Here is a 56,995-nt window from a genome sequence, read left to right as displayed (position 1 = left end):
GCCACCTGAAGGAAGCACGAGGGCTGGGAATCTACCAGGTTGCCCATGCCTAGGCAGCAGAATTCGAGATACAGAGGTCGGTTTCAAACCATGGTCCTTCTGGTCAGTAAATTCGCACCCTTACCCTGAGCCATCCCATCCCGGCTTTGTAGCCTATACAACTTTACTTCAGTGGCACTTTTAAGAGGCAAACGAGTCTGACAAACTTTCCATAGCATAAGTGCTGTTAAGGGTGTCCAGTTAATTGATAACGTCATTTAGTCTAGTCATCTGAGAGCGTTTCATTTTGTGTACACCTGCTGCTCTCCACGGCTTAGTTGATATCAGAAAACTAGGCAGTATCAACAGTAAACTGACTCACCCCAAGTGTCTCTCACGCACAATATTTGCCCTATACCAACTATCCTTACCCTCTTGGTTGACCGTCTATGGTCATGCAACCCAGCCAAACTGAATCCATCCACGTACACCCTTCCGTTTTGAATTTTCCTCTGGTGAGGGGGGCTTACAAATTCAAACTGATGTCCAAATCCCACACAGTGGTAGGTGGCCCATGTAGCTATTTTGGAAATTCAAATATTACTACACAACTGGGGGTATGTGAACATCATTTGGACTGGCTATTCGTGTGTCGCGCAGCAAATCCATGAGGTCGTGGGCTTGTTCAAATGAGGATTTAAACCATAGAAGTGTTGTGACCAGTAAACTGGTATACACAGATAGACTGAAGGGGGTAATGTAAGTGCCAAATTTTCACCAAGGTTAGCGTCTCATTTAGTAGAAATTCCATAGAGGAAAACAAAAGCGCAGTGGCTCAAGAACAACGGTATGGAACACTGGGTGACCGACTGGGGGACGATTACTTGCGTCGTTCATTCCAAACACAGAAATTGTACTCCGGGAGTTTCCTCTTGACTGAGATGTCATGAGCAATTTCAGTACTTGGAAAATCTCGTAACTCACTGGTCATAAGGTTGGCTTAGTTAATTAGGCCTTAGTTAAAATTCAGCCTACAGAAGCAGTGTGTGAAGTTTTCGAACTACTCGTTATATTCCGTCACCAGGTTTAACTTATATCGGAACGTAAATAAGATAAAAGGCCGATTCAGATAGGAAAACACTGTTACTTGTGTTCCTGAATGCGTCACCATTCGACTTTTGGTGACTATTTCATTCAGGATATGAAGATCGAAGCGTCCAGCCTTCCCAGGTTCTGCTAGTGTGTTACATGATCAGATAAATTGCTGGTTACTGAGTGATGCCCTGGAATGAATCTTTGCTCCACTTGTACAAAAGTGAGTCGAGGAATGAACTTCCTCAATGGAATTTGATATCAGCAGTATGCATGGACGTCAGTCGCAAACACACAATGACGAATAAGTTAACTAGTTTCGAACGAACAGAGAATGTGGGACGCATGATTGAAGTTGAGGATTTATATCACAAAGAGTGAACTGAGTCGAGGAAACAGAACAGCTGAACAGTGAGTAGATATGATTCGAATTCCAGGTAATTCGGGTTCTTAACGAAACTTTCCGGCTGCTGTTGCGTCACTCACCCAGTAGTGAAGCTGGACATTTCGGTCGCTGAAGAAACTTAGGGTTAGAGTCCAGCAGACGAAACATAGCATACATGCCAAACGTGTCCAAGCCATGATAGACAAATAACGAGAGTCTGAATAATAACAACATAATGCAACGGTTCCAACTTGCTCGATTATTTAGTCGGTACGTTGGGCTAGCTAGTTAGTTAGTTAGTTAGTTATTTCGTTAGTTAGTTAGTCAGTAAGTCAGTTAGTAAGCTAGCTAGATAACTTTTAAGTCAGCTAGGTCCACTTAGCTTTTTTTAGAGAAGTGAGTAACAGTGAAGAACGTAAAGGAGTGCTTTCTGAAGTGAAAAAACTGTTTGTGTTACCGACCACTCGCTTCTAACATGTTGAACGCTTTTTCTCCACTTCAGTGATGATATTTGTCAGAATGAGCATTCATGTAACAATGGAAGCCAATTGCATCACACTAACTTTTTTCATTTTGACTTCTTGTTTGCCCAAAAGTTACCGTAAATCAATAGAAAATTCACCAGGAACAACCGAAACCGCCTGCGGATCTCAGTCCTCAGGAGAACTGATCAGTTACCAACAAATTCGTTGTAGATTCTCGAATGAATAATTCAGTCTGTAATGCGATTTCATCCTTCATGATTTCGTTGTATTTCTCTAAGGAACGTGGGCTGAAATTATAATAAGTATTATGGAGTAATCGTTTCCTTCGCTATGGAGGAACTCAGTGCGAAAAGTACTGCTTTCTTCATTAACTGTTCTCAGAGTCAACACAGTATGGTGCCTCCTGTGTGTTCAAATGATTCGGACAGTATCCAATCCAAGAAGCATGCATCGAAATTTACGATACTTTGCGTGAAAAAGCTGAGACGAGTAGCAGAGTAACCGTTAAGAATGGCCTAATTCTATTAACAGCGTATTCGTTGGTCTTACTCAGTATGCAGCTGCAGAGTTTGAAAACTGTTCACCAAGCTTGCGTCCATCAGTTTCGACTGACCAATGAAATAGTAGCCTATTCTATTCGAACACTATTCACCATTACCACATATTGATCTTTTGCTCATGATGGCTGATTTCTACACTCGGGGTTGTGAACTTGTTGCTTTTGCTATTAATGTGTATTTACGGAAAAAGTAATCACAATTTTCACGGACCGGCTATACATTTTCCAGAAGAAAATTTCTTCGGCTTAATCAACACAAGTGAGTGAATAACGTTTGGTGTGTTTCTAGATTTGAAGATCATAGTGTACTATATTCCGTTCATACATCTTCAGTAAAGTGCTCATGTACCGTTAGAAGACTGGGCTATATTGACTAAATAAGTTCATATATAACAGCCACAATCGAACGGCTTTTATTCCGCATGTGCAGTTGAATCCAAAGCTGTTATTAGCTGAGAGCGATAACTTGCCGTGTCTGTGAGTTTGAGTGATTTTCTTTACATACTAAACTCTTTTTTGTCAGTTACCGTGTACTGACATATAGGCCTGAATATAGTATTCTATATCCCAAGTATCGTTGTACGTTGCAAAACTTCGTACAAAAGGTCTGAGGCTTGGATACACGACCATGTGTGAGGTTCGCTATCGCCAATTGACTAAAACCGTGTATCGGCCATTAGCGGACGGCTGGTCAACTTGCAGGGGACATTCATTGGACACTTATAGACTGAATTTAACCTAACGCCCACAGTTTGAGATGAATCAGCCATAGTTTGAATGAGCAGTCCTCACACAACCGTGGCCACACAACCACAATCCATACGAGCACCTAAATCGATATTCTATGGCCAAAGGTTGATCTCCAGTGAGCCTTGTTTTCCGTGCAATGCAAAATTTTGCATAGAATGGAAACTGACCAAAAAACTTGTGGAAGACAAACTAAAGCAAAACCAACTACTGTTGACGGTTTGATTTTTCTCCGTATGTGTTTATGGTTTCTTGGTCGTTCCTTGTTTCGTTAGTCGATTCAAGTTGAGTTTATTATTCGCTTGGGTAGAGCCAATCTTATAGGTTGACATTTTTCGCCCGCCGTTTAGACCTATACAAAAGATAACTTTTGATACTACCCGGCTCACTGTAAAACTGTAAAACCTCCATGCCTTTCCCCTATTTAGTGATGATCCCCAAAGATTCCATTCAAAATCTGGCCTTGAAAATATCAGGGAGTGCTTAAAAATTCTCCAACAATAAGCGTCTTTTGGTAAATGTGGCAGCTCTAACACAAGTTCTTCTGGAAACTAACGCTAAAGGACTAGAGGACCCAAGGGAGGAAGGACAATTTTAGTAGAGGCCAAAGAATAAACGGACAGAACTATATATTTATGAGTTCAGTTAGTCACAGAAGTCACAAGAGCGAAAAGTCCTAGAGACATTCACCGCACACGAGGGTAATTTTGCTGGTTAAATTGGTGGTTTCGCTGACACAGATGGATTTGGCGTTTTGTTTCTCAGTCTATCGTTTGTACCTCTGGATGCCTGCATACCAACCCAACGGTAATCATTCAGAGCGTACCTTGGCGATTGTTTATTAAAATTGGGATATAATAGCCAGATACGACCCTCTTGAAATTTGTCTTTTGAAACCGCACTACAACTACCTACCTTTGCCAGTTAATTTCCTCCCTGTTAGTTTTAGGACATTCACAACTGATTGGCTAGAAAATGTAAAGTCAACTAAAGGCACTCACCACGCAACGCTATAATAAGAGAGAACTAGAACGTGTAAAAAGTATATAACTTGGGGTAAATGGAGCATTATGCTCAGGTGTGTGCACGAGCCGCGTAAGCTTCATTTCGCTGCATAGGAACGCCTTCAACACGCACTTACAGACACACGTGGTCACAGACCACCAGCCCATGAAATACATTGGCGCTAAAGGCTTGGGGATAATCGATCCACACACGCATTCAAATACTAGTAATCGATACCACACGCAGCCATTTTGTGACTTACTCGCCCGTTCCACATAGTCACGCATAGTGCTCTAGCTGTCCGGTATCAGTGTGAACAAGTGAGTTACGTCATTTCCCGTACCCTAATTCAGATCCATAGTGATAGCGATTCTCAAATTTCGCTTTATCTTCCTACCGTTTGTCCGACCGTCAAACTACATTCAGTAACGGCTTAGTGGAACACCTCTCGGTAAATCGACAATCTTGCAGCAGTTGAGACAAACAGTGGTGTTCCTCACTCGAGAGTGCATCCTAAACGGACAAGTAAAACGACACGTGAGCATTGATTGTACTCCCCCCTTCGTGACAATTCGGAGTGCGGCTGGCACCGACACCCAAACCATGTGAGTCAAACATGATTTACATATAAGCTTTTCATTACTATCGCTCTCCAGTGTGAGCTATGATTGAACAGATACAAACCCTCAAAGAGTTAAAACGACCCGAACTGGTCAACGGACCATTTGCAGCTTTCCACAGCGGTCCCAAACACGAGTTGTTTTACTTTGACACTCGCAGGGATAGTGGCGTGAAAGAAATGGATATTGTTTCAAGATTGTCACAAGACTCGAGTAAATTTACTAAACCCCAGATCGCATCAACGGATCATGGAGAAATAAGTACAGGTAAGACTAAAGTGGGTCATTGTCGTTATCAGATGATCAGAGGAACCTGTGGGACTAGGCGCTCAGTGAATGTATTTTTCTCTCTATCCGCACCAGGAAATACGAACTTTGCTCAGAGTTTCTCAAATGTATTGTCAGAAAGAAAACGCAATAATTCTTCTTGCTCATCATCCCCTCCAACTTCGGAAAAGTCATCAAACTCAACTGCCTACTTTGAACCCTCAACAGCGATGCGAGTGATGGCTAATAACGAGGACGCTGACACAAGTTTGCCAGACACGGAATCGGAAGTCAGTGACAAGGCAGTCACCGCATTGGTCAGCGCTAACGATTCCGTTTTCACATCAGGCTCCAATCCGGTATCTTCTAGCCCATGTATCCTGACCTTCCCTGCCATGTCCGGCGCGTGCGATGTTACGGCATCCCATCCCATTCATGCCCAACTGACCAATGAGCGAAACGCGTCTGGCTTGACTGATCGCTTATCCTCAGCCTATCCAACCAATGGGGGAGCAGTGCTGCCAGCAGAACCGGAGCCAGCACTTCAGGCATTACACACACAAGCCGGATCGAATTCCTACACTGATTTGCGTTTATTTTGTGAGCCGTTTAATACGATACAGGATCGCAAATTGTTATCCAATTATGGCAGCCTAACTGACGACCATATACTGCCTTCCATTAACCGAGTTTCAGATCAGTTTAACTTGGTGCATCCAGCCGACCTATCCACAAGTTCGATTGATTCCACTGTCGCAGCGGCATCAGACGTGATGAGCTATATGCAACAGCATGGCCCACTGACTTACGGCCATCCGGATAGCTTGTTCACAACACATAGTCGAGCGCACACAATCGACCAAAAGTCTTTTTCGTTTTGGAATAAGAATGATTTCGAGTTGAATCGAACCCCTGATGGAGGTACGTTGTTCCGTGATCCACAGGCTCCTTACAATATCACACTTAACCCAGGACAGCGTTCCGCACCACATGTTCCGATGGGACTGAAGCATTCCCTGGTTGCAGGCAATCCACCTATGACCTATAATGGACGCCCGCAAACTGAAGAAATGCCTGGCGCACCACCAGGAAACATGGAACAACACGTACAATTGCGCAACGGAAATATTACGGATGCCATCAACTTTCGAGCCGTTCAACCACAAGGATGCTATCCGTATGGAAGTCACGAGATGGAATTTAAACCAGAATTGAAGAATGTCCTTGAGGGTAAGTTGCAAGTTGATGTAACTATAGGTCGGTATCTGAAGTGTGCAACTGCTTGGATTATCTGTAGATACCGGTCCCTAGTGGGTAGGAAGGGTGGTAACAGTGATGTAGCACATTAGAATAACTAACTGTCTCCAAAAAGGATATCACCTCATCACCTGCGAGGGATATGGCTAATTAGGGATACAGTTGATTTTCAATAATGAGCTGAACATGGTCCACATATATACGAAATTCTTCCGCTGAAAAAAACGCCGCTATCCAGAATTGTCTGTAGCAGTCTTCATTCATCGACTATGTAATATGACGCAATCCTCTCGAAGAAGTAGAGCCTTTAATGGCAGATGAAATATCTCCACCCCGGCAAGGGGTCATCGTAATACGGGAGTGAGGATGACTCACACAACGGTTGACGGGAGTTTTGCCTTCATTTTACATGACAACTTCTGGGTAGGGAAACCAAAGAAGTGGATTACTCTTGGTCCTAAAATTGACGAAGAAAGACAAGTACCCAACTTTTGACATATTCAGGTTATTCTGTTAGAAACCGGTTCAACGATTATTAGTTATAAGCAAATATTAAAGGGGACAAGAAGTAACCAGCTCTCTACAACTCATCAACTCAAAATTTCATAATTTCACGCGGTCCTTCACTTAATCACTCCATATAGAGTTGTAAGCAAGAGGGTGTCGCACACCACACAGACTTGGTAATAGCTAATGGATTTGAAAAAAATTATGGGTTGCCTAAGCATGTTGTACGCACTCATGAGTGCGGAAAATCATCAAAACGGCATGACGGCTGATGAGTTGTGGAGTTGTCAGTTCATCTTCAATTGAGTAACGCAGCAAACTATACAGTAGTTCCGGCTTGGTAATCCTACCATGGAATAACAACAGACCAAACACGCTTGACCTACATTGTCTGAGGTGTGCGGTCTAGCTTCCTGGAGTAAATCTTTGTAAGCCGAGTAGCCGGTTATCCTTTGAGGACTGAAAATCTACTCTATCGCTACTACATTAGTTTCTGTCAAACTGAACACTTGGTCAAACGTATCCAACGTGATATGTATCTGACGGACTAGCTGTATCTGTTGTTTGCTAAAAAGAGTACCGCGTAGAACCGATGCTTATTCACGAAATTTGCCACTTGCAGCACTGTACTTTGTGTATACATACTGATAATAATGTTAACCGAAATCGTACTCACTACACCAATAACTTTTCTCACAGAACAGCTGTCTAACCCATGTTTTTTGGAATAATTCTCATACGTGTTAAGCCATAACAATAAAAACTCATCACTATGCTTCCTCTAAAGCAGATGGACAGCTCAAAAAGTTGAAGAAAAAAGTATTACTCTTCTTAGGACTTGTCCGGCCAGTCTAGTCCCGGAATTTCCACCAAGCTTATTTCTTTTTTGAACACAAATACGTGCGCATGCAGCCACAAATCACTTGTGGCTGATATTCATCTCTCTTTTTTAACATCATTGGGCAGAAGTTGGTTCCCAAAAACCACTTGTGTAAACATAGATGGTTAAAATTCGGCGGCAATTCTGTTCAGTCACTCGTATCTGAATAAAAAACTGGAGCATAGCTAGTTGATTGGCACAACTGTGAAGACCTTCTGTTGACCAATAGTGATCCGCGGATTGTTCCAGCTCTCCATAAAAACAAAGACCAACATGGTGCAGATGCCTACCTCATTTTGGCGGAGGATTCTAGAAGCATACGCAATTGTGCCGGAAGGTTTCCATCCCCTTAGATTTGACAAAACGAATGAATTTTCGGCATGAGAACCAGGAAGTGAGTAGTTCGAAGTGTTCTCGAGCCGAAAAAGGACTAGGGACTCAGAGGGATATTATGTATGCATTCACCAACTGAAACCACAAACCTGTTCCTGATCCAAAGCCAAAAGCAGTGGGAAAACTTGTTATCTCATACCAACAACAGATTTGTTTTTGCTGAATTAGAGATGGCGCAGTTGACTAGTTTTGGGCAACAAAACGAAGGGTGTCCCGAATACTCAGTTGTATTCAGGAAATTTTCTACTGAATAGCCTGCTGTCTTGCTGGATGTTGCCTCTCCAAGTTAATGACACTAGTTGCGCTCTTAGCATGTTTACAAAGAATGAAATTGCATACCAGATGTACATTGCTTACCCAAGTGAAGACAAGGTAAACTCGTTGGTCGTGCCGAATTTTAAGGCCACCTGCTCGGAGCATCACTAAAATTAGTGAGACACGGGTAGTCCAACTGTTCTGCCACATTCAACTTCCCCTTCATGTGCAAGTCTCCTTTATGATATCATCCCGGTGTTAAGTTTCCCGTCTATTATCTATTTCAGCATTTGCCATTTCACAAAATTTTCCAGTCACTGTAGCGCAGCTAAAATCACACGATTTATACAGGAGAAGCCTGTGTGGGCTACTAAATCACGAAGTGTACTGTAAGGGCGTCTTACTAATGCTTTCCAATTACATGTTCCACGCTATCCTCCAAGTGAACGTATTGGAAAGTACAAGTAGAAATATCGAGTCTCTACACAGTGTTAGAAATGAGTATTTCAAGATCGCAAGCAAAACGTTCTGAGCTCACTATCAAAATCATCGCTATTGGCAACAAATTAGGCTAATATTAATAAAAGACTGGATAAATTAGGAAACGGACTTATTTTGCCCATTATTTACAATTTAACGTTCAAAATGAAACACCAGACTGACGTAAACTCAAATGGCACCTATCTGATGAGCCCAAAGAAGGACGGAACCAAGTGAAGATTGTCGAAAGCCAGCATATGCGTGGAATGTTCTGTCAGATATGCTTCCTTCCTTTTGAATCATTGAGCGCTTAATAAAGCCAATCCAAAGCGATAAGACGCCGAGAATAACTGCAAACAGCTGGAGTTGAGTAAACCTTGGATACTTATTCGCCGTAACTTGTGTAGTGAACTCGTGTAAACCCTCCACCTACTCTGAGTTGCCCTTATAAACACAGTACCTTAAATTGACACATCCGGTTCCAGAGCTTTAAACCCATCTCTTCGTAGTAAAGCAATTTATCCTAGGAGGTTTGTTGAAGAAAGAACAGAATAGCATAACCTAGCATCATTAGTGGTTTTTCTTTAAGATACATTGCTATAGTCATGACAGAATATATGACCTTCCTCCAAAAAAACTACCAAGGTTTTTCGGGACTGTGGAACTTTCGGCTGTAGCCGACAGATTCACCTTCTAAAACGTAACTTTTTTTACCGACGAAAAGTCATGAAACTCACTATCTACAGAGATCGCGGTGAAATCGGTTTGATTCAGCGGTTGAATACCAGTTTAGGACGCGAAATCTTAAGCAAAAATCCAAATTAGTGAAAATTTTAGGTCTCACTCGAGAAATCTTTCTTCCAAAGGACAAAATAAGCCAGAATTACTACTGTTTGGTTCTCTAGCTTTGACTCTAAAACTCGGTTAAATTTTATCTGTCATCTCAGGTTTTTATGTATTAATTTATGCTTAAACGAACGATGTTATTTTCACTGGTAGACAGCAAAGCAGTAGCAGTACTATGAGGGTAATCACCTCACTGCTCTGTCGCCGGTTATCATTCACTATCCGAGGGTTTGAATTTCGAAAATCCCTAGAGATTCTTGAGATGCGCATTGCCGATGACTCGCAACAAAGGTGAAAGATTGCACACTGGTGCTCGAATTTTCAGCCGACAGTGACCTTCAGGTTGAGACCTCTAATAAAATTTCAGAGCCAGGCTGGTGTCTGGTACCAAACTGCCGCATTACCAAGGGGGCCAAACGCCTTGGTGGAAAGGTGAACGGATTGTGACTAAAAATGTTGTCCCCAGGGAAAACTACCAAGAACAAGGTGTCTATACCATTGAACAACCTTGAAGAAACACATCTTTTCTGGATAAGTAGCTATCCACAGTATACACCCATCAGCCTAACGCAAAAGTGTGACGAGAACATACCACCCGATCGAAAAGCGACATCTGGGATAAGTTACGTAGCATATCGCTACAGCACATAGTCTGCTTGTAGCTTCTCGCACTTCGTCTATTCCATTAGAAAATTTCATCACCAACTGCTTGAGATAAAAACAATACCTTTATTTGCACATGTTGGCTGGGTCTTCATGGTGAAGGTTTCAACCATTTATTCGGGCAGAATTTATCTGCTCCGGCGATCGCCATCCTTTACTAAGTCACTTGTAACACAATCAGATTATTACATCGCGGCAGCCATCTCACTCCAGTTATCCTACGAAGGAGCTAGTAACCTTTGAATGTAATTAATTTTTTCAGTCAGGGTGAAAAGGTTTTGGAACCAAACCGTCGTTAGTTTTTAACTGGGCATCATTTCGCTTTTGTGTCAAAAGCTTCATCAGGCCATTGTCATCACCAAACTGGCTAGGTTTTAAGCCAGACGGAGACCATTCGGTATGACCTTTACAGATTAGCACACTAAGTCAGTGTTAAATGTCACTTAAAGGGTCTTGTCGTTTAGTGTGGTTGGCTGATCCTTACGGTTGATGGGTTGGGAGGATTTCAAATTATTTTTGATCGGTTATGTTTCCTTAATCTTAAGGTTCAACTTGCTTCAATCGATGATTTACCTTGGGTGCCACTGATAGATTTTGTTGGTATTTGTGGGATTGTGACCACTACCACAACTTAGTTTGGTGAGGGGAATCGGGTGAGGCTAAGTGAACTTCAGATCCAAGCCACTTCTTTTAATGACTCTTCTTCCTGGTAATCCGTCAAACTCTTCTATGCACAGGGCCCCTACTGGGTTAAAACTGATGAGGGAATACTAGCGAATACCAACTACGGATAAGCAGATGAACTCTTCAGAATTGCTCGGTAAATGGCTCCTCATGCATTGTGGTTTTTATATTTCCCTCCCTTGTGCATCATGCAGCCCTTGAAGGGCAGTGTATGGGAAGTTGACCCTATCTCTACACTAAATCTGATGCGTGGATTAAGCTCATTCATTGACCTTGTCTCGTTTACTCACGACGGAACTGTCATCTACATAACGCCAGAATATCTTAGGTGGGTAAGAAAATCCGGCCAAAGCTTTCTTTTCAAAATCTTCCATAAAAAATGTTTGTTAATTTTCGAGATCGCATTGCTAAACCTTGTTCTTAAGTGTAAAACGGAGTGCAAAGACGAAGTGAGTAAGATTCAGGCATGGTCTTATGTCCTACACTATTTCACCTACCGTAAGCTGCGTCCCTTTCGAAAGGTTGGTGCCTGCTACGAGGAATCGGTTGGCTATTTCTAGAGTCCCCTATTTGCACATTTGTATATAACGATCTGACATAGAAACTAACAAGAATATCGTCTGGTTCAAAAACTGAGGATCAAAACTGAGGATTATTTCTTCGTCCCTTATCACTCTCTTACCTACAACTTAATCTATCTCTTCTATAAAGATAACGCTGTTTTTCACTAAGCAGTTCATTTGATAAATTTACCAGGCTACAATTGCTAGTAGGCATCTCACGCCTCGTTATAGGCCCAACAGAAAGCTGAGTCTTGGAAATAAAATTTTCGAAATTAGGTATTTGTCTATCTCTGTACTGTTGTCTTTCGTTGGCCCTAACTTCTGTCGCTTTGATTTCCGTTAATCAGATGACAGCACAGTCTGAAGTTCACAGCTGAGCCGACAAGCGTGGTAATGATATCATACACAAGTACTTTTAGTGTAAAGATAGCTTTAGGGACCTCTTTTCTGGCACTATACTGTAAAATCCTATTGGTGATGTGGTTTCAGGAGAGTCGAGTGTATCACATTTTATAAAGGATTGGTTTGGAACCACGCAACATGTCCAGCTACCATGAAACTCTTGGTACACAAAGAGAGACAGCTACCGAGCACTTTCCAAGTCGTGTGTTTTTAATATCCGGTGGTGCCCCGAATTGTAGTTTCAACCTTTTTATGATAAAATGCCTTCTTCAGTCGAAAGGTAACATCTTCAAATCCGGTCTACCGGCTTCACGTTATCCGCTACGTAAAGAAAGCCCAGTGAACTTCAACGAAATATGCACATTCGCCGTTTTTTTCCGAAATATCAGTTTAAATCTCTTTCTTTATGCTTTGAGATGCATGTCCGTCAGTTCTAACCGATCTGAAATGTAGGAAATCAAAAAAGATCACCCATCAAATGAAAGCGGATGACAATAGGTGATCAATCGGGTGATCAGTCGGACGATCAATTGACAGTCAAGTGATTCAAGTCTTGACGTGACCAAATGTTTAAGCTAGACGCGAAACGCAAAGTTACTCTGCTCTGGTTTTAAACATAACAATAACACGGATTGTGGATAGCAACGAGTCCTCTATAATATCGTTTGTGATAGACTTATGGTAGTATATTTATCTCTTAAACCAACTTAACCTTCCCACTCCCCCATCCTCTTTAGTCCAAATCCCTCACAACCAAAGTCACATACCTGGACACCTGTGTCGTCCCTCAATGATTAGTGGAGCGATGGGTCAGCAAAATTTACAAGTTGGTCCGATCGGTTTGTCAGGAGTTGTGAACCCAATGCACCCTCGACATGCGCACGTTCCACATCCCATTCAAGAAATGGAGGAGATCAACACAAAAGCACTGGCCCAGCGAATAAGCGCCGAGTTGAAGCGGTACAGCATTCCTCAGGCCGTGTTTGCTCAACGTGTATTGTGCCGTAGCCAAGGTACCTTATCTGACCTTCTGCGCAATCCGAAACCTTGGAGTAAGCTAAAATCTGGACGAGAAACGTTTCGCCGAATGTGGAAATGGCTACAGGAACCGGAGTTTCAGCGAATGTCTACCTTACGTTTGGCAGGTAAGTATGCATGGTCATGGAAATTTTTCATCACGCCAGGTGCATTTTTTAAAGTTAACTGGTGATATTGTCATAGAGTGAGTGTTGTGGTGTGTCAAAAATGCCTTTTGTGTACCTTTCACGATTTGGTTGTATAAAACAGAGGTAAAATTCACGGAAATTATGCATAACTTGAAAATTCCACGTTGTCTGTTGCAATCCTTCAGATTTTTATTTCTTTGTTTGAGGGGTTTCATGAAAAGCCAGGTACCTTACAGTCCCAAGCAATCATACTAGACTTCGGTCGACAAACTAAGTTGGACAAACTGCCTGCTTTCCTTGCTGTGGATAAATATATTACGAAGCTTGGCTGCAGAGCTAGAGATATTATGCTAATATCTGCTTCTCGCTGGAAATTTACTACTTTCAAATAAGTGTTTCAAATTCCTGGAGTTCCCACGTGTATGATTACCGAAATAATACTGCAGTATCTCCGAAAGAACTAAACAGCAGCTCTATAGGATGTTTATATCAGACTGTGGAAGATTGTTAAGAGCAGAAGTTCATCAGCTGAGTCTATAAGATGAAGTAGTCGGGAACATGAGCCAACTGTAGGCCATCAAGTGGACTTTTTTGTCTCTCTTCACCAGTTGTTTGCCTTGGTTTCCGACTTTCGCCAGGTTTCCCAAAACTATCAAGTCATCAGTGCTGTTCACATTTGTCCAATAGACATTCTCAGTTGGCTCGTTTGCGAATTCCAAAATCCTGGAAGCAGTTTACCTACTCTAAACCTGGTATGAACAGTCACTGCTAAATAAGCTTTAGTCCTCAAAGAGGCGAAATTTGGGAGACTTCAGCATGTTCTTTGTTTGTCAAAATATCCTATTGCTCATATATAAGAGCAGGAACCAAATTCATTAGGACATTCTGAACGCAGATGTGGTGGATAGTGCAGTTTTCCCCAGTATCCCAATTTACGCCGTGAAAATACATTAATTTAAATGTTTACCCTTCCTCTTTGCGTAGGGGGGATCAAAGCTTGTACGCGGTCTAAACACCAAAAAATTGTTGCTGATTTCTACTTACAGAACAAATAATAATTTATTCCAAATAGCCACTTGGCCAATAGATCCTGCTGCACTGTTGCAACCAAGACACTACATCATGTTTTTGGGTGGTGCTCAAGAGCCTTTCCCGAGAGTTAGGCTAGCCCAAAAATCAGCTCGCATCTTCATAAGGTTGGTCGTTATCTGGACAACGTATCCTCACTGCACCCTTAGATGTTGGGAAAATTTGCATTTCAGCGATAAGCTGATGTTATAAAAACGAATGCTGTGGGGGACTATGGAACAGGAGAACTGAGTCGTGCCAACAAGACACCAGAAAAAAATGCACCAAAGGCTGAGCCTAAATTAGACGAAAATCTGCTCCTAAAGGTGGTTCGAAAAATGTCCCGAAGGTTTAAATTAGATGAATTGATATGGGACTCAAATGGCTGCCCATGAGAGCAATCAGGAATGTCCTGACAACGCGACGTTCGGTCAGTTTTTAATCTTCCATACACACTTTTGCAATTCTAGTGAAATGAGCAAGACGCGTTATTTTTACAATATTGGTGATGGTGACTTGATTGGTGATATATCTACTACCAATGAAATTGAGATGTTCGAAGCAGTATCAGTCAGCATTTTTTTATTCCAGTGGCTCAAAAGAAAATTACCCCCTGTTTGCTAGCTTTTGATCGAATAAGTAACCGAACCAGCATTAATACCAGACCACATGGAATAAACTAACTCAAACGCTAAGTTCTTAAACAAGTCCTTTTCCCTTATGTGTGAACTATAAACAGAGAGTGAGACCGGTTTTCGCATTCCACCAGGTTAGGATTTATGCTGAAATTGACTGTATATGCTTATTCTGGAAAATAACGGCAACTGTGTAGGCAACTTCATGGTACATACCAGACACTTGAGGCAATAACGATCAGCCTTCAGACGGTTCAGGTTCCGTTCGCGTTCGCTTAGTCTTCTCATCGAAAGATCTATTATTATTATTGTGGACATTGTAAGCGTGCGGTGATGAACAAAATTGTGGGGAATTTCCGCAGCACGCGCGGTAAGGAAAACTCAGTTTAAGAAAACCAAGACGTAGTGAAAACCTCGTACAGTTCTAAAGAAAAAAAGCATTTTACAACTCATTATCATTTGCTCTGGTGACACACAGCAGCAGGCATTCGTGACCAGGGTGGCCACTTCTGAGGACTATTAATCAAATTACAATCTTCTTCTTTGCAAATTAATCTTGTCCGGTACTAATTGTTTTGATTAATATACCTCAATTATCCCAGTATCTGTTTTACTACCTTTCAGCTTCGTTTACTAAAATAATCAAGTTGAAATAGCTACTAAAATTTTCATGAAACTTTCAGTCGGTTTATATCTAAAACGCTGTTGGTACGGTCGGTAAACTGAATTAGGACAAGCTTAATTCAGCGAATCCGATCACCTGAGTCTGTGGACCAAGTCACAGTATCTTCTTTAGTTAGCGTACTGGTAAGCGAATGAGCGTACGGCACAACAGGAACTGGTCCACGGGAAGTTGACAATCAGGGTGAACATATAAGACTAACCCGCAAAACGATCATCTACACTATTTGGGGACATTTATAGGTCCCAAGGTAAGCATTTCAAGTTAGGTTCATGGTTAATTTGAGCATGTTCATCAGTCCGATGTTTTACTACTTTCAGCTTCGTTTACTAAAATAATCAAGTTGAAATAGCTACTAAAATTTTCATGAAACTTTCAGTCGGTTTATATCTAAAACGCTGTTGGTACGGTCGGTAAACTGAATTAGGACAAGCTTAATTCAGCGAATCCGATCACCTGAGTCTGTGGACCAAGTCACAGTATCTTCTTTAGTTAGCGTACTGGTAAGCGAATGAGCGTACGGCACAACAGGAACTGGTCCACGGGAAGTTGACAATCAGGGTGAACATATAAGACTAACCCGCAAAACGATCATCTACACTATTTGGGGACATTTATAGGTCCCAAGGTAAGCATTTCAAGTTAGGTTCATGGTTAATTTGAGCATGTTCATCAGTCCGAATTTTGCAGTCAGGCCCCAGAGATATACAACTAGTTTTCAACCAATTTTATGAAAAGGACTAATTTAGCCAGCGGCTAATCCTTACAGAATCATTATATCTAATGTTGCTAAATAAAGCTGTTAAATTTAGTTTATCTATCTCACCAGTAAAAAGACTTAGCTCCATTGCGATGCAACGGTTTTTCCAGGCCATTGAGAGTTTAAGACATACTGAATGAGTCCATGGGGAACCATAACTTCCTTACACGAACTGGCCTACGGCTGAAGGTACGATAAACACAAGTGTGGCTCTCCAAAACGCATCTTGAGGTCGGTGTGACGACATACTTCCTGTATCAGAGAATCATCCTCCTGCTTAACTTCGTTCACCCCGACAATGCATTTGTCCGCATACAGACAAGGACACAAAACGTCGGTTTTTGACCAGGACATTTTAGTCGCTGCCCAAAGCAGAGACAATAATAGGAGAATTGCCAAGCTGGTTGTCTTCCAACTACCAACTCCGTCCTTCGTTGGATATTATGTTAACCCAGTCTGTAGGCGTACAAGAACATTGAGGTCGCGCATGCTGCCGCTCACACCCATGAATCCGCACCAGTTTTTGGACGATCCTGGGATGAAGTATTTTATACTCTAGCCTTGGAGAAAATCAGAACCATCGCCTACCAAAAATTATACTGTTTTTCGTGACCAAATCAGAATGACGGAAGCAGAATTGTGGCTAACCCTTGACCTGGCAGGGGGTATGGAAGGGATTACGAAGCGTGAATGCTGTCGGTGTGACTCGCCTTCCAGGATAGGGACCACGCGGTCTTCACTGCGCCCAGTTGGAAATGCTGCAAGATACGGCTGCTTATCGAATTCACTGGCGTTTTTGTTGTCAGTCTGTATCCAGATTGTCTGAATGAGTATCTGGAGGTTCAGGCACTTCGGAATGACTGTGGCAGACTAGTACTCAATCAGTTCCTCATCCAGTTTTACTCTTTTTCTCAAAACAAAGTTTTGAAAAAATAGTTCGTCCCGATGCTCACAGAAGCAACTGAACCAAGGTGGACATCTGATCCAGACTGGGCGAAAAACGGTGTCTAGCGTCCCATGATACTGAATGACTGACTGACTCCGAAACTTAAAAGTATAAAATTAATAGACCCCACCTACAGAGCCACCAAGTTTGAGCCGCATACCGTAGACTACATGAGAAAACAGTCTTATATTATCCTCTCTACTTTTTGGTGGGTGAACCCACTTGTCCCGTTCGCTTGTGATCGCCAAACATTCAAACTGTCGAAAATGTAGTATGGAGTTCTGTGCATTAGCCAAGTGGGGTAAATGATATGTTGTGAATTATGATAAAACACCCCAAGTGAACTGGTAAACTTGAAATGGCGTTCTCTTGTTCCGTTTGTTCGGTGTGGACAAAACTCCCTTAATCACGCACAGGACGGAGGAAGGAATATCATGATGTGTATTTTTCCGCATTAATTTAGGGTGTGGTTTGAAAAAGAGGGATTAGGATTGAACGCCTGCACACACCCAATGCGCACGGCGCAGATGGTAGGTATTTAGCTGACGCAATATGATCTGTTTATTACTGGTCGGCCTAGTAACTGTCAGTATGTACACATTCCGATAGACTACATGAAGACACAAACAAGGAAATATGTGCTGATTTTGCATATTTTTGACTCTCCTTGAAGGCTTAGGACCATGGAAATTATCACTGTGTGAACACCTGGTGTAATGTTCCAGACGCCAGAGCGAGAAAAATTAAGCAGCGTAACTCTTGACAGGAGACTTAGTAATTGGTGACCAAATGTGAATGTCCTGTTTTCCAGAATTTATGGTATTCATAAAGTTGCTAAAAATCCTTCGGCACCCACGGTGGCCCGGTTTCGCCCTTCTTGGGGCTCCTTAGACAGGCTCGGTATCAGAATTTCCGTTAACCTCACGTCCGAATTGGACCCAAATAACACGAACTTCGCGAAATACACTTGTTTGCAAACCACTTTGGTTTGAACGCAATAAACTCAACTGACTCCCAAGTGAATCACTCGTCTAAGACATTCTTCCGGGAAAAAACTGCGGTATCCCGAATATCGTACCAATTAACACTTGAGGCGGCTTTTGTGCCGCACATTCAGGTGAAGAACATCTTGGACGAAAGGTTCAACCGAGATTTGTTTTATTTCTCCATCCAAACCAGGCGGGTTTGCAAATGAGTGTATTTCGCAATTTTCCGTATTGTGTATGTGTCGACGAATAGCTTGGTAACAACCAAGGAGTGCAACCAAATATCCGGCTTGAGAAGGGTATAACTTAGAGGTCTACTAAGACAAAGTTTATCATGCTGCTTGGATTCATGGACACAACAAAAAACGTGTTTTGGGAATAGAAGGGATATGCTCATCCTGTATATGGTCTTCCGGATGATTATTATCAAATAACGTAGCCAGATCTTAAGCACCAACTACGACCTTAGAGTCACAAGAATAGAGCAAGTGGTTCGCTTGCACTTGAGTACCACACTTCGAATTGTTATTTCACAGTGTAAGCGCGTCTCTCCCAGCTGCATTCAGACTATGGTATAGCGGTGCGAGAAAATAAACCGCTAATATGGTTTTAAATTTAACTTCAGAGGTTAGCACGCTGCGATTTGCTGATGCCATGCTTGGTTTTACTTCGCAGGCGATATGTTTTACCTATCCCGAGATTCTAGTTAATTTGTACCCATAGCCCATCTCTTTTACTATTTATTAATAAGACTGTCTGGCCCAGTGACACCGTACCGACGTCGTTTCTGTCAGAAAACGACCCAGTCACAAATACTTGTTTAAGAGTTACGCTGTATTTCAAACCGTAGGTTGTCAGCTGGTACATAACAAAATGAGGTGGAAATATCCCGTAGCAACAAATAGTAGTTTGATGAATTAAGAGCAGCCACTTGTGTGGATTTCACAATGAAAACTGTCTGACTGTCTATGGCTTAAAATAATCTAGGTCAATATAAACTAAAGCAGCTTAAAATGCATGTCACTGATAGCCTAACTGCCAATCCAGAAAGGTAGTTTTAGGTCAGTGAGGATAAGGACAGTATTCCCTCGATGAATAAATCCGCTCTCTTGATATGAGATGGCCTAGGAAATCGATAAAGAATCTTGGACGATTATCCCTCTAGGTTGGTACATGGTACATTTCAAAAGTACTTTGATACCACGAATTTCGTTCCAAATGGAATCTAATGTTGTTTTATGGAACACACTTGGTTGAAAAATATTACAAACGAGAGATTAGGTGATGATTCATTCTAGTCATACGTGAACAGTAGCTCACTTCACAAATGCTTTTCTGTGAATAAATTTCTGTATGTATCCAGTCCCTCGTACAGGACAGTGGTAAGACGACTGGCCATGGCATTTCAAATAAACATATCAGTGAAAAAGTTTGTCGGAGGCAAATGGGAGGAAATAAATGAATGAAAGGATATGAAATGTAACCGACAGCAATGTTAAGAGCTGTTTCGCAAAGAAACCTCAAGTTTGAATGTCGTAGTATAATCTATGAGCAACGGAATGTGATTCATTTCCTTTAAAACGGATGTTTACAACTGGTTCAGATTCCCCCATCCGGGATGAGTAGACCGATGGCCCAAAACATTCGTGTGTTGTATCTCAGTTATACCCACTGGTACGAGGCCAATTATTCCTTCGTATGGCGATGCTAACTCCTGTTTCCACAGTGGGATTACCTTTTGAAAAACTCACTAATCAGTTGTACACTGCTATTTGTTCCTGAGACTTACCTTACGATGGCTGTTCGCATGCCAACAATGAGCTGGAAATACGAGTGCCTAGAAACGCGGCAACGTTGGTTCTTATCTTAAACGGATTTATTGAAAATGTTAGTCCGATCACTACGCTATCAACTTAGGTCTTCAACGTAGACCGTGAAAAAATTTAGGCCGGTAGGATTTACATGGTGAGGCAGCACCACCAGATGGAGTAGGAAAGCACCGAGTACTTGCTTCGACAGTTCCATGGATGGATAGTGTTGACGAAAATCTGCGAAGATTGGCGGAAGAAGGCATGAATCACGCTGGGTCATATATGGAATCTGAGCGCCATGTAATATGGCATAAGCTTCACGGCCGGAGATTCAAAGCAAATAAAAGGCCACAGCCAACATGCAACTGATCTGACCGCTAGACTTATCGAAACTCATCATTATTTTGTGCTGTTTTGTGCTACTCATGTGCCAACCTCAGCGAAATGAAAGCAGTTTACGTGGTCAGATTTGACAGTTTACGTTGTGTAAAACATTCGATGGAGTAGCGATGATACACACTTACCTCAATATTTAGATAACCAGAGTCTGAAAACTGGATATGTACCAACGTCGTGCTTCGGGTGGGCAAAATTCAGGATTGGTGCTTTCATATTAGGGTTTTGGCCCTTTAGAAGAAAGTATACTTGCGCTCCGGATAATGGACTAAAGAATGAAGGAATATATTTCAGTAATATATCTCCAGCTATTGAAGCCCCAACTCTTCTAGCATACGGATGGGTTTCCCACATGTACACAAGCAAAAAGCAGCTATTAGCGGTAAAGGCCAAACCAATCGTTGTCGGTAAATGGCCGAATTAGAGTGCAGCAACTATTTTTGCCCGTAACTTGATCAAAATGAGATTTTTTCGACTTGATGCAAATAAGTCTGGGGAAACAACAAGAAACTGGATCGAAGTAAAACAGATTGGGTTGTTACTCTGTATGGTGGATAATTTATGTGGGCTACCAGGAAAAGCCTGCTACCGTAGCAAGTGCAAGGACAAGCGGTCAATCTTTACCCTCCAAAAAATCACTAACACGAAAGGTTCATTTGAAGCTCGTTTCAGTCTTTAACTTACTAAAAAAATATGAGTACAATAAACATACAGATCAGCTTTCACATAGACAAACTTTAAATGAAATATTTTGGAGAACCACGATCGGAGAATGTTCATCAAACAGGAAAAAAGTGGTGGTGGACTCTGGTGAAAGTTTATTAATAGTACCGCACTAATTATACATATATCTGTTATCTCGGACATTGACTCAAATAAAAATTCAACTGAAGGATAATAAAAATGGGCAGTTCGCTTTGTGGTTGTTCGAGTCTCCCATTGAGAAAGCAGATAAAAGTACCTTCGAGAATTTCTGATTATCGAAATCCTGTGAAGACTGTCTTTGTGTCCTTTTTACACAAATTGTGTAGAATAAAATCTAGACCAGAAATTAAAGGATTCTTTTTTCCTCTTCCGCTTAGTCGAATGAAGCTAAAGGCTATGACCCAATTTTAACCCAAGCAACGAACTTCCGTTTTCCCAACGATCTGTTAAACGCCCGAGTCCGCTTAGAGCATTGATGTTGAGTACGTTGTATCGTGGTAATAGATTTATCCAGGTTGTAGAAGGACGGTGGGTTTTTATTAATCAGAAAAAGCTTGGAGCAGTTTGAGGAGGTATCCTTTTGGAGGGACTTGGTAAACGGATTAAAGTCTTCTGTAAAAGAAGCCAAGCTCCGGAGTCATTTTCTGTAGTCATTAAAATAATGATTCAGATTATGTCCTCACGTCTTAATTAATTGTCCAGTGCTGAGATGCACGACCGTCCGGATGAGTACACCATAAATACGTCAGTTTTCAAAGAATAGTGGTTTGCAGTTTTCAGGACGGTCAGAGTCCTGAAGATCATCCCAGAATACCGGAGATCCTCAAACTCCAGACAGCTTTGGATCAAGGTCAGACAGTGCCATCCTAAATATATTGCGCCAAGCTGTTGTACTTTCTGCACTTTCTTGTTCGCAAAAAAGCTATTGTGTTGTTCTCTGCGAGTTTTTTCTCACTAGACATTGTGGTGGGGAGAGCGTGTGATTTCGGTAAGAGTATCGCATGCCATTCGACAGTCTGGCGGAAGCATATCTCATTAGAATGAGACAAAGATAAAATAATTTCAACCCACCTAAAATTATTTGCCTCTCAAGTGATATCACACCTCACTCATTATCATAGAGAACAACATCGGTATTGATAACGACGCTACGGCTGTTGCGACTGGGAATATAAACGTGAGAGGTCTTCTGCATAATGACAGGAAGAAGGATACCTGTGTGCATTTTGGAAAACGAATTTCCAAGTTTTTTTAGCCTTTGGAGGGTATCTTGAACACAACAAAATCATGAGCAATTGCTTGTAGTCTTTTCACACGCTTGAATTAACTGCGATGTTCTTTCTCTGAAAATGCCCGACCAAACTTACCTCAATCATCATAACTGAAAATAATCTACTGTTATCACAACTTTTCTGTTGTTAGAAAAACCGACAGAACGATTCCTCTTACTATCACTCTTGTGTTTTCTCCTTTACTCTGTGTCATATTTGCATGATATTTTGTCCTCAACTGACGACTGAGACGTACCCCATTAAAGCAGTTCACTTTTTCTAAAATTATATTCCCATTTCCGACCCAAATGAAGGTCTGATTTCCCTTGAGTTGTTCACAACTGCTTATGGCTGTTCCAATGAAATGGACTGAAATAGCATTATAACAGAATGATCAGCTGGCATGTCTTTTCTGTTCATTTATAGTTTTGAAATTTCGTGGGTTATTCGCAACAGTTGTCGGTCCACTTATATTCTGAATGACATTATCAACTTATTTTCATACAATGGCCCATAGCGTTTTGTGTATTACGACGTATGTACTCATGCATTATCACAGAATAAATTGCAGAAGAGGGGTTGATGAAGTGTCTACAATGAGCAGACCGAATGTTTGATGGATTTTAAGGATACCTTATGAAATCAAGCTGAGTTGCATCTGCATGTCCTCTACTGATACACTATCCAGTTTTATGGGAGCGTTCCTTTTGAAGTTTCTTGGTAAAGAATAAGATATATTTTCTCTTTACTTAATCTTTTCAAGAAATGTATTTCAAACTAGTAAATAGGTTTTTAAGCGCAAACGTAGTGACACACAAACAGGATATTAAATTCTTCAGTTCCTGCATTTCATTCGGAAAAATTTCACGTAGAGCCAATCTGTTATACCCCATTTCCATGAGTAGAGCAGAAAATCTGTCACCCTTCTTTCCATTCCCTGATTACTATTAATGGACCCACAGCGTGCAAACGGAAAGAAGTGGAACACGTCAAAACTCCAGATAGCAGACAGTCGAAGAAGCCAAGACTGGTTTTCACGGATATACAACGCCGCACGTTGCATGCAATCTTCAAGGAAACCAAAAGACCAAGTAAAGAAATGCAGGTGAGTTATTCAGTTTCTACTGACAACTTTTAGAGTGAGTGAGAAGTTAGTTTCCTACGTAGAGGACATTTTGAAAGCGGTCCTCAAGATGATTTCTTCGAATGTGTGTTCTCATCAGCTGAAAGCAGAAGCTTAAAGCATGTGCCTGTACCGATTTATGCGTGTTAAAGTCTGAAGTTCAGTTCATTTACTGGAGTTGCATAGGTCTTGATTTTCAGAATCCTCGTGTACACAACGTAGGCCCTTTGGCGGTAGGAGTTTGCTTTTGTGATATCACACAAGTAATCTCCAGAAACACTGCGATACATTGTGACACACAGGACTTGATCAGGACAAACCCACAGTCTATGACAGCCCATCTATCAATCTTCTGGGCCATATAATCATGTACGCATGCCAGCTTGATCAATTGCTTGCTGCGCACTTTCGGTCATCAGCGCAACGCACCGGTGTCAGCCGCTTAGGCAGATTTGATTGAAGGTGCTACTTAATGTATATGACGGAAACATGCACTGATCACATGACTGGCACTCCTAATCAGTCAGCTGTTCTACCCAATTAAGTGGTTGGTTATCCTGAAGATAAATGTTTGATTTCGTCAGCATCCTTAAAATTAGAGCCTACTAACCTACTGGTAGGTCAACGTTTCCATTCATAAGCCAGCTTTTGCTCTTCCTGGATAGGTGGGATTTTGAATTAGTGTGAACTTTTTATTCAAAAAATAATGGGAGAATGAATTCCGACACCAGCATATTAAACAAGTTCAATGTAACAAACGGGTCGACTTGTGATAAGACATTTTGTTCCCGTGCCATTCGGCACATTACTGCCTCTGTTTGTACGCTGTGTAAGGTTGGTTGAGATCCTAGTGATTCATACCATGTTTAACAATCGTCCGACGAAAAATAAATTGGTATTTAAGTTACGTTTATCATTTACAATGACACCGATTGGAATTCCTTTCGAACAGAAGCCACTCCCGTTAGACTTCATGAATTCCAAATTGCTTAGTGTTGGAAAAGCGACGATGATTGAGGTTCTTTTTACAGCTCAGTGTCCTGATCATCTTGGGTGACTTGACAGGAGTGATAAAAATCACAACTGGTAAGTGAAACAAGCATTGACTGTTTTCGACAAATGCACTCATTTGCAAATTTATTTGGTTTTCACGGGAAAATCAACTGGTTTTTAGCTGAAGAACATAAACGAGAGACTTCATTGAGTCTCCCGTGAAAAATAAATTGATTAGCGAATGAGCGTACTTGTCGAACTCAGTCCAAGTTGGTTTCAAGTAGAACATAAGGTTGACGGAAACTCGGGAAGTGTGTCTACCTGATGAGTTCCTAGAAAGACGGAACCGGTTATGGACCGTCGAAGGGTTTTCAGCAACCTTGTGAAGAGTTGACTGCTATCTACCGGGGTGCTGTCAACCTGCAAGGTATTCCTGGTCAAAGTGCGACTGTCGCAAGGGTGTGGGCTGAAGCTGAAGTCAGCTGGTGAAGCTAATGGCTGCTTTTTCTGTGCTCTGACCACACAACGGACAAGGATTGACCATCTTCTGACTGACGTAGGCAGGTTTCTGCACAGCACCATTCTGATCGCCTATTTAAACCTTATGGACTTGTTCAGCCTGATTGACAGTTCAGGCTGCCTACCACGCACAAGCCAGTGAGGATTGAAATGCTACCTACACAGGAGAGGTGAGCAGGTAACTGAGGGCTAGAAAAGGACTCGGCGATTGTTTTGCGAACATTGATGGGTTCAAATCACTCAAGTTCGAACAATCCTCCTGTCCTGGTGCTGTTATTCTGACGAGTAAACACCAAATAGCTGAAGCACTCGACTCGAGATTCGCTCTTATTAGGGCTATCAGCATTGTATATCCTTGACAGTGCCGGGATTCGAGCTGCGAAAATCTGCTACCACTACTCTAACAGCGCACACCGGATGCACCTGAATTAACACACATGAACAGGTTGCGTTCACTCCTAACAAGAAAGGCAGAACGACACTATGCGATAACCTCGGAATTTACACAACTTACCTGCGTCATTATGATCGATGCTCAGTCGATGTCCGCTGCGTAGTTAGAGCACAGAGAAAGCAATCTGACCAGCTGATTTCAGCTTTAACCCACTCGCGTGCAACTGTCACATTTTGACCTATTGAACAGCTTTTTGAAGGTTGACCGCACAGCAATAGAAACCAATGAACTACCGTTTTTTCGAAGTTCACAGTTTGAACGGTTACCTCCGTGTCCTGGTGTAATTATTCAGGTTGGTCCACACCACTAGAGGAGCACTGGACTCCAGTTTCGCTCTAATTAGAGCTCATCAGCAGTGAGCATTCTCGACCGAGTCGGGATTTTAACTCCAGGCAACTGAGGTGATTCATATTATTCAGCTGCTTAAGAAGATTACTCAAGGTGATCCAAACACTGCGTTGTGAAAAGAAATCCAATTATCATTGCTTTTCCACCAGCGGTCAAATTAAAAAAATGTCACAGTGCACGGGCTATTCTACCTCATTCATACCGAATACGGTGCGGATATTCTAAAAATGATCAACAATAGGATACTACCGGCCAAGGAAATCGTCAACTCTCCCTTTCTCTGGAAGCCATTCCGCATCAGCAGCAACCTAAGTCAAAATTTTCGCTCTACTTCATGAGAGACTGTAACCCCTTTCGCCTTGGTGGTCTTATTGTGAGTGGGTAGAATGGTTTTTATTCATAACCTAGCCTAAGCCATGGCTTTATTCCAATCACGATAGAAGCCCGACTTGAAGGAGTATCTACCTTCATAAATTTGGGAAGAAATAGAAAAATAATTTCTAAGCGTAGAATTCCGCTTAATCAGGAGCGACACACCAGTTGAACCAATCTGGAATATTCGGTACGCATTTTGAGTGTATTAGAGGAGTTGTTTTGCGAAATATCGACGACGTCTCAGGTGAAGAATATCTGGTACACAAAGGCAGAATCAACACCATTTTCTGGGATCACTGCCAGTGTGACCCTAACCTAATCCTACAGAAGCTAGAAGGAATAAATACAGTGCCTGGCTCAATAGCTAGAGGGAATTATGCATAGATAGATGCACGATAGACTCGGAGCTCATACACATCTAGCCTGACCAGCCTCCACCAAATTTATGCAGTTAACCTGTAACTCACGATGAGAAAAAAATGCTGCGTCAAATACTCTCATTTTGCTCATAACAAAGTTCGTCCGCAGTCCACATTTTCCGTAGTTTCGGGGTTTGCACCTCGGTCCCAAGGCATAATGGTTCCCCACAGATGCACCATCGGTGACTGGACACACCTGAATTTTCGTGCCTTAAAATTTTCCTACCTAAAAATAATCACGTCAGGATAGGAGAGGAATATTTCAAACAAACGCATGCAGTAGATTTTAGTCAAACTCAGAAGCAGATCTTTATATGGAAGAACCTGTCTTGATGTTATCTTGACAGTCTTCAGTCGCCCTCTACATTTTGTCAGCAGTAACGAAATGGATGGATTCATCTTTTAGTCTCCATCATTCCAATAAAGCCACGTATGTAGTAGATGCTTCAAAGCTAATGGTTGACCCTTCAGTTATGTTGTGACAAGAAAGTATTATCGGAACCCGGCTGAACTCATACTGTGTAATTCAGTTTTATCTACCCAGAAATATGAATATGTAAATGGACAGAGGTAAACTCATTAGTACCTGTTAAACAGAAAACGTTTGCTTTGTGACATGGGCATTGATGTGCTAGGACTTATTGCTGCTTTTTAATTGAGACGAACACTGAAGCTCAGAGGTAACGACATGGTTTACTGGCCATGGTGTCTTTTGTTTGACTCCAGCTGTGGTTGTCGATGGCTTTTATATAGGCTTGCTTAGCTCGCCAGTGTCTCCATTATGATTTTTCTTCATAATGCATGACCAGTACGTACCGCCGAGCGTTTTCAATTTTAATGTGTTGAGGCAATTTCTACTTGAAATTCTGCCTATTTTCTCCCGTATCCTTCAGTTATTCTCTTCTCACCGTTCAAAGTTACCCACCTCGACTGCTATGCATTGACGTAACAACTAATTAATAGACCGCCGATTTTTGAATCGGCACGCAAATTTTCGAAAAATCAGACGAATTCCAGTGTATCACTTTAAGCAATGCCTAAGACGCTAAGATCTTCAAGTTCCTGTTCCAGGTATCCGTTAGTTAAGAATTCGCACCTCACATCCAATTCAGGCTACGATCTAAAGTGGGAATTCTAAAGTCTGGGGCGATATACAAATCACAGTATAGTTATTGTTTTGGCAATCTTCACCTTACAGTGGTGATCAGTTTTCTAGCACAATAAAGGGCACTGATCGTTAACCTGAGTTATATCGCTGGATGTGGACCGTTTGTTGCACACGATGCTATCAATACAGCACCTTTTTTACATTACGTAACTCCTCGGTGGACGGCGTAGAGCCTTGATAAGTATTCGTGACTGCAGATTTTTACTGGCCAACTATCTATACACACCACTGGTTGTTATCTGGGGTAGTGCGCCTGTTTTCTCATTCTACTTCATGAAATCACAAAGGGCACTTCACAACATTCTTCACTTGTGCTTATGTGCTAATAATTTAGCTTTAATTCCATATAGAACAGCTGATGGATCACTTCAAAACAGTCATGCAGTTTGATTGAAAAAGTAAATGAAGGCAAACACGAAAAAAGCGACAAAACTGGAGAAAGGCGCTATGGCGAACCTGACTGAGAGTAAATCAAACAACTGAAGCTCTTAGAAATAAATAGATACAGTGTACTATCCCACATGAGCACAAATTGGAACCTGATACATCTACAAATGTAGTCATTTGCGCCTTGAATTACTTCCAAATTCAGCAGTACAACCTTTCTAAATTGATGCTCCTAAGTAATGAAAATAACCGATGGCACCGGCAGCCCAAACTATGCAGCAAATGAACTTTACTGTTCGATCTACCTACTGGTTGTTCTACTGATTTATGGATCTGGTATGTAACCGACAACTACGACTGATTTGATAAAAACACCTGCACAAAATACACTATTCATCCAAACGCTATAGTGATCTGTAAGCTCTCTCTTACTCGGCAGAACACTAAATGAGGGGACCTATTGCACACAGCCACTCCCCAAAACTTTGTTACTTTTTCAACGTTTAAACAACCCACCTGTGTCCGAAACACAGGCTTTTATGATAGTTTATTGGTCTACTTGCAGCCTGCTGGCGTTCACACATCGAAGCAGTTGGCCTGCCTGCGTGAGAACTTGTCTGTCGAGGCACAGCTGTGTTCGGTGTTGAAGAGCTGATGATGGCGGTTTGTGGTCAACAATAGGATGTTAACAGTGGGAAGCTGGAACTTCGGAATGATGAGTGGTCACATGTCGGTGACGGATTGGATGGTCTATATTAACAGATGAGGGATAAGCAGCATTGCTTGTGGCTGAGTCCTTTAACTTCATCGTGTTGGTCAAACGGAATTTAGTAGCTGGTATCCCTAAGGCTGACAGGCTTCTTCAGGTTTTGACGAATAATTAACAAACTGTGAACTGAAGAAGGCCTCCAGATTAGGGAAGGGAGAGCTGATTTATAATGCCCGTCTAACTATTTTCTACTTAAATAAGTTAGGATGTTTAAAGCGTAGCACCAGAAAAATGAATACAAAAACTAGGTGTGCTCGCGTGGGGGGGGGGGGGACGAAGCCCCACAGGTTCGATCAACGATGCTACCCAAGTATAATTTGATTAGTATGACAGGTAATGATTTAACTCTGCTTTGGAAAAAGATGCACTCTTCTCTATACATAGTTCTCTGTCGCCCAGTACTGTTGGGAATAACCTAAATAGTTTAACTTTATCAACCATATTCTCATCTGCCATATCGTCACATGTTTTTCTAACATTGTTTGCTCTCCAGTCGACGATTGCCCAACAACTAGGGTTGGAAGTTTCAACAGTGGCTAACTTCTTCATGAATGCACGGCGTCGTTCATTAGACAAGTGGCAGGAAGACTGCAGTAAAGGATCAAGCCTAGCCGGCTCACCATCTCCGGACTCCCCGTCTAGCCGAACCGGTGTTATTAATGGGGCGAATAATTTGAATGCGTGCATGATGAAGGAGACGAGTGATCCATCTTCAAACGGTCCAGTATCTCCGACTGCTCACCTTCGTCATTCCGGTAATATTATTACGTTTAGCACCTCGGGTTCCACAGCAAAGTCGAGTGATTTAACATATAATATGGGATCCCGGACGGACCGTGTGTTGCGTAGTAGTGCGTTGGCTGGCGCATTTTCCACACATCCATCTGGTTCTATGAATTCTAATCAGAATGGACATGGTGGTTCACTGTTCCAGATTGTTCAACGAAACGCTCCGATCGCCGCTACTTTCGTGCCATCCAGTGTTAACCAGATTGGTCCGAAAAATATCCACAACATGGGCCACCGCAATTTACAACTCACATCTTCACCAGACTCACAACAAACGCATCCGGTGCACCATTCAAATCTGGCCCATCAGCCAAATGCCTTCATTGGCTCAACTCATCAAAGGCACCAACAGCTGACTCAGCACACTGGATTTGTTGATCGAGGGGAGCCTTTTAGTTCTGTACAGTCGAACAATATTTCCTCTTCCCTCACGGCTACGACTAATGCAATACCTTCGGAGTCAGTTTATGCACACTTAAATACCCCTAGGCCACATCCCACACTAATTTTCCCCTCGACCGGACTGCATAGTCAGAATTCGCTTGGTTCATCTCATTTAGGACTGTTCCACTCAAGCGGAACACCTGCTCAAGGCCAGTTACGCAGTCCACATTTTCTGATGCGTGATTTTTCTGGTCATTCTCCATTTGATCATAACTTCCTCAGTACAATGACTAGCGGCCAACGAGTGCTTACAGAACAGGCTTTGGAGTGGTGTAATTCATTAGCGGCTGCTAACGCGGCCAACTTGGCGACTTCTGACCAATCAGAAATGGAGCAATCAAAAGAGACGAAGGAATATGTGATTTCAGGCCATTCGAAAGTTGCTCAACCAGAAGGGCGCAACGCAGATAACAAACCAACAGATGCGACGGGTGACGATGACCTATCAATCGAACAGGATGGATGTTCCTCGCTTGAATCTGTTTCTCAGGGGCCCCTTGATGAGACAGAATCAATCGAGAGAGGAGATCTAGACACACTACAGACAAACTATTATAACGACTCAACTATGGATCCAATCAAAGATGACTTGTCGAATCTCAGCGAAGCTATATGTGGATTAGTCGGTTCAAATAACACAGAGCTGGACGAAACCATCGACGACTGTGATTCTGATCAAACCTAAATCACTGCGGATTAGTTGGGATAGCGCCTTTCAGTCCATTGTTCAGGGAGGTTTCTGTACGAATTGACACAAATTTCATGAGGTGCTGTACACGTCTCATGAACTTGTCACGCAAGGAGTGTGCCGCAGGCATCTTTTATCCACTTCCCCATCCACGGCTACCCACCGCAGTGATATTAGCAACTGCGTAAAGAGTCTATCGGTGGAACTTTTGTACAGAGCTCAGAGTTCGAAATGCCTTTCTATTTGTTTTTCCTTGAGTGTATTTTTGATTTGTTCGCATCGTTTCCTCTTTCATATGGTTTGGGACAAGGAAGCCCTATTCCTGTATGTATATCTCTCCTCCACTGTGTCTGACGCGTGCACAACTTTCATACACGCCCGCGCAACTCGAAATCCAAAGATGAGACTGCGGCTGTCAAGATTTCACTTCACACTCTACTAGAGTGCCTAACTGTCGGGACTTCATCCTGTAGCACGCTTGATAATGGTAATGCCTTATCGCAAGGCAATTTTGGTCGAAAAGCTCTTCACTTGGTCATTTATTATCGATCGAATAGGTCACATGCGTACACTGATGAGCTGGTGGTGCACATCTTTTGGAAAGCTATTCCATTTTCATGAAAGAATCACCCAAAGAGTTTAGATAATGTGCTAATAGGCCATCATATCACAGCTATTCACTGTTTTTGTCCTTAGGATAGGGTTTGTAAAGTTTTCATTCTATTCTATTTTTTTCAAATAAAGTTTATTGCAACTAGATATGTGCATTTCTGCGCTGAAACTTCAGAGAGAAGCTAATATATGATAAAGTATTCTTCACTTGAGCCCGGCGTCTAACAGGACTTCCGGGTAATCAGCATCCGGTTCCAGAGAGAGATTCAAATATTGCACGCGTAGTTAGTCTAAAGAGAAAACGGCAAAGAAGTGGATATTGAAATTTCCCAGGTGCGTACCCTCTTGGTGAAGAATTACTACCAAATCGTGATCCGTGAGGAAAGTTTTTGGTTAGTCCCTCTGGAGTAATCTCTCACAAATGGAGTACTGCTATGCCGAAATCGATGAATAATGTGCTGATTATTTTAATAGTTGAATCCAGAATCACTTCATCTGAACCGACGACAAGTAATTTACTAGGTGTAACACTCTATGGCCATTTGTCCAATGAGGAATTCTAGAAATGGGTTAGGCAAAATGTAAAAGATTTCATTGTTGGTGTGTCTCTTAGGTCGACCTAAAATAAAACCATAAGATGAAAATAAAATTATGAAGGAACAGCAACTTCCAAGAGGGAAGATGGCTGGAGCACGAGCACGGTGGAGCTCGCTAGTTGGTCGAAAGCTCATAAAGCGCAGACGGAGAGCTGATATTTGCATCCATAAATACACAAAAAAATGAGTTTGGGCCGATTTTTGAGGTTCCATCATTATAAAAAATAACGGAATGAGTTCTTTCGATACACGAAGGTAGCATTTTTTACGAATTCGATGCCAATGTGGTACCAGGTATCAGGTGTTAATAGAGAGAAGGTACTCATTAGCTGCCACACTTTTTCTAGATATTTGTTGAATGAGTATGCTTATCTTTCTTTATAAGCTCTGATATTCAGAGGGTCGTAAGTTGTACAGTCGTACGCTTCAGTCGAAGGGCGTGAGGTAACGACTATGACGAAAAGCGTAAATTTTGGGCAACTAATTTGGTCAGAATCAAGTAAACTTAGAAAGACCTAGCGCAGAGTGCTATAAAGTAAAGGCTGGATAGCATGGATGCTATTTTTAGGTATCTATGTCAATGGAGGAAGTCCACGGTATAATTGTCATGTCTGATCTAGTTATATGACTTGCCAGAATGCGCTTTCAAGGCTGAGTGCCGGGAGAATTTCCAGAATCATTCACTTGTCAGCATGCTTTTTGTGAAAATAAGGAAATCTTTCATCTAACTCACAGTCAAGATTTCGATTTTAAATCCCAGCGGAATATCTGTGATAAGTAATGAAAATACACGTCACATCAAATAAAGCTTTACTTGTCCTCACATCTCATTCTTTGGGACAATATCGCCTCTTATGACCTCACATTCCCTGAAGTGGACTGCTGGTGGAAGTGATCCCTGTGTCAAACCTGTCACTACAATATGACATGTAAAAGAAGTTAGTTCCATGTGTTTCTCAGTCGGACCAAGAGCTGTGGAGTAGAGTTTTGAATTAAAGGCGTCTCGTTTCACTGAAGAATCTCCTATCTTCATACGCCGAAGGAAGCATTGAAAGGAACTGCAAAGATTCCGCAGTACAAAGCTTTCTAATCGGGCATAGGTCTCTTTTCATGACACATGCAATATTTTCATCTTTTCAGGGCTTTCATTTTTCCAATCCCTGGGGAAATCTTCTGAGAAATTGGGTCAATTTTTCAGTTTGGTCAAGGACAGGTGACCAGCTTAATTCTGTGATTGACTAATTAGCGACGTGTCCGGTGGATGGCTTGGATAGCTGAAAAATTTTGTAAACACTGAAAGAAGGAATTCTGATGCAGTGTTTTGCTTCTGGGGACATTATTGCTCACAATAACTGAAAGAATTATACAGAAAATTTCAAACTGCGACACCAGTTCGTCCGTTTTAGACATCAGCATGCGTTTTGACCTTGTCACCGTAACAAAGAGCGTAAACTACTTACTTCGATGAATTACAGTTTGATGAGATCGGTGACAGTAAACAAAACCGTACTTCCTTTTAAATGCATTGCCATCAGTGTAGAATGTGAACGGCAACACGTCGCAGAGAAAGATGATACTGACGCTGAACACTGGGCAACTGAATTCGACCGTGAAATGCACCAAAGTAATAAAGTGCCATTTTATCCGGCGACATCAAAATTAACTAGCTAACACATATGTATCAAGCGATTCGCAGCTACGAAAAATGCATCGGTTGATTAATAAATTTGGCCATACGAAAAGGCAGATAGTGTGTAAATCCACTAGAGTTAGTCCGAGGAATTATGTTCGGCCTTGAGTGAGATGCTAGGTAATCAGCCTGCTTAAGCAACTTAGTCGCCACGTGTGACCACAAGAGGCAGTGGGTTTAAGTAACACATGGTGCTGCTTTGATGAACCTGTCACTTGATAGGACCTTGTCAGAAACATTTTTGCCATCCTAATCCTCTATGCCCCCGCTTTTTCTCATTTACATCATCTATAGGATTGAACAAGAGATTTACAAGGGCTTTATTATGTTTTATTATGCACTTAAAGGTTTGTGGCACTTTTATAATATGGTCTAAAGCCATGTATTATTGGGTAGTTCACCAACCATACTCAAGTTTATTAAGCTAGGTAGTGTATAGTTCAAGAAAATAAGCATGCCATTTGTATTCGATATTTGGAACTCAGAATGCCGTGAGCATTCCCACTGGACAACCTCTTTGGACGATTCAACTAAAGTTGGCTGTGTAGTACGATCCAGTATGGACCTCGTATTTGGTAACTGCTCCATGCTGCCATCTCGCAGGACTGTTCAGATAGTTCATGCTTTACGACAACGAAAGTGCACTAAAACGCAGAAGGTGGATTATCTATTTGTGCTACCTTTCGAAAGAAACCTCCGGCTTACGTCTTCAGAGGCATCATACTAAATTTTAAGTTGATATTGACGAAGACTCAACAAAATCCTGTCGGAATCTTTTGTTTATAATGTGCTTCACCAGAACCTCACAAAGACCACACTCCGTTTCAGTTGATAGGTTGCTCGAAGTTTTTTGACGGAACATCCTAATCTTAAGGTTGCTGAAAACTCTTCGGCAACCAACGACGGGTTTGGTTCTCCTTGAGGCCCATAAGAAGGCACACTCCCGGATTTTTAGTCGACGTATTGCACTAAGCTGTACATAACCGGCAAAATACATTTAGATGTAAATTACGTCGGTGTCAGTAAGATAGCCGAATCTTTTGCTAGAAATAATCTCGAACCCCTTGCCGAATGAAACACGAAATGGCGTTTGTGTGACACATTTGAGGAAAACTACAGACGAGAGATTCAGCCGGGATTCGTTTTGGTCTCTCATTACCACCAACTTGGTTTGCAATAGAGTGGATTTTGACACTTGTCTGAAATTCGTTGCTCAAGTAGGACATAAGGTTGATGTAAAATGGGCGCCGTGCCAACCAGATAAGCCACAAGAATGGCGAGACCAGTTATGAGTCATCAAGAACCTTATGAGCAGTGTTCCGTCAAGGAATATGCCAGTATTTGTTGGAACACAGTATCACAGGTTGTAATGACTGACTGAAGCACATAATGGGCCAGGTCCTGAGGACCGAAGTTTAAGAGTACACGTAACGGCGTGTCAAATTAAAAGCGGTTGTGAATTCGGTTCAAATCTTGCTCGAATATGCAATCCATTTCTAAATACAAACTGTGAATAGTTGGTTTATGTGCTCAATTGGCGGACGGCGTTGCTCTGCGATGTGAATACCTTATATTGATTGCTGGTCAGATTGATAATGTGTCGAAATATTGGTAGTTCCGTTGAGTTTATAGGTCAGGTGGCTGCTGATTTCCTTGCCGTCAGAAAACGTTTCGTCACCATATGAGGAGACATCGTCAGTGAAGGTTCAGATTGAATGATACTGCTTACAGAATTCGTGTTTGTCTTCACCCATATTTATCTCAATCAAAAAGCCTGGCAGCTTACACGGCATATCGAATTCTCAAGTGATTTTCCTCTCACAAGGACCTCACCTCTTTCTGATTTTGTAAACATGCTGCTTACGGCAGCAAACACGCTAGGGGGATGAAGCCTTTGCTTTGATAATTGCCTAATAGAGTATTTTTAACAAGACAAAGAAAGAAAGTGGTACAAGTTGATAAACACAGCAAACTTTATGCTGGTTTGAAAGACGTTGATGCAAACTGGATTCAGCCGGACCGTTCTCATGGAGCCCGCTGGACGCCAGTAGCATGTCCGAATTCACAGTACCTGCTAGCCGGGGAACCTCTGAAGTGCCCAGGCGCTATTGCAGTCGACGTACATCAGACAAATAGCCGAACGGTCAAGAATTTACAAAAATAGGGGTCATGACAATACGGTCGCCTGATTCGAATAAAAAACGACATCACTAGGCTTCTTTCACTGATCATTTGGCTTTCCGGTTAAAGGACCTCCGAAAGAAACGAGATAGCATAAAATCTCTCTCTCACTTCCCAGAGTAATCGCGGTTATTCGTAGCAAGAAACGCGCTATGACTGAGATCTTGTTTAATCAGCTGTGTTGCTGCTTGCTTTCTTAGCAAAAGTACTACGAGCCACTCCTAGATGTCATTCACTAGTTAAATGTCAAGTTTTGGATCTGTGTGCTAACGCATCAACTAATAAATAGCTATGAGCTAATGGCGGGAAGAATTATCTGTATTTGGGGGAAGTCTTGGAAACTGAAATTCCGGAACTTATTCCTCGAACGGCTAAATCTGTCATCTTATTTTCAATTCGAATGAGAATGAGACCTTCCTCGTGGAGCAGCAGAATACGTCTTCAATGCTACAAGAATTCTACCGTTACTCCCTCTCTCCCTCGAATCCGCACCCACCCAAGAAATGTTTCGTCTTGCAACACCTCACAGGACACAGACCTTCAGGACATGCAGATAAAATACTTCCGGGTTTCCAAGTGGCTGCTTTACCTCTTTCCACAAGAAGAGACATTGCACTGGAAATCGGCGCAACATTTTGAACAGACTGTCACTCAGAATTCTCGTGTCATAGATTAACCCACTAGATCAGTATGCATCTTCTAAAAATGCTTAAATTAAAATAGCTGCGGATATGCACATAGCCTCAGCCGACACAATCTGTACGGTGAAATACCAGTTGAAAAACGGGATGATTAGTTCTGCTGTCATGTAAAAATGCGTATTCTTCTCAACTTGCTTAGGTTTAGCTAGACGAAACAAGCACCACCTCCTAGCTGCTTAGCCGACAGAGCTGGCAGTCGCCATACAGCCTAGCAATGCTATCCTGCAATGTCTTAATTACAACTGTGTATGTATGCAAAACGTCCACTTCAGACTAAGTAGAGTCTCAGCCTAACAAAATGTGTTGAAATACAGCGCAGAAAACATGCGGTTTCTAGTTTTCACTCGCTCACGATGAAATTTTCTTCGTGAGGAAACACCTTGGGACCTCCCAGATGTGCCCAACTTTGACAACGGAGACTGAAAATGGGCCCTTTTCTATTGCGCGGTTGAAGAATGGAGATAATGCCGTTATAGACTGTGGCTAGAACGTATGGTCTCTACCCAAAATGCTGTGAGAAGCATCACACATAAGGAACTGAATGATGATCAGCCACTTAAATAGACAGAAGTTCACTAGCTGACGTTTCTCTTTTGTTATGCTGCCCGGAAATATCTACCTGGGGTAGCTAAGGATAGGTGCAGGTGTCCAGAGCACTTCGAAGAACACCACCAAAAAAGCTCTTCTTGACTAGCGAACTATTGAAACGGTGTTTTGCTCCAAGATGGGAAATAAGCCACCATTGAAAAGCTTCGAGCGCTTCTTTGAATCGCGCCAAAAAACGTTTCAATCCGTCCAAGAACTCCAAAGGTTGGACGCGAATAATTAAGTCTGAAAATTATCAGTGCGAACAGATATTGTTTGGCCAGGTGGCGTGCAAACTAACGGTTACACTGCCAACCATATATCGATTCAGGTTTCGCTTCTACAGCACAACCAGCCACATTAGACTTCGGTTTCCATTTTAAAAACTACTGTTATACAGTGTAATGGGCAGTCCATGACCGTACACAGCTACTCGGTTGTGAGCAACCATTCTGCTGCTGAAAAATTCCAGCTAGTTCAGGAAATTTCTGGCACAGTAATTGACACTGGCCTCTAAGAGAAACCCAGTTAATCGCTCACAGTAATAATTGCTGCTAAGCTACCCGGAAGAAGCATGAAGGCTGAGATGTTGCCAGGTTGTCCGAAACCAGACAGGATCAGTCAAGACGCCACGGTAATTAATATGTCCCCTAATAGCGCATACTACCTTATCTGGTGTGCCACTTTTGTCGGAGGCTTTCAAAAATGCGTTGACAAGTTTCCGACGCTAGTCGCCTTCAAAATGCAGGAAGACTAGATAGACAGCTGGGGTTTGACAGACAGGTCAGACACTGCCATACTTCATTTTTGTCAGCAAATTTCATTTGGAGGCGCAATCATCCTTTTTTCGCAGGTGTTTGCTAATTGGCCTACTATGACATTTATAGATCCAACGTCGGCTAGTCATATTGACTCAGAACAGGTCAATCTGTCGCAGGATGGACAATGTTCTGGGTCAAGTGATTCGCGGTAATTTGATAAAAGCAGTCTTTTGTTGCTCGCCTTCATTCCTTGATTACAACCTCAGTCGCCTGTTTCACCTTGAAGATAGTCAATCCTCTTATGTGTTCCGACCCAGAACACGTCTGTATGTGTATGTGTTTCTCGACCGAGTTTCAGACGACCGTCCACTTGTCTACTCCATCCTAGCGCCTAATTTCCTACTTTGCATTATCACCCTGACAAGCAGCTAACAACTCTGTCGGACACTTACCATCCTACTTATCATCGTCAGCTGCTTATTTGGTTTGTGCGTGTACCATACCGCTTCTGTCCATCACCTGTTCCGTCCCCCCATACGCTCATGTTCCCTCACCACCCTGTGCGTCTTCCTCACGCCTTCGTAGACAAATTGTCTGCAAATGAAATGAGCAAAACTCAGAAACAGTCATAGGCTCTCCAACCCCGTTTACCCTCGAGCAAAAATTGGCTGAAACTTGCACGGGAACAAACGATTTATGGGAATGCGTTTTGGGCCATGAAAATTAACCACTTCACTCAACGTTTGACCAGCTGAATTTGCATGGGCTATAGTTTATTAGGGCTGACTGTAATCCTGGAGTAGGCTTGCTTCATACGGGGAGAAACATATCACATGACGACCGCCTGATCAATGCACGTTTCATTGTTTCGATGAAGCTTTTCTCCTCTGTTCCATCAGATTAGAAAATGAACAAATATATACCTCAATATTATGTGCTACTATTATGCATGTATATGCACCGATAGATGGACACGTATGAACAGAAATGAATAGATAGATAGGTAAATAGATAGATAGAAGATAGATAGATAGATAGATAGATAGATAGATAGATAGATAGATAGATAGATAGATAGATAGATAGATAGATAGATAGATTAGATAGAAGAAAATGCGTTGATCCCGGGAACAGATTAGAGGCGGTGATTGTTATCTAAATGCTCTTTAAATGTAGAGACAGTGCTAGCCATCGTGATACGACTGCATCTGTGCCTGTTTGGGTTCAATTCAACGGGATTTGTGTATGTACTTGCTATGCAGATTTGCAGGCTCTAACGTATGACGCCTCCCGGAAATGAATTTTGGTTGTCAGCTGCAGGATTGACCTGCCTTGTGTGGAGGGAGTGGATAGCCGACAGAATGATACCATCGGACTTGTTGACGACAGATAATTTAGGTTCTCTTGTTAAAAAATGTTCATACTATCGAAATAGACCCTATTTTCAGAGTCACTGGATGAACACAGCTAAACTGCAAGCATGGGTCTGATTCAGCCAACTTGCGGTAAAGATTCATCTCAGAATGTTTGCCATTCCAAAAAATGAAACCGTCAGTAAGGACCATTGTTCTGTTTTCAGTCTGGTACGGTATGTTTAGTCGGATAGAAGTACACTATACTTCGACAGGAAACAAAACGAAACCTCAAGATTGGAAAATGTTTGGGACCGATTGAGAAGTCATCGTTTCAGAGGTGTTTGGTGAACGATCGGTAAATTAATTGCTGGGCAACGTTTCGCTTTTGTCACAAAAGCTTCGTCAGGCCAAATGAGTAAGTAAGTAGGTTGATTGGGTTTTAAGGCAGTCAGGAAACCAGTCCATGAGATTCCTTATGACTGGTGACTTGATCAGTTCTTGAGCTGAAAAGCAGCAAGAAATAGAAGAGGGCAAGAACAGTTTTATTTCGGAAGTGAGGGCCCAAAACATTGACGGATCACTCGGCCTAACTCTTGCGTGAGTGGAAAAAAGGGATCAAGTTTAGTGATAAAATGGAGATGGTGGGATCATTGGCAGAAGACAATCAATCAGCTTGACCCATAGATTCCCTTCGACAACCGTCTAAAAAATCGAAAGGTACAATCCCTAAATATGGTATTATTACTCTATGGTGGAATAAACCAGGAACTGGCAGAGAAAAATTGCGAGGGAAAAATTATTTCCTAGGGTCTTCTGTGGCATGACTTGCAATAAATTTGAAGAGTGGGCATTAAATGCGGTTGTCCAAAATCAGTAGATCAAGATTCAAGTGAAGTGGACAAGGAACCAGCGTAGGATTATCAGTGGGGGAGTAAAACACATGTAACTTTTCAAGGAATACACTTATTTGCAAACCAATTTGGTTTTCATGAGAGACTCAACTGAATTTCTTGTTCATGATATTTTGCAATTGAATGTGCTGCACTAAGGCCGCCTCATGTTTTAGTTAGCATGATATTCGAGATATCGCAGTATATTTTCGTAAATGAAACTAATCTCAAGGTCGAAAAGTTTTCAGAAACCTTGTGAGTAGTTTCCCTTATGAAAAGATGTAAATTTAGTAAGATTAAATTTAACTCCATTTAACGCGCCAGTTGTAACAGATGTTCAATGCAGCGGTGTCTTCTGCGCGGCCACAAATGGCCAGAAATGAAGGAGATACTTGAAGCCACTATTATTAGCAACGCAACTAGTTGCATTGTCCAAAAGCGCGCCATTTTTACCGAAAAAGAAAGGGAGAAAAACTGATTATAACCGAGGAGCCACTGACATAGAGAAGGCACTGAAGTTTAGAGGCTACTACATCGGCAGTGTGGATCCGCGAGGGCCGGATCTTCAATAAGCACTTTAAAGGACTAGTCTCAAGCAGTTTTCCGTCTGATCACTATGTCATTTTGATGTCATCGATTTGTCATGCATACCAGTTCAGTTTCAACAAACGGGTTCAGAGGAAATAAACAGTCATGGGACAATAGATCCACACTGCAACGACGGTTTTCAAAATGCTGTTTTTTTTTCAGGAAACGCAGAAGTCGTTTGGACGAGGATGACTCCAAAATGTGGGGTAAAACAGAGGTGATAGAAGTAAGTGGTGATCACTCGAGTGAGACTGAATCACGGAAGACTGAGATGGAATCTACAGTAGCAATAAACAAAACAGTTCTGAAGAGCAGAAAACGAAATGAAGGGAGGTACTATCCAGAATAGGAGGCTAGCAGAAGTTTATAAACAAAGTAGTGGAGGATAGCCTGAGCTGGAACGCTGATTATCAATTACTGGGTTGGTGTTTTTGGATAAACTGAGAAGGAGGTCGAGGTAAATACCCGAGAAAACACTTTTTAAGGAAACAGTTCAGCACCATTTTATGCAAGGAATTGGAAGATGAGAGGGATATACCCATTTGTGCTGACCGTTCCTCCAAGATTTCGGATAAACGGGCTTTCAGCATTTGCACTATACACTACAGCAGTTATTTTTGATGAACGTAATCTTGGAATCGTCCATCACGGTAAAGCAGGAATAACGTGTGATACTGTCAAAAATATGAAGGGGGTTAGTAGGAGTATCAGTTTATCAATTTCTCTACCAGCTGTGCAGAAAAAGCAAGAATAAACTGCTTTTGGAAGGGACTTTTTTGGGTTTGGATAAACAGAGTGTGATCTGAGACCGTTCTTTATTGAACGGGCTCTTGAGATCCCTATTTAAAGTCCTAATTTTACTGTGTGTGCAGCAAGCCAGCCGGTTCAGCGGGGAAATTAGCCAAAAATAGACTGGGAACGGCAGTTGTTCAAAAACACCGGGTTTGAATAAGCCTATCAAAGCACGGGCAGTTCGAAGTATAAGATCTAAGTAAGATCTAAGTAAGATCTAAGTAAGATCTAAGTATAAGATCTATGGGAACCACCTTTGCAGTCGGGCAGCTGGGTGGAAAATCAGACCATTTGGGGCTAAGTGTGGTTTTAAATAATTCTGCCATACGGTCTGCTGCGCAATTGTTTAACAGGGTTCAGTTAGAGTTGTGGTCGGTGAAGTTTCCAATGTTCACCTTTGGAGCTGGATTCCGGATAGGATCTAACTGTCATCTGACGACGGACATCCATGAGTAATACTCATCAACTGCAGGGACAGAAATTTCTAAACAAACATTGGAATTCAGGCCTGTAATAGTCGCTGAAGGTAATGGAACGCGAATGCGAGCACTGAATGAGCTCATGAGACCCACAATTAAGACGATAGAGATGGTGTAGGGAACAACAATGATATTGGAGATGGGTGACATTAATTNCATTTAAGAACAGATAAGAGATGATCAAGGGTAATTAACGAACACTTTACCGTTCAAACCACCGATGCTTGAAATTGAAATCTAAATACTGAAGAAGGGTACTGTTAATAGATTGTCTTTTGTGTAGTAACGCTTGTTTTTGTACGGTGAATCGAAATGAAGGGGTGAAACAAATAAGGCTTCAGCAAATTAAGCGGCAGTACGTTCCAGAGTAACAGCACAACGTACCTATTCTCTGGCGGCTAACTGCTACATGGGATAAAAATACAAGTTGAAAAATTGGTGGAACAATTTGAGTTGTTTCATTATAGGGTCAGCATTCCACACGGAAATATCAGAATTGAAAGATTAGTTCGACATGACCTTTTCCGGATGCCGTACAAGCTATCTCTTCATGTTATACTTTTCTGTTTTAGGTTATATGAAAACTATCCGAACAAATCTGTTTTCCAAAATACGCATCCTTCGAGAAGCTCGCATTCAGAAAGTACTTAGAGTGTTTGACGGTGACCATAAATACACAGGCCTTTGGGTTTATTAGCATTAGACACTACTTAGAGGAAACCTATGAAAAAGAGACCTAAAATTGTTGAATACTGCTTGTGTTAATTCATATAGGACTAAAAGCAGGGGAGACACTGTCACGAAACTGGTGAAATACGCACTTTTGTAAACTAATTTGGCTTTCATCAACCTCCTGAGTAGTGCGCTTCATCAGGAAAGCGGACACAAATTCATCTTGTCACGGACCCCAATAGTTACCCCTAATTTTATGGCATGTTTACTGCTGTGAGGAAATTCTCTCGGGTTAATTTTCATTCCTGGTAAAACTGGTGACACGGATGGGGGTGCACAAAGATGGTCAGGAATTCGAGAACTGCGAGTCCGATTAATTTGCTTTCTGTTCATTAGAGTTTACTTGGCCTACCTTGTGATTCTTATTCAGCAAATGAATCAGCGAGAGCTGAACAAACAAACAAACATAAACAAAAAGCAAAGCTTTAGAAGTGGGATGGACTGTATGTGGAAGGAATCCAAAAAGTCAGGTGCGAATTTGGGATAGTTGTTGAAATAAAGCATAAGAAAAAAGTTGTAAGTCCCAATAAGCAACCAGCGTGTCATTTTCCGCATAGATTTTTGAGAGGTAACAGATATCACCCACTAATCTCAGTGCGTCCTTCATTCTTTATTCATGAGTGGGGTGCAATGATCTGAGCAGTTCACAATTCAGCGAATTCGACCACGTCATTGACATAAGCTCAGATCATTCACTTCTTTTGTGATGTTGTTTGCAATGGATTTTTTAGGGATGAAGTCTTTAATAAGGATTTCCGATGTTCGGATGACCTTTCTGTTTCAAGATTGTATTCTTTGTTGAAGCTTCCATAATGGAGTTCTCCTTAGTACATACCTACTGTCTTGTAACTTACACATAACTAGTGGTATTTGTGCGAAACCACTGCTGCTTAAGTGCAGCAGCAGCAACAGCCCACAACTTCACCAACACTTTTAATCTTCCAAATGAAGTAACAGAATAAGCGTCATTGTTGCAACCATTTTTCCTGTCGTTACCTAATTATGTTGACATGGGCGCGTTAGTGAAGTGTCACCAGCTACTCTGTTTTGTACACTGTCATGGTTTTGACGGGAGACTCAACTGAGTGCAGTTGAATCTCTCTTTTGTGAGAGCCTTCAATTAAGGTCTGGGGTTGAAGGAAACTCAAGGACTGAGCTTATTTGATGTGAAAACGGTAGTGGGCTGTCAAAGAGTGTTTGGCGATCCTATGAGTAGTGTACTATGTCTGGACAAGGAGCTAGCAAATTTAGCAGGCTTCACCGAATATGGTGGGACTGTGACTGGGGCTACCAATAACAAAAACTGCTTGTTACCCTTGGTTTCGTGCATGAATATACCATTCCAAGTATGTGCGTTTTGACCTTTAGTAACTTGCAGCTACCAGACTGAAATGCAGCGTCATTTTTGGTATCAAGGATGCATAATATCAGGTAAGTTGCGTCGATATATGTATTCCAAAAAGAAAGAACGAATAAGCCCATTTAAACTGACTTACCACTCAAGGGCGACTTGATATCTAATTGCTTCACCTGCATTAAAAACCGGCACGCCTCTATAATCAAATATAAACGTATCAGCGTGTTCAGATTCTTTGCACGTGGACAATAAGCACCAAAAGTCTAGAGAAAGATATCGCTTTTCGGAACTGACACTACTTTGCCTCACTATCACCCTGTTTTCTGACCGATAAGCACCTTTCCTTGGCTGATACAGGTTCACCCTTCAGGCATGAATGTTGGAATTTTTCGGGTTCATCCTAGCCGACAACAATTTGATTCAAAAAATTACATGCAAAAGACGGAGAGCACATATTTGTAATGTACTACTCGTAAGGTTGAGAACATCATAAACGAGAGATTCAGCTGGGTTCCAGGTGAGTCTCCCGAAAGAACCAAATTAGTTTGCAGATGAGTGTATATTCGCTAATGGAGAGCACATATTCTTCAATGAGTTTATTCCGTATTAAAAAATAGAGCTGTACATTTATAGTCGTAAAACGTGGTCTACAAAAACAGAGAATGTTCAGAAGCTGGGTGTTGTTTTATCAAAGATGTTACTTGGAAAATCTGTCCGGAGAAGAGATTGGAAGATGACTCATGATCTAAACACCCAAGTCAGCCTCTTCTATCATAACACAAGTATGTTGGACGGCATTGGAACACCCACAAAGGCATAAGCGACTACACCGAACCATAGAGTGGCGGAAGATTGAGGAGCACCTGGTTACTCTGAAAGGAGGTGAAACAGGCAGTGGGCCGATCAAAGGCTTCATCAACTCTATGCTGAGGTTAGATTGTTTGTGGACCGCGAACCAACTGACGACGAACTGTTTTCATTTTGCGAAACATTTCAATCATGTTAGCGACAACGGGAGTAATACCATAACTTCTGTCAAGGTGTTGACAGCGTACGCCCTTTCAAGCACGAGTTGAATCAATATAACTATGGAAACCTCAAGGGCACTCTCAAACGTTTTTTTGTGCGCAGCACGGTGTGGCGATTGATCCGTGGGGATGGCACACAACCAGCCACAATACGGGAGACAACAAGTGTGATAAGTTTGAGCACGAGAAGTTTTTTTTGGAAATTCCAGTCGAGATTCCCTTCCTTAAGTGAACCAAAACTATACTGAAAAGACGAGAATTAACGTACTGCTGCTGTCGTCCTTATTGGGAAAAATCAGCAGTGCGCTTCTCGTGATTTGTTGTGAGACTAGCCTTTTTAGGTCAGTGCGTGCGCCTTTTTGGTGATTCCCTCGTAAATAAAAACGACGAGCAACTACTCTACCGAGGACTGAATCGTATAGTAGCAATCATGAGTAAATGAACACCTCAACGGATTCAGCATCAAGTCCCTTGGATAACTGTAGTAGTTTGCGGGGTCCCGTACTTACACCATGCGCTAGTTACTGATTTGTTGATTGAACGGACTGAATGGATGGCATCCGAATCGGACTTGCCATTTAACAGAGCTCAAACCACTAGAAGCCTGCTCATCGTATGAGGGCCACAAACGGCTTGTGATGAACCGAATTTGACACTAATCGCAAGTAAGCCAATGTGAAAGTCGGAAGAGAAATAACTAGCTGGCATACATTCTTTATTAACATGAAAGAATTCAAAGACGAAGTGAATAGTACAACCTATAAAAATCGTTCAGCTGTAACACCCTTTCGGTGCCTAGCTGCCATGCTACCCGAAGTAAGCACGAGGGCTGGGATACTGCCAGGTTGAAAGGGGAAGTCGAAAGGCAGAGGTTGGTTGCAAACCACGGAACTTTCGGTCAGTAAATTCGCGCTCTAACCACTTGGAACATCTCGCCCCCAATGGTATGATCAAAGGAATGGCGAATCAGTTGCTACAAAAACGAACGGACGCCCACCAAGGTAAGCAGCGCCATGCCACCTGCTGAATTATCCAAAATAAGAACACGGGACTCTGGTGTGTAAAGAAAACAAGCAGCTTCGGGCTCAACGCCACCTATCTTGAATAGATTCCGCCACCTGGAGTTAACTCCGGAACCATAGTATTAGTAAAAAATAAAACAGTCCTCCTGTAGCTGAACCGACCGCCGGAGGAGTCACAAACATGAGAACCGCACGAAAAAATTTGCCCTAATTTGTTTCAGTGTTTATCCAGCCAGGTGCAGTGAGCCCACGCAAAACTGGTGCATACATTTGGACAGACTACTTCAGTCGGATGAAATCAAATTTGGGAACATTGTATTGAGGAGCACCAAAAATGTGCTCCACCTATGGTTCATCCGGGTTGATCGACCTCCAAAACGATGGAGCAGAGAAACGGTGCGTTTGCTAGACACTCAGCAGACAAGATGAGGCCGATGGCGTCTCACGGTGCTGAGAGTACCACTGAACCGGTAATTCCAGTAGTACTATTTGTAGTAGCACCACAATTCGCTATCACTATAATGACGAGCGTCATGACCAGGTAAGCAGACCAGAATCATGAAGATTTAGTGGGAGTTTTTTATTGGTTAGGTACATGATATAGTAAATCTGCATAGTTAGTTCATTCTGTCGATGGACTGGCCTAAGGGCAAAGCCAAGTGAGTAAGGATCGGGGATGGGGAGCATTACATGGTGACGAAGGGAACTAAACAAGCTGGAAGGAATGGGGCGGATGCCAAGAAATTCCATCTGCTTTCTGTAAAGCATACTGTCTATTTAAAGGTTAAATCCGAATGTGTGGTCTACTAGAACGGTCTGTGATATTCCATTTTGAATAATCCACGACAAGAATATTTTAAAACTGCTAAGAAATGGTACACTAAAAGTGGAAACCCATTCTGTACAGCCAAAGTAAAATGGTGTGCTTCTAAGCTGCGGTGGGAGCTACCAAACTACCAAGTATCCATGTGTATATGCTCCGTTTAGGTAAGGGTACTGCAAGAAGATTAACTCTGCAAGTTCATTTTGCAGATGGCGCCTATTTTCACCACACAGCTTTAAATAATGAAATCTCTCCGACCTCGCCCTTTTTCTGGCAAGGCTGACAGCAAATCACATATTCTAATTTGTGCGCTTGAGGAATAAGTGGTGCCTAGTGAAATCTAATTAGCCACTCATAAGTGAATAGCATAGCCATCAGATTCCTATATTCAAGTTAACAAATCGGAACCTATCTAAAGATTCATCTAATGCTCGCCGATGGACGAATCGTCCTCCTGATTCCATTTCGATAACTCCAGGCTGCAGGTTGAAATTCCGGGAGTTTAGAAACAACAGTAAGTTTTGACGTAATACACTACTGAAAAGGTTGCTGAAAATCCTTCGAAAGCCTACAACCAGTTTTTCTCTTCTTCAGGCTTATCAGGTAGGCACAGTCCCCGGAATTCCCTCAACCTCATGTTTTACTTTAACCCAGATTACACGAAATTAGCGAAATAGACTCATTAAGTTTAGCACATCCAGTTGAAGAGCATCATGAACGAGGTATTCAGCCATGATTCAGATGAAACTCTTTAAAACTAAATCCGCATGCCATTGGTTCTATTGTCCGAGCATTATGTTTGAAATATATCGCTTAATAACAGTGAGATAATGGCATTATGTGGAAGTTTTTCAATTTTGTTGGGCCATTATGGGCTTTTCCACATTTTTATTGCATGCATCTGCGCCAATGAGGATGAAACGGCCGTAATATATTTAGGCATCACCAATCGGCAGATGAGCATACCCCGGATAAGGTTTCCGGATGTGAATCCAACCGAAGGTCAACAGCAGTGTTAAAAGAGGGACGAACTGGCCATACTGCCCTCTCAAACCCCTCGGGAATGTTTGCTACTCACAACATTACAGTAGTCAGGTAGCATTCATAATGTGAGAGGGAACCAGTACTGGCGGCTATTGCCATATTGTTCGTACGTGGTAAGTAAACATCAGGCTTGACAATTACACTAAAATCGCAGTGTGTGGATTTTGGAGGAGAATATATTTTTTCATAGAATACCTATAGGGTCTGCCGAGGTCTAACACCCAAATCTCGGACGTGCAGCCAAGAAACAGTCTTGATGGAGGAACTGCCACGGCGACCTTAATGAGAATAAATGGATCGAGCTGACACAGTGTGGCAATTCTATTTCCGCAAGACCATCAAGATTGTGCAAATGCTTTTCAGCGCCCTATGAACATCCTGCAGATTTAGACGAATAACGAAATTCAGCTTTTGTGAAGGTCACACAAGGCGATCACCTGAATCATATTTCTTTGCTCTCTCAACCGAATATCTGATCCAGTACCATTTTTACCAAAGAAGTTTTGCGAGCAGACTCTTCATGAAAGGGGCACCCACCCGATAAAACCTTACATTATTGATAAGAGAGGAAATTGACTTCCTAGACCTTGTGTGTGACAAAAGCTGACAGGCTCTCACCTCATGTCCCTTTGAGGAAAATTCCGTTCGTCGTGTGCTAGTATAGCCAGAATCTATATGGCAGCTGTTGCATCAGTGTTGGATGCTAACTTGTCCACCAAGCCAATTAGCCACCCGTTGCCATCTCCGGAACTTGAACACTGCTTGCGCATATCATCATATGCCACATTTTCTGACGAGCTTTTTCACGCTTTTTCAAGTACTCACTGAAACATTCGAACCAATTATGCCAAGAGAGTAGATCATTGGAACGAGGACCGTTGTCGAGCTATGGATAGGTGAACCAGTGAGAAGTTGATCAATGATTGAAATCAGGGAGAGTAAACAGAGGTTTTCTACTGCCCATGGAACCCCCACTGCAAGAATGTCTTCCTTTGGCCCTCAATTACCTTCAAATCCCCATGCCACATCCATGACTATTTATCATACTTCGTTTTACAAAGTTCAGAGTTCAGTTGAGTTTGCTTCATTTTTTTGTAAAAATATGCACAAACCGACCTATTTCCCCCAAGCTGAATGTTGGTTGGTCAAAGTAAACTCTCAGAACATTTCTTTTTCAAAACCGTTTTTCCAGATTTCCAATTTCTTCTCCTTGAATCCCTTGAGAATGCTGCTTTTATCAACTGGGAATGGAAGACGAATCAGAAAATTTGCTTCAGCTAGAAGGCGTTAATTTATCGCAGTTGAATTAGATACTAACCGGAATCTGGTCAGGTAGGTATCGTTTTATAGTTGTCCTACCTAAGATGGCGCCGCAAGATGAATCCAACTAAAAAAAAACATACCAAAATGACAAATGCACGGTGTGGTTGTGAGTTACGTGGAAAGACTGACCACAGATCCACGACTGAGCCACCAAGTTCATTATCAGCACAAGACCAGTGTTCAGAACTGATGCTTTGACAGTCTTATTGTGAAGAAAATGAAAGAAACTGGATGGGATGGGTAATTAGTGCTAGTCTACCACACTTATTCCAAAGTGTATACACCTCCAGACACTCTGAAATGACAACAACAATGTCGTTGACATCTTTTAGCAGTTACATATTACAGCGTCTATAGCCACGAGCAATGGAGGGCGTCACTAGAAACCCATTTTGAAAAGTCATTAGCACTGATACTATTCAGGCTGTTCGTAATTTCTTTCATGGCCCCATAATAGGACAAGGGTTGACCACCACTCTGAATGGGGTACTCTGAATGAAGAACACTTCCAAGTAAATGATGGTAGGGTATGTGCAGTACATGACAAAATAACTGCATCTTTAATGCTGGACACATTTTTTTATCGAAGGGACACTCGTTTTCTAAATGTCTCAAAAACCAGCCTACACGAGCAACGGAAGGGAGACCACGGTTGCCGACACATTTGAAGACGTTCAAGCTCCGCTTCCCATAGAGGCCATGTTTCACAGCCACATCGCAAAACAGCCATTGTGCAGCCTGATGCTCAGGTGTGTTAGATTCCAGGATACGACGCTTTGTCATCATAGGTTCCTCAAATTAGTGAATGTGACCACAGCCTTAGAGAATCGTGCTCTAACCTCACCTGTCACACCACAGTCGGAATTAATGCAATTTCCAAAATAGGTGAAACGCTTCGCAAATTCTAGCGCTTCTCCCTGGAGTGTATGTAGCTTGTCCAGTAAATGCATGTCCACGAGCATGATCTTACATTTTGTGGGTTCAAATTGCATACCAAATGACGGGACGGCTTTGACCAGTTCATCCAAAAGCAAGCGTTCACTTTATCCTCTTGGAATACGAGAACGATGTCATTTGCAGCAGCTAATTGAACACTCGGGTTTCAAAGTCTTTCCAACGTTCCTCTCATTAGCAGGTCGATCAGGAAATTAAATTAGGAGAGATTGAGCCATCTTAACAGACACCACTTCGTGTAAAAAAGCTTTTGCAGGGCTTTATGTATAATCTCACACTCCCGCAAGTCTGAGAACACATAGAAGTTATTATGTTCACAAACTTCCGGGACATTGCTTGGTGGGTGACTATGTTAAGGAGGACAGACCGGTCAACCGAGCCGAACGCGCATTGGTTTGTTAATTCATCATTCATCTATTCATTCTTTCCGATTAACTGACACCGTTTCTTCAGCTGTAAGAAGATTGCCACGTCTTTTTCCTACCCACTAACCAGAATATAATATTTAAGAGTTATAACTTCTCGTTAGAACTGATGTAGTGCTGAAGCACGTGATTCTGAAACTAGGCAATTTTAACTAAGAGCTACCTTCCTTTCAAGGCATTCTGGAAATCACTCTATATCCCACACGTGAAAGTTTTTTCCACACATGACTTCTTACCAAAACATGGTGAGAGGTCTATCCTATGACTTATCTGTCAGCAGTTTCTGCTTCGTGTTTTTGTTCTGGGACCGAGCTGTAGGTTCCTCATTTTCCTGGGATTACTTTTCGCTACTCACAACTGGTTAGTAGTTGGCCATCACCACTGCACGGGATGACGTTCACCGTACCAAGCACTATCGGGCGACTAACCGTAGTATCAGCAGAGGCATGCGCTAAGTATGGGGGAATTTGCTTGTTTCCGTGGGACCTTAGCAACCCGCTGAGTCGTCGGACAAAAATCAATGGGTACAATCCATTGAGTAACGAGTAATGGTGATGGTACGGACATTTGTCAGCTTATCGAATTGTGTGGAAGCAGGATGACACTGGACCGATCACGCGGTAGAAACCCAGCCACTGAGGCCGCCAATTTTAGCGACCTTGGCAACAATTTGTACACTAAAGTGGAAGTACATTTTAGTAGTTTTGTGGACTAGGGATTCCGAGTTGGAAATCACATAAGTCAGCTGGAGCCTCGGCTAGAAATGAAAAAAACAGTCAATAGACAATCTATCGACAGTTTGAGAGATGTGCGTCAGAAACACAGGAATGGGCAGGAATAGACTGTTTTCGAATTCACAGGTTTCGGCTGGTCATCGTGAGTTCTTTTTAAAGTGACATGAATCGATGAGATGAGTGAATCTGGTCATCACGGACTGATAGATTTGGAGACCGATGAGCGGATTTCGGGAAACTGAAAGCGCATATGATCATCTCTGCTGACCGGTTCCGCACTCACTCGGTCATTTATGAAGTTGAACTTACTCCACAGAGGTAGTCTACTGGGGCTGACTCAGAGCTGAAATACTACAAACTATTGGTTGTTGGTCTGTTCGCCGAGCTTGGCAGTTGGATTGCAAACGTCCTATCACCAATCTAGGTGACTGTGGGGATCATCACTTCGATTGGTAATGAAACGTTTGAAATCCAGCTGACAAGCCCGGCGAACAGACCAACAACCAATCTGCGCACCCGAGCCACCTATATTCCACAATGTTGTCACTAGAAACTACGCCCATTCAACCTCCTAAGTGTTAGCGGTACGTATCCATTAAAACATGCAAACCGCTGGGTGAACAATGCCTCTAAATTACGCTAATGCTAGACTTGTCTATTTCAACGCTACCCGTTTTTGTGACGTCGGCATTTTGACATGCTCTCTAGTTGGATGGTAAGCACGTTTGAATTCACACAGTGCTTCATGTGGTAACTGGAGGGACCAGTAGAGGGGCGTGACTTCCTCAAATTCAGTGTTACTGCAGTAATTAACCAGTTTCTTTCCAACAATTCATAGTTCGCTCGGGGGTTGTTGTCTATTCCGTGGATTTTCATCTGACAACTGATCGACTTCATCGATAGCAACACAAAGAAGTATATGACGGTAGCAAGAGTAAAGCAGTTAGCACTGAACCAAAGATTCTGTTCAGGGGGTAGTTGAAAGAAATACACATGTGCGAAGCCACTTATGGTAAAACCGTCATAAATTTTCCTAGCAACATGGTAATCGAGGAGAGAGAAACAGTGATTCTGCAACCTCTGATTGTGGTATTATAACCAGATAAACTGATCGAGAGATTTGTGAGGAAGATAGTTTGGAATTTTCTAGAGCCCTGGCTAGAGCAGAACAAGGCATGCTCAAAAAGATGGACATGTTTGGTACAAGGTACCCCCGTTAGGCCGGATTTTGTTTCTGGTTATTTATTTGCCCATATATTTCGTAAAATACAAAAGTGGATATCGGGTGGATGACTTGTACACATTCCTACAAAACATCAAGTTTGAAGGTCAACGGCAAAGATAATATCGAATGTTTATCTACAAGAAACAATGCTGTTTACCTCATCTTCCTACCAACCATCAATCAAAGATCGAATACCTGTTTACTTGGTACACACCCCCAGAACGCCCGAAACCTACTGTGACCCTAGCACTCCACCGAAATCTCAATAGGGAAGCCGGCAAACCTCCAGGCCAGTCAATCATTCAATCATTCAGGCACGCCACAAAGGCGAGACCGAATATGATCAGCATTCAGGTATTTCATAGAAGCACGATCGATGTTCATGGGTTTCACTAAGTGCCAATCAGACAGTCTAGCTCAAAACCAAAAAATGTGCTCTTTGAATAGGGCAGGGTTGTTGTAACGTTTGAACTCGCTCGTTGCAATAAAGCTATTGTGTTCCATATCGGTGAGTCTTTTTCTGGCACCAGGCACTGAACCGGCAGCAGCAGTCAGGTATAACAATTAATTAGAATCAGATAGCTCAACAACACTCACTTCAACGTAGTGTCGACTTAGTACAATTACGTACTACAAGTTCCCATTTTCGGTAAACCACTCAGCACCTTCTCATCTGAAAAACTAAATAATTTTATATCTAAAGATCTTTTCCAGCAGTCTGTTGGACCACGTTGAGTTACGCCCAAAACCCCAAAAGCCAAATCGTTTAAATGGAGGTTTATCTACAAATGCGGTACTATAAGTACAATAATAAAATAATGCAAGTTTACAAACCTCAAATCCTTGGACTACGCCGGCTTCTATACACCGGTTTAGGAACTTCTAATTCCTAATGGATCCCAAAGTCAACAGCGACTCAAAGCCATGTGTTTACAAGATAGCGAATCCATGTGTGATTATTTCCATTACCAGCGGTTCTTGAAGTGTAGAGCCCTTGCATTCCTCTTAATCATGTGCTGTTTAATTCAAGGCTAATGGCCTCCACTTCTACGTCAACGCTCACTATAAGGTTGTTTTTTTGCTTTTATACCCGGAAATCACGGCAAAACTTCTAGACCACCGTGCCCCTCCTTCTGAGTAAGATTTACCATTAAAACTTGAGGTGTTGGCCGCAACTCTTGTTCATTCTTAAGCGGTTACATGTCACATAGGAGTACGGGCGTCCTGCGAACAGCACTGCCTACTTTTATTGCTTCCACCACTTATGCTTATTCACGTTTTCCTCAAAAGTATGTGGAAGTTTTGCAAGTATAAACAAAATATTTGGGACCCGAGTGGGAGCACAGCACTGCGACTAAGGACATTCAAAGATGGACGGGAACCCCTGAGGTGGGGATGGGAATGAAACGCAAGAATGATCTGGTGGATTGTAACAGTTTGCACAAACTTTGAGAACAAGCTGTCGTTTCCTTTGACTTGAGCGCCGTTAGGCTCAAAATCACTATTGCAGATTTGACCCGAAAATGCCCGGCCCTCATCAAGTCTCTCTTGTATTTAAAGTCCTATCAATCATCAGTTATTTTTGAAGAGCATGGTCACAAACATAAAAAGTGAATGCAAGCTATGAATGCGAAAGAGTGACAGGGGAATATGGGAGAAAAGAGAGGAACGTCTCATTCAACAATGTCTGCCGATCAAAAGCGATCTCGTCGAACGCTTTCTGTTGTACATGTCTTGGAAACGAAAAACTGATTTTGTACTGGTTACATGATGTAACCGAATATATCAATGATACAGCTACGATGGAGGTAAGGTCGATGTTTTTGTCAGTTCACTGCAGGTGTAGAAGTCAAGGAGGATTGTGGGGGTGTGTGAGGGTAATGAGATAACAACAGCCACTGATGTGCACATTTTTTACTTCGAAATAGGACACCTATCATTCCATATTACTGGCTCTCATCAGAACGAATTTCGAAAATTTAATGGCTTCCACACGAACAACACAACAAGGTTACAGATTAGCCAGACAACTCCAAATAACAATTATTTATCCAACCAGTCATATTATCTGGCCGAAATTACTAGTTATTCAGGACTTCATGATCACTCATCATAACATCCGGCTAGCGTTCGCGATCATAGCTTGGTAAACTTCAGTGTCAACAACCAAGCGCTTAGATAAACAATCCGACTGGTTCAGTGAGGTTTTCGTCTGATTCAAATTCACCGGATGCATAATTCCAGTCGATGTACAGGTGATTGGTTAAAGGGGTATGCAGCCTGCATCTCTTGGCGGTCTGTTGGAGCTATTCGACGTGACATTCTCCATGTTGAGTCCCTTTTAGATATGCAATAGAGGCTACGAATGAAATATCACTCCTACGAACTTAGATTCGAGCATCATCAGTTTAACTGAACTAAAGTTAAGTGGTGATCAAACGAGAAGACGGTTTGCACGAGTTGGTACCATTATGTTCATCCTTGTCAACTGTAGTACACATCACACAGGTAACAAATAAGCAATCCTACGAATGAATATTGTACTTTAAAATTCAGATTCTGACTGAAAGGCACAGTGTACAACCCGAGTACTTGGTGCATTGTCTGGGGAACTTATGATATTACCTGTAGGAAGAGATGTTGGCTTCTTCGTACCGCTTGGGGAGATGAGATGGACTACCAGGGGCGTGAGGGAACATGTGAAGGCAGGACCCGAGTGGTCTTATAGCGCTGCACAGCTACCTATGATACGGAAATAAAATACAGCTATGTTACTGTCAAGGTGATCCACACATTCATCTACGTTTTCAGCGAAGTCTATGTGTAGAATTTTCGAGACAGGCGCGAATTCAATGTCATTCAAAATTTGTCCGGAATCCTGTCACTTCTGTCACCAAGCACCTCACCGCGCTCAATCGGTCAACATTTCCTTAACTCAGGAAGTCGTCACAGCAAGTATGGCATTTCTTGATTATTTGTGAACTATGGGATACAGTTCAAGTCTTGGTCCACAAAGACCTGAGCTACAGGTTGATTCTACACGCAAGCTGACTTCCCACATTTGAAGTGAGATTAATGACTTTTGCTAGTGACTCGTTCACTCGTTAAATATGAGGTCTGCACCGCACAGGACAAATCTTTGAAATGGTACCAGTCCGGACAAACTGGCTGCCATCTGGACTGTATACATAACAAGGAGGGAACCCATTTGACTGTAACTGTCAAATTAAGGTTAGTAGCTCAGATTATGGCATATTCAAACCGAATTTGTCTTAATTAATGCTGTAGAGCGGAGGATAACTGCGTAGTAACTTATGACTTCGGAGAGCACTCGCGGGATGCGCACCATCACTCAAAATCGGGAAAACTCTCTCAATAAACCGAATAATACTACCGAACGTCTTCACCTAACTTTCTGAAAAGACTAGTGAACGTGACCTTCACTTACACTGAAGAACAAAACCGTGACCTGTGCTGCATTTGCGCCAATGTCGTATAGTTAATTCTAAGAGGTCAACTTTGACCTCACCGGACTTGACGCTGATTTGAACGTACTTTGAAGAGACCATGCAAAACTTAGCTAGAACTAAACGGCCAACTGACATTATGATACCTAAATCATTTGTGATCTACGACGGCGTCGTGTGACGCACATGCCTTAAAAAGTCCTGCGGTTCATTTCCGGATGAACTTGATGATCTTTACCAAATTCAAATTAGTTGAGCACTACACCGCGTCATTTGAGCGGGACGATCCAAATCTCAAACTGGAGAAAGAGGAACAACTTATTAAGTGATTAAATAGCCGCTCCAATATTTAGAGCTGATTACGACCAAACAGCTTTGAATCCACAATTCACCAAAATTTACACAAAACGGGAAAACTCGTTTTCCGATCTGTCAAACTCCCTATTGAGTACAACACCTCAAGTAACCAGCAAAAATGAACTGAGCATTTGAACGTGTTCGGGGCTACAGATGTATATAAAGTTCTTAGCACTATGCTCTTCCAGATATGTACACAGGACAGTCTGAGGACCGGATTTCTATGGGAAAAACGATGGCTAAATTGATTGGACAGTTCACACCGGGCAGTCGTCATGTTCAAATATCACTTTCCCTCGTGGC

General features: G+C 42.1%; 1 protein-coding gene across 1 annotated transcript; it reads left to right on the top strand.

Moving 5' to 3' along the window:
- Window positions 1-4,491: 4,491 nt before the first annotated feature.
- T265_00751 (hypothetical protein) lies at window positions 4,492-31,726 on the top strand (the record flags this gene model as incomplete). The annotated part of the gene is made up of 6 exons (XM_009164600.1): window positions 4,492-4,857; window positions 4,909-5,139; window positions 5,236-6,369; window positions 12,807-13,214; window positions 23,458-23,600; window positions 29,544-31,726. 5 exons carry the CDS (start codon window positions 4,917-4,919, stop codon window positions 30,966-30,968), a joined length of 3,333 nt encoding a protein of 1,110 aa, XP_009162864.1.
- Window positions 31,727-56,995: the final 25,269 nt, after the last annotated feature.

Source organism: Opisthorchis viverrini (assembly GCF_000715545.1).
Source record: "Opisthorchis viverrini unplaced genomic scaffold opera_v5_7, whole genome shotgun sequence".
Classification (NCBI taxonomy): domain Eukaryota; kingdom Metazoa; phylum Platyhelminthes; class Trematoda; order Opisthorchiida; family Opisthorchiidae; genus Opisthorchis; species Opisthorchis viverrini.
The sequence above is the reverse complement of the archived record's forward strand: the minus strand, read 5'-3'. Positions and strand labels throughout refer to the sequence as shown.